Source organism: Peromyscus leucopus, chromosome 9 (assembly GCF_004664715.2).
Source record: "Peromyscus leucopus breed LL Stock chromosome 9, UCI_PerLeu_2.1, whole genome shotgun sequence".
In the NCBI taxonomy this organism is placed as follows: Eukaryota; Metazoa; Chordata; class Mammalia; order Rodentia; family Cricetidae; genus Peromyscus; species Peromyscus leucopus.
The window spans coordinates 57,372,509-57,444,238 of NC_051070.1; the positions used below are offsets into that span (position 1 = coordinate 57,372,509).

The 71,730-nt window shown below is 48.3% G+C and overlaps 1 protein-coding gene across 1 annotated transcript; it reads right to left on the bottom strand.

Moving 5' to 3' along the window:
• Positions 1 to 17,641: 17,641 nt before the first annotated feature.
• Scara5 (scavenger receptor class A member 5) lies at positions 17,642 to 41,897 on the bottom strand. The gene is made up of 5 exons (XM_028890026.2): positions 41,796 to 41,897; positions 39,937 to 40,035; positions 38,066 to 38,113; positions 21,745 to 21,939; positions 17,642 to 19,701 (listed from the first exon to the last, which is right to left on the bottom strand). Exons 2-5 carry the CDS (start codon positions 39,956 to 39,958, stop codon positions 19,565 to 19,567), a joined length of 402 nt encoding a protein of 133 aa, XP_028745859.2. The 5' UTR covers positions 39,959 to 40,035; positions 41,796 to 41,897; the 3' UTR covers positions 17,642 to 19,564.
• Positions 41,898 to 71,730: the final 29,833 nt, after the last annotated feature.

The window sequence follows — 71,730 nt, forward strand, 5'->3', positions numbered from 1 at the left end:
CCAGGCTCAGTTTACACAGTGCTGGAGATGGTACCCAGGGATCTGTGTGCACTGGCCAAGCACTGAGCCACATCCACAGCCCCGTCGATTGTAGGTAATGTCATTTTCAGCTCACCCTACTTATCAACTTATTCGAGTGCTTGCTTATATCGATTTTTCTTCACTTCGGTCGGGGCTCTAGTCCTCTGCACGATACTTCTCTATGCCACCAAACAAAAGGCCGCACTCTTATTGCCTTAAAACAACAACAAACCTACTGAGTGACGGGCGAGGAGAGCCCCAGTCTCCAACCACGAAAACATACTGGTGATGTTCATGAGTCAAACTCAGAACATAGGCTCTGGAAATTATCCCAAGGGCATACAGCAAATCAAGAAGAATTTCTTCCAAAAAGACCAGTAAAACTTGTTTAGAACAGTGGGAGTCTGTGGCATTGAACCCTGATTCCCACCCACCCCACCCCCAACACTCCCAGTTCACTGTGTCAGAGACTCCACCCTCAACAGTGATGGACAATCTCCATCCCACCTTCTCAGCTACGTGGTCACGTTCAGGTGGGTCCAGCAAAAAGGCCAAATGCTCTCGCCTCTACCCGGCATCCACCTAAAGGGTTAAGATTCTGTACTAGGAAACTCACACTGAAGACAAAGGCTCCAATCATCTGTGCCCCAACCCTGTTTGTAGGGCGGTCTCTGGATGGGAGGCAAGCCAAGGAGGCCAGAGGCTAACACTTCTGTCCTGTCATTTGCTTAAAGCGGGTGCTACTCGAAAGAAAAGCAGGCCACTTCAACATCTGCAGCACCAGGCTTGTGGCTTAGAGATTTCATTAAGGGGAGAGACAAAGCGCCTAGCTTTCCCTCAGAGGACCCAACTTAATTCAAAACAGACTGCGAGGAGGTTAAGGTCCCAGCAGCAACTGGAGGTCTGGGTTGTAAGCAATGAACGTGAGTGTGCTAGCTTCATCATTCTACCAGAGAGAATCAGGGAAAGGGCTAAGAAGAGCATTCTCCTTGTCAGGATAAACCACGGCATCAACAGTTACCCTTGGTAACTTACCCTTACCCTTGGGGTAGAAGATCAGACCGTGACGAGGTTTCTAACCCAGAGCATTTTTAGAGAACCGTAGAGTGATACACAGAATTGTGCGATATTTTGATCACATTCTGACAATTAAGTTTGCTTTGAGTCAGAGGGCAGAACTAGTCACTAGCTGGCCCAAAATAACCATAGAGGTTTTGGAGGACTGAGGACAGATAGGAGACAGGAAGTAGTAAAATGAGGCTGAGAGAGGATCTCAGCCCTTCTGGATGGAGGAATGGGAGAAATAAGAGGTCACAGATCATTCAGGCCCAAGGCCGTATGCCTGAGGAAAAACCAGAAGCTTCATATCTCAAGGAGACAGGGGCCCCTCAAAATCCTGGCATGGATGGGGGAGGGGCTCGTGAAGCAGAGGAGCCCCTGGCGTTGCTGGTGCTGTGGGAGGAAGAATCAGTGTTCTGAGTGTGTGGCTTCTGGTAAGTTGTCCCTGCTCCATACATGGCCCACACTCACACATATACTGGAGCTTGAAGCTGGGAGACAGCTGTGTCCTTCCAAACTCACAGGGAAACTTCTCTAATCAAGTATTAAGAGGCATGGGCTCCACCTTCACAAGGGGGCCGTTTCTTCATAAATAAGCATGAAGCCAAGGTTCGGGCTCCCACCTGCCATCTCAGTGCCTGAGAGGCTGAGGCAGCAGATGACCATGAGTTCTAGGCCAGTCTGGACTGTGAAGAGATGGAGACTTGCCTCAAAATTAAAAAGAAAAAAGAAAAAGATAACTGCATTAAGCAACAGTAGCAGCAGCGGCGGCAGCAGCCCAGAACAGAAGGCTTAAGAAGTCGAGCTTGGGCTGGAGATTTAGCTCAGTGGTAGAGCGCTTGCCTAGCAAGCACAAGGCCCTGGGTTCGGCCCTCAGTTCTGAAAAAAAAAAAAAAAATTGAGCTTAGCCTTTCTCTCCTACTGAGGGAGAATACAGTGTGCATCACTATGACCTTCCCAGGTCTCATCCCACGTGAGGATGCAGTATCATCCCCTCCCAAGGGCACAAGCTCCCTGAGAAGCTGGCTCTGGACGTAGGGTTGCCCCTGCCACATCTCAAGTGTCCTTCAAGAACCCTTGTCTGGAGAAGGGCTGGTGCCCTTAACTCTGAGACAGGGAGGGAAGAGAAGATTAAAAAAAAAAAAATCCCAAGAGTAAAAGCATTGCATTCTTAGAAAGAGCGAGAGGGTGAACCACAGATTACAATTGTTTATACCACAATGTGAAAGTGCCTAAGTGAGAGACAGAAGCGGCATTTCAGCCATGATGGGAGCTCCAGCAGACGATCTCAACTTCCGGGGCGGGGGGGGCGCTGCAGGATGCTATGAGCACTTGGTCTGATGATGATGGTCTCACTGATGCTGTTTCTTCTTTTACTTGGAAGCCTCATCCAAGGAGAAACTCTGCCTGGGACGTCCTTTATCAGGAACTCCAGCTGGCTGCCTGAACAGGACGTCCTTGGTTGATTTCTGATGGATGTTTTGAGTATTGGATTTGGTGATCTCTCTCTCTCTCTCTCTCTCTCTCTCTCTCTCTCTCTCTCTCTCTCTCTCCACTACTTTATTTTAGCTTGCAGTCCACTTAATAAACTCACTCACTCAAAATGTAAACTATGGCTGTTGTTCGTTCTCCGACCATACAGAACAAGTGTTCATGCAGCTGGACTTTACGGGGTTTCAGAAGCTCATGGTAGGGAGTGGGGGCTGTAACAGATGCTGGGGATTAGCCGCTGTGAGGGTTGGAAGGAAAACAGATACGAACGAAGACCCCAGGAGCATGCCACACACAGGGGAAGAGGTGGACAACAGAGGTAAGTGGTGGCTGTGTCACCAGTGATCTGGCCAGGGCCCCTTTGTCCTGCTTGGATAGCTATCTCTATAAGCAATGAGAAGCTGTTGCGGCACTGGGCCCTTGAGTGTCAGAGGCTTGTGAATGGAACTGGGAGACGTAGGTGCTCATAGCCTTGAGAACCAGAGACTCATGTCTAGGTAATCCTATCAGAGGCTTATCGGTCTGGCCTTTGGTTGCCAACGGGTGCCTGGCACTGGGCCATGTCAGCAGCAGTCAACAGCAGTTAGGACCACCCGTCACAGCTCCTGACCTCAGGTGTCAGGGCCCCTGGCCTCCAAGGCATGGCAGCTCCCTGGTATTCTTCCAGAATCCAGGGCTTGTGGTCTGTTTTGACTCTGGATCTTCACAGTCTGCTGCCTTCTGCAGTCTGGGGCCACCTTCCTCATTCCATGCCCCCCCCCCAGCCTTTGCTATCTCCACCACCTACACACTTGGCCTTCTCTGCTCCTCACCACATCCACCCCAGCCACTTTCCTGTGTCTCTTGGCAACTGTTACAGTAAAGAATAGACTCTACCTCTGGGTGGAGCCATGCCCTTGTCTCCTCCAAGTTCAGTCGGTCAGTCACCTGGCCAAGGGACCACCCCTCTGGAGGATGGATCTACCTTAAACCATACTGAAGAGAAAAGATGAATAATTATCCCTTTAATGAGATAATGTGTGCTCCCCTCCCCATCCCCTCGCTCCTCCCCACCCCCAAACCTCCCACCTCCAATACCCCCAGTCTCCCACTCCCCTACCCCATCCCCACCCCAGAATTCCTGCCCTCTGTTCAGTCATTCCAGGGCTGCCATGCGGTTCTGTTGAGCCTGCCTCAGAAGCTAACTTTTCCTTTTTCTGTCTTCTCGTCTACATTTTTCTTTTGGATGTTCGCCAGAGCTCTTAAGAAGCTTTCCCTAACGCTCCAGGCTTCGATCTTCCCCCAGTGTCCCCTCCTCCAAGCAGCTGCGGAGATAGACAGCGTGTCAGCCCTGGCGTTTTTCTTTTAAACTCTGATTAAATTACTCTCGAGCATTCTTCTGGATCTCTTTATTTATTTGTTGTTTTTCAAGACAGGGTTTCTCTGTGTAACAGCCCTGGCTGTCCTGGAACTCACTCTATAGACCAGGCTGGCCTCGAACTGACAGAGATCTATCTGCCTGTCTCTACCTCCCGAGTGCTGGGATTAAAGGTGTGCACCACCATTGCTAGGCTTCAATTCCTTTATTAGCATCATTAAGAATCTCTGGGCAGTGGGGGAAAAAAGAATCTCATAAAGGGACACTGATTTCTATGGTAGCACGTGACAACTCCACCAGCTCTCAGTAAAGCTGCCACGGAGGCAGGGCCTGCCGTCACTTCAGCCTGTCCTAATTATGACAAAATCACAAGTGGGCAAAGAAATAACCCCAGTACTGTTGGCACACCACGGGGCAGCCCAGAGGACTGATCTAGACTGACTCATAAAATGACCTAAGTGAGCCAGCTACACGTACAGGAGCATGGTATGGAGTCAGTGTGGCGTCCAAATGTGCTGACAGGAACACGGACCTGTCACGGCTTCCAAGCTCTCCCACCTGTCAGTCACCATGAAGAGAATGGTCTTCCTCCTCTCGTCCCTCCCTGCAAGGTCCAGAGTAGCCACTGGTAGACGCATGCAAACTTGCTCCATGCTTGTCTTGCTCGGGCTAAAGGTTCCTGTCATTAGTGCAGGCTGTGACTAGTACAAGGCCTTCTGAAGAGGAAGTCACTTTCAACAGCCCTGGTAACAGTGTCCCTTGAAGCTGGAGGCCAATACTCTCTAAACAGTTCCCTGCTCAAGGCTTTCAGGCATGGACGGCAGGCCTGCTTTTAACAGCTTCAAAGAAAAACATCAAAGATGCTTCTAGAAAAATGCCTTAATACCATAAGCAGCATTTAATTCTGCTTGATGAAGCTTAATCCCAGGCCCCGTCCCTAAGGAGAGCTGTCTGGTTTGCCAACACAGTAGTCTCTGGTGAGCTTTGGTGTATCTCAGTGGCCCTGAACGAGAAGATGGATTGGAATCTGCTGGTCAGGGAATGGAAACAGGAAAGGGACTGGGCAGATCATTTCATGTGGGGTTTGCTTTGAAGAGGAAACAGGACCGTGGCTGGAAGTGCAGTCAAGGAAACCATGTTCTTAAGCCATGGCCAACAAGTGAGGGTTTCATTCACCCCTTCCCTTCATCACTTACAGGCTCTTGACATGTGCCAAAGCCTGTGCTGTTTGCTGAGGAGACAAAGCTGAGTGGGACTGAGGGCCCCGGTGACAGGCAGCTAGCTGGATACACAGTTCTCTCAGAAACACTGGATGGGACAAATGGCCTGAAGTGTGGCATGCAGGACAAAAGAGGTCGTGCTTGTAGTAGCAGATTTTTCTACTGTACTGGTTTTGGCAGAGTGGGGTGTTTGGGTTTTGCTATTGCTGGGTTTTTGTTTTTTGTTTTGTTTTGTTGTTGCTCATGTTTGTGGTGTGTGTGTGTGTGTGTGTGTGTGTGTGTGTGTGTGTGTGTGCCACAGAGTACATGTATTGCTCAGAGGACCACTTGTGTGAGTCAATTCTTTCTGTCCACCATGTGGGGTGTGGGGATTAAATGCAGGTCACCGGGCTTGTGTGGCAAGCGCTTTCAGCTGCCGAGACGTCTTGCCAGCAGGTGAAGAGGTTTTGAGCTAATAAAATACTGGATTCAGAAGAGAACAGAGATACCATCTAATTCCAGTTCTTCGTCTTATAAACACAGAAATGTGAGTCCCTCGGAGGCTAAGAAGCTTGCCCAAGGACACATCCGGCCAGTGGCCAACTCCGGGAGAAAGCTCTTATCTTCTGCTTCCCCACTGCAGAGAATTTTCCACTGCTCTGTGCCAGATTACACACACACACACACACACACACACACACACACACACACACACCACTTCTACACTCTAACTCCTATACCTTACTACTTTAAATGGCAATGTTAGTGAATTCCACGAGTCAGTGTTTATTTTCCACATTCTGCCAATTAATTGTGGTTTGGGGATAATCCATTCCAAGTCCCTTGGTTATAAAGTATGGCATCGGCTAATCTTTTTTCAAGGTAATTCATTCCAAACCTTGGCTCAATTACACCTATTATAGCCAAGGGTTAGCTCAGTCTTCAATTACACCTATTATAGCTGAGGGTTAGCTCAGTCTTCAATTACACCTATTATAGCCGAGGGTTAGCTCAGTCTTCGAGTTAAAAATCAATAGTGCTATTTATTTCCTTCACATCATGATTACTGGAAGGAACAGTTGGTTTCCTGTTTGAAGACAGGATCTTACTCTATAGCCCTGGCTGGTCTGGAGCTGGTCTTGAACTCACAGCAACCCGCCTGCCTCTGTCTCCTAAATGCTGGAATTAAAGGCCTGCACCACCGCACCTGGCTCTGGGAATAACTGTACTGGGAATGGGAGACGCAGGCTCTCCACAGGACACGGTGCCATAGATATCCTGGGAAGTGAAGAGGGTCAGGTTTGCAGGAAGCCTGTCATCATTTGGTGTGTGACAGGCAGGAGCAGTCTGGGGGCTGCTTTCCTCTGTTTCCAGAGGCCATGGGAAGAAGGACCCACTCTTATTTGGAGACCCCGAGCCTTCCCCCTCTTCCCAGCAGTCTACACTGGGCCACCATCATCTGGAAAGTATGAAGTTTATTTGGAAGCCAGAAGCACCTTCCACTGCCTCTAAAGCGGGTCACTTCCGGAGTAACAGTACATCCAAAATTTAAAAAAAAAAATGGCCATTGTATAAATAGGCATTTTCATAGCCAAGGCTCCTGGCTATCAAATTAATCTCTGGTGGCCTCTGCCTCACAAACTGCTCTCTCAAAGGGTGTACACTGAAGGGACGAGGAGGCCATATGGGCCAGGATGTGTTTAGAAAACGTGGCACTGATACAGCTTTCTGGTGTGGGTCAAGGTGGCCAACGTTGGACATGGGAATGGGGGCGGCAAAACAATTGCTGGCTCTGGATGTCTGAGGGTCCCCAACGTGAGCAGTGACGCGATCTTTTATACACCTGTTGGTGGCAGAACCGCTCTTTTGTGTGAGTCTCTATAAATCTAGCCTTGATGTTCGAAAAGAGTGCCTTCACCTTCTGTGTTTGCCAGCCAGTCTGTTTAGGTGTGTGTGCTTGCCGTGTGGCCTGTGTGCCTGTCTACGTGTGTGCCTGTGTGTGTACCCAGGTGACTGCCTGCCCAGTGGCTTCTGTGCCAGTAAATACAGTTTTTCTTATCTGCCAATGACTCCCTGAATTCTCTTTAATCTCTAGCTATCCATAACCCTCTTCTGTTCCTGGAGTTATATAGACAACCTCACAGGCACACTCTGAAAGGACCAAGTTCTCAGCACAAGGAGATTTATTTGCCACAGAGGGACAGAGGACTGGGGATAAATGGCAAAGACAGAGACAGAGAATGAGGAAGAAGGGGAAGGAACAGGGAGACAGGGAAGGGACGTTTGTCCCAGAGGGACTAAAGACTGCCTCTGGGTAGAGAAGAGACAGACATGACACATAGGCAAGTGGCAGTTTATAAAGGTAACAGGGGTGCAGGGGGATGGGGTCGGGGTAGAGTGGGGCTGGAGAGATGGCTCAGTGGTTAAGATCACTGGCTGCTCTTGCAGAGGACCCAGATTCAATTCCCAGCACCCACAGGGGAGCTCACAACTGTTGGTAACTCCAGTGCTAGGAGACCCAACATCTATGATGAAACACCAATGCACGTATTTTTATGCTCTTTACTTTTGTAAAGAGAGAAAAAAAAAAAGAAAAGGAAAAAGAAAAATTAAAAAGATACAAGGGGAAACCCTGTGTTAAGATGAGTTGGTTAATTTTAATTGGACATGTTAATTAGGCCAGCCAAAAGGGAGCTTTTGATTGCTGGACTTCAATACTTTGATAGCTGGACCTTGGTGGTCAGCCTCAAGAGGAGGAAGTGGCCAAATAAGGAAATGGACCTTAGTGGCTAGCCTTAGGAATGTAGTCTAACGGTTTAGCAAGGCAGAGGGAATGGGGGAGAAGGGCAAGGCCTGCCAGAGCCATGTTTGCCAGGCTCGGGCTGGCTACTGTCCCTTTACACTCTTGCAGATCGGGCCAACCATGAACATATGGACTAGGAAGTACAGGGGAGGAGAAAAAACACCACTTTCCTTCTATCCCTCTGTCCTGTTGTCTAGGTCTCCTGTAACAAAAGTCAGATCTCCCAGAGGAAGACAAACAAGTATAGTAACATGTATGTCTCATACAGTGTGAGACGAAATCCAGAGGTAAATGGACTCTCAAAGACATAGCTTAGAACTCCGGCCTAACGGGGTCCTCAACAGACAGCAGCGTGCTTCCGGGGGCAGCGACAGGTGGAAATACAAACATGTGGGGAACTAATTGCCATGTGGTGTCCAGGCTGCTAGGGGCTTTAAGTCATCTTGGGTGATCAATTCAGAAGGAAGGAGGGGGCGGCTTTTTCAAAGTTCTACCTCACTCGAGGGGAAAGGAAAAAAAGGATTTCACGTGTGTGTTTCTCCTTAATTGCTTTCTGCTCAAAACAGTCCTTATGTCAAAGTGGCATATTTGGGGGGGGGTGTGTATTCTGCTGTTCTTCGAAAGCCTTTCAGGGCACTCATGGTTCTAGACGACAGAAGGGTTGGGACGTAATGCCTGGGACACGGAACCCTGAATGTGCCTGTTGGCTCTCCGCTTCCTCTCTGGGTTTGCAGCTTTCTCCCCTATAAAACAAGAGAGCCGGTTAAGATGAGCTCTGACAGCCTTTCCACCTCTGACAGCTCACTCTCTGACAGCTTTGATGAGCCTTGCTGCTCCTCAAATGGCTGTGGGCAAGCGGCTGCAGCAACTTCTAGAGCTTCGCTGTTCAGAGATGCAGAACGTGAGCCCTGTCCCAGCTCTGCTGAGTAAGGCGATCACTTGTACTTCGGACCTGGCTTTAAAATTGCGACTGGTCCGACACTCTTTGTAGATGCTTCTCTGACGGTTCCGGTCTGTTTCTCTCCTTAGCCGGTAGATGTCACCAGAGAGCTGACAGCAGACTTGTGGAAGCGGAGGTAAACTTGAAGTTTGATTTGCTCCCTGCCTTTTCCTGAATTCTCTTTCACTCTCTGACCCAATGCCCTGTGAAAATAGAGGATTGAGCCCCGATATGGATTTTGAAACTACCCACACTGCAGACACTTAAGTGCCTGTCAATTTAGGAAAGACTTGAACCCAAGGGTCTCCGAGCAGACAACACACACGGAATGATTTTAAAAAACAAAAATGCTGGTGTGAGACCAACCTTGAACATCTGATCCTCCTGATTCCTCTTCCCAGGGGCTGGTATTGCAGGTGTGTGCACCATCCTCACCTGCTTCCATGCAGAGCTGTGCTTGCTGGCAAGCACTCTAGCTACTAAACTACATCTCCAGCCCATCCATCCATCCATCCATTCATCCATCCATCCATCCATCCATCTTATTTATTTGAAGTTTAGATAAAATTATGTTGGATGTTTCTAATACTGTCATCTAATGAACTACAACCCATTCTGGTCCTAGAATATTCAAGAAGGTATCTATGTCATATTTCAGTTTTTATTTTTTTTAAATAAGATTTATTTGTTTTATTTGATGTGCATGGATGTTTGGACTGTGTTTATGTGCAGTGTGTGTGTGTGTGTGTGTGTGTGTGTGTGTGTGTGTGCCTAGTAGTTAAGACCAGAAGAGGGCACCGGATTCCCTGCACCCGGAGTTACAGATGGCTGTGAGTTACCGAGGGTACAGGGATCTGAACCTGGGTCCTCTGCAAGAGCAGCCAGTGTTCTCAACTGCCGAGCCATCCCTCCAGCCTCCATGTTATACTTTATTGCACACCGATCCCCCGCAGCTTTAAATGATAATGGCCACCTCTCCAATAAGCCAGAATCTTCCCTGTTAGTCAAATTGTGTTGTTTATATAATGGTTCAGAGTTTGCACTTTCAAATGAACTTTTTTTAAAAAAATCCTCATAACTAAAGGTGAATAGGATACATCCATTTATAAGGATGGCCCTGAAGCCATTGTTCATTCACGAATTTGTGGAAACAAGATGAGCATCTAGGTCCTTCAATCCCATATTCCTGTCAAATAAAATTTTATAGGCAACATTGATTTGGCCTACGCCCAACAGCCAAACCAATATGGAATTTAATCACAGTAGCTGGCCTTTATTTAGTTCATTGCAGGAGGCTCTGTAACCAGTTATCTAATTAAGCTGTAACCAATTAAATTGTCTCTTACAGTTCTATTTTCTATAAATGTCAGATTACGTTGTTGGTTGGAGTTCTCAGAATCTGCTCCGGTTTGGGAAGCAGCCTGATCCTTCAACCATTTTTGGCTTTTGTTTTTTCTTTTGCTTACTTTTGCTTGGTTTTCCTTGCTCAAACTAATTTTGCTAAATGTAATTGGTCACAGGAATTTTCCTTCCAACATTCCATAATCTTTCTATTGAACCAACAACCACCACTAATTATAGTACAATTTCTGCTCTATAATTATGCCAAGGTGTAGTCAACCACCATTGAGAAGTTTCATGTGGGGACTTAACATCTTTATTTTTGTCTTAAAATCACTTTATCATTATTATTATTATTATTATTATTATTATTCGTGTGTGTGTGTGTGTGTGTGTGTGTGTGTGTGTGTGTGTGTAGACATGTGCATACCACAGTGTGCATTTGGAAGTCAGAGGACAACTTGAGAGAGTTGGTTTTCTCCTTCCACCATGAGATCTGTCTGGTTGAACTCAAGTCAAGTTTGGGAGGCAAGCACTTTTCCTGACTGATCTATGTTGCCAGCCCTCCATCTCTATGTGCTAATATTTTCTTCATCAGTGATGTTCTTCAGCAGTAACAAAAAAGGTAGGTACTATCGTTCCCAAAGGTGATCCCATTGTGTCTGCAATTGGGAAGTTGCTTCCAGGTTTTGAAGGTGGTATTCCAACAAAAAATGGTGGCTTTGGCCTGGAAAGCAAACCACATCCCTAATTCCCACAGACCACCAGAATCTCTTCTTTCCAAGGCAATGGGGACCCTCTTTGTCCCTCTCCATCTCCCTTCTTTTCTCAGATATGAAATCTGAGTCTCGGACAATGTGGGCTGCTCTAACAAACTGCCACACACGAGTAGCTTATGAAGAATGGGATTTCTCTCCCACAGTTCTGGAGGCAGCACAACCCCCAGGTGTGGTCAGATTTGATGTTTGGTAAAGTCCCGCTTCCGGCTCAGAGAGAGCCATTTTCTTACCACAGATGTGACAAAAGAGCAGGCCTCTTAAAGGGAGCCATGAAAGGGAGCACCCACCCCTAACCTAGCCACTGCCTGAGGGCTCCGATTTCTGCCATCACCTTGGGCGTTAATGTATGAGTTTTAATGTTTGAATCCAGAGGGCTCGTAGACATTGAGACGATTGCTCTAGCGTTTCTCAGGCCTCATATCCAGAACTGATGATGCATACAGTGGGTGACTACTGCCCTGTTCCTGACCTCATGGCGTTGACTGTCTGTTGCAGTTGGACGCTGGGCAAACAGGAGTGGTAATGTGGAGGGACAGGATGCGGTCACATGACAGCTAAAGGAAGGGGAGCCCGGCCTGGGAACCAGACAAGTGCCTGGTCCCTGAGCTTCAGAGGGGTGAAATGGGTGTCTCATTGACTGCTGAGTCCTCAACAACTGCTTCTTTCTTTTTCTAAACATGCAGTTAAGAGTCAGTCTGAAATGAGGAGACTTTGAGGTTTGACGTTTACATCTTAGTTGCGCTCACGTGCAATGAAGGTGGCTTCATTCTAGAGATTTCCCATTGATTGTTCTGTTTTGTAAATCAATCTTTGTGTGTGTGGGGGGGGGCAGTTGGGTGTTCTGCATGCTCACGCAGAGGGCAGCTTCAGGGCAGAGGGAGATCTCCATCACTGCCTTTTCCCTCTGAGACAGGTTCTGGCGCTCGGCTGGCAGCCAGTATATCCTAGCAATCCCCCTGTCTCTTCCCCCTACAGTGCTAGGGTTACAAGCACATAAGGCCACACCCAGACGTTGACATGGGTGCTGTACTTGAACTCAGGTCTTCGTGCTTTTGCCTACTGAACCGTCTGCTGAGCTCTTATTCGGGAGTATGCGGCCCCCTCCCCTACAAATGCTTAAGTCTGTGTCCTTTCAGGTCCCGGTAGCTTTCCTCTCCTTGCCGGGCAGGCCGGGGGCTCCAGACACGGTGGGAAAACAGCAAAGACAGCCGGCTGCTTCTCCGTGTTTGTTGCCACGTTCACACTTGAAAGGTTTATGTTCACATCTGTTTATTCCATGTTGTTGACAGAGCTCTTAATGGGCAGCCCCCACCTCTCCTTCGCCCATTGAAAGTTTGGATGGTACATAAATATTAGCTTTCTGCGCTTACTCAGATGACTGCATACTTTTCTGCTCGAGTTTGTTAACGTGAAGAACGGCAATTATGGATTTTTATTTTGTCAAAACCAAGTTTGCATTTCTAGGAAAACTCCACCTCAGCCTGACGTATAAGTCCTGATGCTTGGTGGGTTCTGTCTGCTAAAATGTTGTTTGTGGCTTTTGTATTTGTGTTGGTGGGTGAGACTGGCCTGGAATCTCCCTGCTTTCCCATGCTTTTGTCTCGTTTCCTTGTGAAAGTGATTCAAGTTTCACACAATGACCCGGGTGGGTGTTTTCCCCATTGTGGTGCTCCGTGAAGCTGCCTGGACACACTGTGTTCTGAGAGTGCTAGAGTTCACCCTGTAAGTCATTGAGGGCTGCTTCCTTTGTGGGAAGGCCTTCAACAACAGGTTCCAGTCTCTTGGACTTACCGCACTATCCAGGTCTTTCTCTTGATTTTATTTCCACATATGTCTTAAACTGTAGTCTCAGCTAAATTCCCTAAATTGCATTGGGCATAAACTTGCTCATAATAGTCTTTTGTCATGTTCTCCTATGTGGCTACATCTCTTCTTTGCCCTCATTCACATTCAAATACTTTTATTTACTTTAAAAATATTCCTTTGCATTAGTCATTATTATTGTTAGTTTGTGGTACTAAGGGCTGGACTCAGGTCTCACATGTGCTACATAAGCACTCTGTCACTGAGCTGCATCCTGGGCCTTTGAGATGTTTATTTTGAAAAGGCCTTGCTAACTTACTCAGGTTAACCTCAAACTTACTTTGTAACCCAGGCAGGCCTTGAACTTCTGCTCCTTAGCCTCCTGACTAGCTGAGATGACAGATGTGTGTCACCGTACCTAACCTTATTTGTCATTTTAAAGCTCCATGACCAAAAGCAAGTTAGGAAGGAAAGGGTTTATTTGGCTTACATCACAGTCCATTATTGAAGGAGTCGAGGTAGGAACCTGGAGGTGGGCCCTGAACCAGAAGCCATGTAGGAACACTTTTAATTGTGCACTTACACAATGAGTTGTGTTTTGCAAACAAGCACCTTCACACCACTGTGTATTTCCTGCCAATGGATAGTATATCATCCTGGGTGGTCAGGGCTGTACTGAAAGGTAGTGACAAGAACAGTTTCTGACATCACAGGGACCAAATTTGTACACATGTGTACTTTTCTCCCTTGTACTTTATGCAAAGAGTGACAGGCAGGTCCTGTTAACACCTGTTAGTGTGGTAAACGGGCCTCACATGTGATAGATACCCAATCAGCACATGATAAGTGAAAACATAAACAAAGGGTGTAAGAAAGAACTGTGCCCATGCCACCTCCCTATGAGTTTCTGCAAGGAGAGCATGCTGATTCACAGTGAGTCTGCCTTTGTCCACTGCAGAAGTAGGAGGTCTGTCCTCAGGACCACAATCATGTCTCCAGGAATGGAGCCCGGGGGGATGAGCAGGGAACAGGCACTGCCTCTGTTCACAGAGAACACAGCTTGGGGAATAAGAAATTGTCCCTGGTGAGAACTATACAGGGCCTGAGAGGCAAGCGAGCTGGGCAAGGGGCCACAGAACTGTTACCAGCTCTTTGGGGCTACAGCCTGAGCAGCTGTTGTACAGCCTACTTGGACACCTATCTGGTTTAAACCTGTTTGCATTTGTACTGAGATTATCCTTGTTGCTCACCCATGGCTTAGTTCTTCAATTCCCAAAGGAGAACTCATGGAGAGCCTTGGGCCTGACCTTGGAAGGGAGTCTAGAGGAGATGCCGTGGGAGAATGCTACAGGAAGCTTTTGCTTCTTCAGCCACCTCTTCCTTACAGATCTTTCCAGAGCTCATCTTTGCCAAACGGTGCTGTGTTTGAACAAAGATGTTCCCTTATGATTCTCCTGGACCAGTATATAGCCACAGGGAAGACTTCTGCTCCTGGCCTTGGGAATACTTACTAGAATTACCCACCTTCTGACACAACTGGAAAATTGCAAATTGCTCAGCTTTCTTGAAACCTATCATTTAAGACATTGAACAATATGTAACTCGAAGACAGTGATCCCCCGAGCGGAGCAAGTGGGCAGCTCGACCTTGGCCTAGATTCTTTTCCTGTAGCATCAGGACCAAGCTGAGTGTAACCGCTGTGCGGAGGTGAGGAATGATGGGCTGGAGCTCAGAGGCCGAGGCTTGCAGAATTTCTCAGTACGTGAGAGGAGAGAATGACACAGAGAATGTTCCAGAAAGGTGCATGGGCATTCCTGTGAAGCCTTGGCGGCTCAGCATATGACCAGCACATATGTGAAGCTCACGTGGCTGAGAGACTTCTGAAGAAAGACCTCTGATGAGAGCCCATGCTACCGGCTCCTCTTGAACTTGCTCAAGGTCTCCCCCAGGAGATTAAATGCTCTTCTAGAAAGTTCCTTTACCTATTCTACTTGGTGGAGAGGGGTGAGTAACAAGGCAGAACCCATTTGGCTGCACAAAGCCATAGGTGGAGGGGTGAGAGGAAGGTCAAGCTTCAGTGAGGCAGGTTCTACAGACGTTTTCAGCTGGGAAGCTAGTTCACAAACAGAACCAAACTCATTCACACTCCGGACCTGTTATGGAATGTTAGCATGACTTTCATTATTTTGTCATCAGAGGTACTGAAGAAACTTGGGGTAGGGGCTCCCAAAACTTGTCCAGAAATATGGGCACGTTTGTCTACTGGAAGTGGCCATGTTTGACTTCTGGACAGTGGAGAGGACAACAAAAGGTGGTGGCCATCCTCCAGGCCCTGCTCGCACAGCCAGAATTGCTGTGACACGTGTGGGAAGCAGGTTGTCACCCAGACCTTTGGAAAGAGGAGCAGAAGATACTTCCTTGATGGATTTCCAGGGACATCTGTTGTGTTTTAACACACTACAGTGGCCCACGGCAAACTTAGGGTGTGAGGACTTCCTTGAGCCACTAACCCGAACATCTGGGCAGGATTGTGTTGTGGACTATTACTTCAACTAGGCAAAGATGTGTTACATTTGTTTATGCTGTGGACTATTACTTTAACTGTGCAAAGGTGTGTTACATTTGTTCATGCTGCATTTGTTGAATGATGTAAAGATGTGTTGCTGTTTGAGCTTGCCTGCCTAAGGCACCTGATTGGTCTAATAAAAAGCTGAATGGCCAATATCTAGGCAGGAGAGGGATAGGCAGGGCTGGCAGGCAGAGAGAATAAGTAGGAGGAGAGATCTAGGCTTGAGAGAAGAAAGAAGAAGCGAGGAGAGAACAAGGAAAAAAGAGAGGGAACTACCTGGGGCCAGCAAGGGAGACACCAGCCAGCAGACACAGAGTAGTATGTATAGAAAGAAAAGTAAAAAAGCTCGGAGGCAAAATGAAGATGAAGAGAAACAGGTTAATTTAAGTTAAAGAAAAAAAAGCTAGCCAGAAATGAGCATGATAAGGCCGAGCATTCATAACTAGTAATAAGTCTCTGTATCACGATTTGGGAGCTGGCTGTTGGCCCACAAGAAAGCCTGCTACAGGACTGTGATGCTCAGACCTTCCCTCACAGGCTGCCGTGGTTCTGTGCCCGGAACACTCCTCCCTATTTTTAGATGATAGAGCCCAGGAACTGCACACTCAGTGCCTAACTGGACCACCTTAGCATCCATGGGATCCCAAGGGAAGCGTGTCCCCAGGTGAAATTCTAGAGGTGGGACAGAGAACACAGGTGTCCTTTTGTGGTGGTTTGCATGACAATGGTCCCCATAGGCTCATAGGGAGTGGCACTATTTGAAAAGATTAGGATATGTGGCCTTGTTGGAGGAAGTGTGTCACTGGGGGTGGGCTTTGAGATTTCAGAAGCCCAAGCCAGACCCAGTGTCTCCTCTTCCTGCTGCCTGCCAATCCAGATGTAGAACTTCCAATTGCTGCTTCAGCACCGTGTCTGCCTGCATGCCGCCATGCTTCCCACCGTGAGCTAATGGACTAAAACCTCTGAATTGTAATTCAGCTCCATTTAAATGTTTCCCTTTATAAGAGTTGCTGTGTTCATGGCACCTCTTCACAGCAATAAAACCCTAACTAAGACACCGTTCCTTTGTCGGGTACAAACATGAACACTTCATTTTGACTGAGATCAAGCCAAGTTCAAAACTGTTCTGTCATGGATGGGCCCTGAGGGTTGTTCTGCTGCTTAGAGCCTGTTTCTTTTGGTGACCACCAAATGGGGCTTAAACACCATGGTCCTGCCGCGATTAGAGTGTCCGTCCATCCCCACCCACACACACGCATGTGTCGGGACCTTGATTTCTCAATGTGGCAGTTTGGGGAGGTGTCTGGGTACCAGGGGTGGAGTCCTCATGGATGGGTGAGTGCCTTTCTCTCCAGAAGTCCCCTTCTCACAGGGCTGGTTTAGCAATGGTGGTTCTAGTTTCTTCTAAAGCAAGCCTGTCCCCATGCTTGGTCTCTGTGGCACAGACTCAGGTGTCCCCTTCCTTCTGTGGTGAGTTGAAGCAGCATGAATCCCTTGCCAGATGTGTCTGCCCAGTTAGTTTTGGACTTTCAGTACATAGGTAAACCTCTTTTCTTTATTAATCTACCTTATCTCAGATATTCTGTTAGAGCAACAGAAAACAGACAAGGTGTTCTATCAGTTCAGACGTGTGTAGAATGTCTTCTGGAAGCATTGAGGGGTCTTTTAAGGTACAGCACATGCTAACAAACCTCTCTGGGAAATAATCAGATTGCCTTACCATCCTTCTCCACACTCCCTGGGTTTTCATGAAAAAGAATATGATGGGTCACTGTGATGGCTATTCTTGGTTGTCAACTTGACTATATCTGGAATGAACTATAATCCAGAAATGGAGGGCACACTTGTGATCCAGATCTTGAGGCAGGAAGATAACATGCCTTTGATCTGGATCTTGAGGCTGGATGACACATGCCTTTAATCTGGACCACAACTTCTGCTGGAATACTATATAAGGACAGTGGAAGAAGGAACGGTGTTCTTTGCCTGCTTGCCCTCACCTCAGCACATTCATTCCTTCTTTGAGATCTCAGCAGACCAGCTGTGACACCCAGCCTTGTGGGACTGAGCAGCTTCTGGTTCTTAGACTTTCCATTCATAACTAACCATTGTTGGACTGCAGCCTATAAGTCATTCCAATAAATTCATATATGGAGAGAGAGAGAGAGAGAGAGAGAGAGAGAGAGAGAGAGAGAGAGAGAGAGAGAGAGAGAGAAATTCATTCCATAGGTTCTGTGACTCTAGAGAACCTTGAATAATACAACCACTTGTTAGTGACATCTTTTTCAAATGTTTGCTTTATTGAAATTCTTTCTTACAAAAGGTCTGAAGTATTTTAGGCCTGGTTCCCATTGGTCCCTGAAATACAGTCCACGGTCATTTCCATGTCCTCATAAGTAGGTCTGTAAACTAGTCGACTTTTATTTTTATGGTTAAAATATTTTTCAACATTGCTTTCATAGATAGAAAACCAAACTTGTATTTCCCCCGTGTAAAGACCGAGTGAGAAAGTTACCTGAGTCTTCATCATCGGGGTAACCGGGTTCTTTCCCAGAATTATCAAAGTGATGTTTACACACTTTTAAAATATCTTTTTTTTTAAAAAATAACAACCTTTAGTATATCTTTTAAAACATAACTATTGTGATGTGCAGAGCTATGTAATAAGGAGTGCTACGCTTATACAGGTATACGTACATGGGCTCTAGAAGAAGATGCATGAGTACATGCATGTTATGTAAACACAAGAGTTGGTCAGATCATGAGAACAGTAGTGAGTAACGCATATTGTAAGCAAGAATGATCAAGACCACATATAGGCTTAGTGGCCAGCCAGGATCTTTGGGGGAAAACAACACCTGGAGGTACCTAGGTCTTCCTCGCCCCCAGCAAGATATGCTCACCTCACAGGATATGTGACTGTGTCTGTGGCTCTACTATAGCCAGGCAGGTCTGCACTCAATTGCTCCCCCAGTTCTAGAACACATGTGCCATCTAATTCGGCCTCCTCCGGGGCCAACAACAGAACATGTTCACTCTGTAACCAGGAGGGGAGTGCGGCTCACAAGCTGGAAGAGGCCCCGGACAACTCACTTCCCACGGGATGGCTGTAGAGAATTCACACTTCTTTCTGCCCTTGGGGGATTTACCAGGTCTGTTTCCCTCTGATCACAGGATTATATTTAAAGAGGCCTGAAAGGTACAAGGTCACCAACTGCCCCGAGACACAGCTTCAGGTTAATCTGGATAGCTCCCATGTCACCCTCCGGATCAGCCTTCCTGTGTGGACGTTTGACTTAGAAACTCATCCTGTCTGATCTTATATGTGCTTGCTATAAGATTTGGAATATACAGCTTTCTAACAACCAATGTCTACAGCCCAAGCTTGTTGCTCAGGCCCAAGAAGGGGACACAAAGGCTCATGGAGGAACCTGGCCTCAGGTTCTTCTAACCTTGGTCTTCTAACTTGGGAGCCAGATGAATGGGCCAGGTGAGCACTACCTGGAGGCAGGGTCCTGCCCTGACTGACATGCCTTGTATTAGCACAGCAAAGTGGTTAAGTGATTTCAGCACCCGAGATACAATGTAGCACAGAACGGTAGTTATTCCCATCTCTTCCCAGCTCCGGTTGGGGTTCTTTTGGCAACTGGCATTTTCTTATGTCTCCTATAGATGACTTCTCCTCTGCCCCTTCCTCAAACTAACATAGAGTGTGAAGAGGCAGAGGAAAAGAAAGGAAACAGAGTCATTAAAGGTTTCTACTTGCTGGGGAGATGGGCGATGGAACTCTGGAATTTAGGAATTATCTGCAAAATGAACGACTCATAGCACCCCCCCACCTCCATTGCTGCTCTTGCCTATGACATCATATCAGCATCCATCCGTAACCAAGAGACCATCTGTAACATCGATCCCTAGGCCCTGAGCACGCTGGTGGTTCAGTTGACTGGGACCCCCCATGTAGAAACCCCGGTGGGAAGGAAAGACAGAATGCAGGTCCCAGTGAGCACTTTGGAGTCGTCGTCTGCAAAGAAAGTGACGAGGGGTCACCTTGGGTCCAGAGTAGGGCCAATTGGCAGCAGAGTTGGGGGTGGTGTTGGGCTGGGCATGAGCCATGGTTAGGTAGCTCCAAGTAATCCTCCTGCCCCAGAGCTACAGGAACGTGGTCATGTCGGTGGCCCGGCTTTGGGCTGCGCCCACTTTCAGAACGTAGTACAAGTCACCCCAGCGTCCTCAGCATGCCCACAGTTTGTCACGCCCCATTTGGCGAACTGGCAGCGGAAGATGGAGCTCTCTGTTCCCTTGCAGTTCACGTCATCCATCCAGATCTTCCCTGTGCCTGTGAAGAGAGGCACACACAGCTTCTTAGCGGTGATTCGGGAAGCAGAAACGAGGAGAAAAGGGAATATGCCTGTAAACGACATGACCATGGCCTGGCTGGCCCTGCAGGGGGGCTTCTCAAATCTGGTGGAGGCCATCTTCCCTCTGCTCTACCTAGAATGCATTTATGATTTATGGCTTAGCTTCCTATAGGTAGAATAACAGTAAGAGATGATATCGGTGCTTGTATCTTCTATGAATCAGGCCTCTTACAGATATGAGCCTCTGTAGTTCTCACCATTATGCTTTGGGGTAGATAGCAAGAAACACTGGGACTCAGAGAGCAGTTGGTACCAGATTACACAGCTTATTGCTGGCAGCCTCTAATTTCCAGCTCACATCTTGCCACCCACCCCCCTATCCACAGGCTCACACTTAATAACCGACTCACCCTGACACTGAGATACAGTATCTTGAAGCCTTTGTGAATGAACACTTTGGCAAAGGCCTTATCAGAAGGGTAATGTTAGACAGATCCTGGATTAGACAGTGGCCCAGAACTGAGTTTGTTAGTACCATCATTGCTACATGGTCCCATTCTGGGAGCCCAAGATCATAGTTCCAGACAGATAGAAAGTCCCTAAATCTGACATTAGAGTCAGACATCCTCAAACCATTAAGTCATTTGGGTTAGTCCCTCAAATACAGAGTCCCTACAGCTTGCAGCTAGCCTTGTCCAGCCAGCTGTAATGGGTCAGCCTGCCATCTGAAGGTGGCCCACACACAGAGAGCATGATGCTTTAACGGGCTGTCACAGAATAGCATCAGCCCCCCAAATGCTGTGAACTTGGCGCTGATATCTTTCTATGAACATCAGGGGTTAGGGCAGCTGGGATAACCTTCAGAGCAAATAGAGGACTTGCCTGTGGAAGAGAGGAAGCCTGACCTGAGTTGGTGTCATTGGTTACCCCTTACCGTCCCCAGGGAGTTTCGCCATATCCCCCGCCCACCCCCACCCCCACACCCCAGGTTCCCTTGAGTGCTGGTGGGAGCTGGGTTTTCAGTAACTGTCAGAGCTCGGCACGACGCCTCCCGGTGAACAGATGAGAAAACCAAACAACAGGTGTTCTTTTACCATGGGGTGAGATTGAGACTACAGCCTGGGGTTGTCTCGTAAAGCACCAGTGACCATTCGCCCATTAAACAAATGGTCCGAGGGCCTCTTTTCCACTCCGCACTTTCCTGTGTGTTTAGAATACACCAGTGAACAGCAGGGGTGACGGAGACATACAGAGTATGCCACGGGAGCTGAAGTGTGTGTGCATCACGAGCTGAGGTGCCGGAGGGCATGGAAAGCTCCGTGCGGGAGACGAAACCGAGCTGACCTCCAGAGCTGTCAAACGGGCCACGCTTCCTTCCCATCAAATGGAATGGAAAGCTTAAGCCTTGGGTAAGATGGAGGGCCTGCCTGGCACCTTCCAACCCCGAAAGCCCCTACGGTGGGCAACTGCCACTCACAGGTCCCCGGACACACCACACAGCTGAGTGTGATATGGTCAGCTCAAATCCCAGTCCCCTGCACACCGGAATGCAGATAAGATGTTCATGACAGTTGAGTGGCGACATCTTATATCCCAGGGGCCGAGACTGGAAAGCACCCCAGAGTCTGTAAACCCTTTGCCCAGATAAGTACACCAAGGCTCAGAGTAGAGAGAGGCCGGGCCCAAGTGCACACAGCTGAGGAGCAGGGTGCACAGAACTAAATGGGCAAGAGAGCTCCTGATCCATGCTCTGGGAACTATTGTTTTGGGTTCAAGTCCACCCAAGTTTCTCCATGTTCAAGTTCTATAGAAAGAATGTGTTTGTAAGTCTGAGACGTGTACTGAGAACAGGGGTGAGGGTTGGGTGCCCCCAGGGAACAGTTGACTCTATCACATGATGATGATGATGATGATGATGATGATGATGATGATGATGCAGGCTTTGGGGGGGAAAGGCCAGGCCTAGACTCCATGGCTCTCTTCCACAACATCCGATCTGTGCCTTACCTGACCATCCTTACCTTGCCCAAAACGAGCTGTCCGGTAGATCTCCTCAACACCATGGAAGCCCAGCATGCGGCACACGACGCTCCCATCCTTCCTGTCCCAGCCATCATCACACACTGTGCCCCAGCGACGGTCATGGAACACCTCCACTCGGCCCTCGTGTGGCCCAGAGCCATTCACCAGGCGAATCATTGTGAAGTCCACACCATCTGCCGGGAGACTCGCCGTTACTCCCGGTCTCTGGACGCCCCAGGGCCCCACCCAGGCCTTGTCCATGACCCTCCTTCCACGCAGGGAAGAGAGAGCTAGGGCTAAAACCGTGAGGTCACAGTGTGTCATTTCTAACCGTGAGGTCACAGTGTGCCATTTCTAACCGTGAGGTCACAGTGTGTCATTTCTAAACCGTGAGGTCACAGTGTGTCATTTCTAACCGTGAGGTCACAGTGTGTCATTTCTAACCGTGAGGTCACAGTGTGTCATTTCTAACCGTGAGGTCACAGTGTGTCATTTCTAACCGTGAGGTCACAGTGTGTCATTTCTAACCGTGAGGTCACAGTGTGTCATTTCTGCTTTTTTGTTTGTTTGGTTGGTTTGCTTTGCTTTGTTTTGAGACAGGGTCTCATGTCGCCCAGCTGGCCCTCCAAACGCTTGGCTTATGGCTGCATGCCACCATGCCCAGCTTTAGTCTAACTCTCTGTCAGCTTTCTTCTCGCCAACTGATTGCTACAAGAGTTTTAAGTTCATAGCAAAACTGACTAGAAAAACCGCTTCGCAGTATTGAGTGACTTTCATTTCACGGCCCCAGGTAATTTCCATTCATTTTATGGACCGGGCAACTAGCCACCCCTGACAGTTACTGAAAACCCAGCTCCCACCAGCACTCAAGGGAAACTGGGGCTGTGGGGGTGAGGAGTATGGCAAAACTCCCCGGGGTAACCCCGTAAGGGGTAACCAGTGACACCAACACAGGTCAGGCTCCTGCCTGAGGGTTGACTTCAGACTGGCTATAGGTTTCCCCACGCCTGCCTTGCCTCCGCCGACACCAGGTCACGTGACAGTGTGTGTATCATGCTGTGCAGTGAGGCTGAGAACAGAAGCCTGTGTGAGGTCAGAGGAGGCAGGAGGAGGCTGTGGGTGCCAGAGCAAGCCAGGCAGCATTGAGGGCCAGGTCAGAGCAAGAGAAAGGGCTGGAATGTGACAAGGAGGGTGGGGTTGACGTTCAGGGAGTCCCTGACTTAGCCTCTGTGCTTTGCACCGCCTGGCATCGTTCTGTTCCCTTGCTCACGTAGCCAAACGGATGACCAAGCATCTCTTAGAGTACCGTGGACACACCTATGAGCAAAGGATGTACCTTCACGAATCTCACACTGCTGGCCTCTTCCCAGCAGTTTCTGCCCCAGGTAGAGTTTTCCTATTAAACAATCACCCATCATCCAGAAATGCTCCAACCCTATCTTTTTTAATACGTCAGCCTCCAGAGCCGGTGAGAGGCAGCCTCAGCCAGTGTAATGGTTTGAACACGGAATGTTCCTGCAGGCTACTGTGTTTGAAGGTCCTAAGCTGGTGGTCCTCTTGGGGAAGTTTTGAACTCTTAAGGGGGTGGGGCTCCTGGAAGGAGTGGGAAACAAACCTGGCCCAATGTCCTGTTTGCTTTCTGCTTCCTGATGGCAATATTACCAGCTTGCTTCTCTCTCCTGCTACCATGCCTTCCCCACCATGGCTTCCCTGCCATGCCCTTCCTTGGCTGGAAAACCCCAGTTGCTTAAACATGGTGGACAAGGGACGGTTATCCCAACTTGACAGCTTGTCCCCAACCTGCAGCTCACAGCTCGTGGGTGGAGCTTTCCCTCTGTAGCCTCCACCTTCCCAAACTTAGCCGAGACACCAAGATGCCCACAGGGCTGGATCTCAGTTCTTTTCCCTTCTGCTCTGGGGTTGGGGATTGTGGACCCCTCAATGCCGGAGGTATTGAGGTCTTCCCTCTTATACTGCAGTTATCCCAAGGCTTAGCCCAGGAGCATCACCACTTGGAAGAAACTGGTCAAGTAAGCGGGACAGGGGCTTGGCCCCTTGCAGCCAGGTGGCCTCCTTGCTCTTGCAGGTCAACTGGCCCATTGCTTTACCCACAAGCTTCCTGGGGCGTCAGTGGTTCTGATCTCTGCTTATGGCTTTCTACTCTGCTGCCCCAGCTCCTAGAAACTGCCTCCTGTTCCTTGACCTGCTAAATTGCCTTTCCCATTACCTAGGCTGCTCCTGATGCCAACCCTACAGGCCTCACCCATGCTCTGGAAGAAAGCCCCAGGGTTCCTACACCCAGACCTGCCTCCCGAGTAAAAAGGGAAAGGGACGCACTTGAGAAAGAGTGGGTCTGGACTAAGGATTTCTGCATTTCCTGAGGCTGTGGCTGGCAGCATCTTGCTGTAGCTTAGCGGTAGGCTTCAGATGTCCCATCACGTCGTAGCACATGGAGCTATTTTAGTTAATGGTTACACAATCATTGGGCTTTTCCAATCATCACAAATGACAGAAAAGCATGGAGTTTGCCATCTGGCTAAGACTTTGAGATGGCATAAAGCCTTCATGTGACACACGAGGGACCAGAGGCCCAGAGAGGTGATGTGACTTATCCAAGCCATCCTTGTGAGTAGGAGAACTGAGGTCTGCATTGGGTACTTAATCCAGGGCCAGTGCTGTGCTCTTTTCTCTCTCTGAGTCATCTTCTTCCTGAGATCTGAGCAGGTCTACTAATCTGCCTTACAACTAAGATGGAACAGAAACATGGAAAAGTTATTTTAGTCACCCCGGCCGGGGCTACCATGTGTTGGCTAGAAATTCAGAGAACATACCAGCTTCCCCTGAGTGAACAATGATGACCACAACACCCTTGCGGGGCACAGATTTGCTGAGTGATGATGGAAGTGGACGTGTTGCTACGTTAGGCCAGGGAAGGACAAACCAGCCTCAGCATTGGGGGAAAGCCTGATGAGTCGGTCCATCTTCTGCACACTACCTCTTCATTTCTTATAATAGGCCGGTGCATGCACTTCTGTTTCCAATTGCTCATTTAGTTCTCCATCCAGACGCACCTCTGGAACCCCCAAGCACCCTCCTAGGTTAAAATGGATGCCAGAGGACTATGGAAGCAAAAGCATTGTCTTCCACCTTGAGCCACTCACATGAGCCCATGAATAAAAAGGAGAGGACCACAGGGTGCCAGCAATGACCAGGACTAAGGGACTCCCAGGCCACCCCCACACCCATGCAGAGATGAGGAAACAGCTGATATGGAGGACGCAGCTGTTTCTGGGAGGCCAGGCCTCCCTCTTTCCAGAGCACGGCTTTTTCTCGCTCAAAGCACTGGGTCATCCCCCCCCCCCAAGGGAAGCTGCTGACAGCTAACTCTGGAGGCCCAAGGCAGGGGCTGGCACTCCCCAGAGCAGAGGACTCCACTTGAGGTTGCTCTAGGAAGCTCTCGACCTCAGGCTACATGTACCCTATTTCCCTTGCAATGACAGTCCTGGATGCTGAGTGTTGATCCAGGCCAGCTTTAAGTACTAAACGCCAGCTTGATGGCCAGGGCTGCGTGGGTGGATGCGTGTCTTCATGAGTGATTGGGACCAGAAAGCCCCATCTGAGCACCTCAGCACTCCTGTCTCTCCCTCGTACCCATCCTAACTTTCAGGGCCTGGCAAGCTCACGACAGGAACACAGGTGTATGATCTCATCATTTTTGGACACAGTGTTGTGGGGCACACCTGGGCCATGCCCTGCTAAGCAGGACAGTTGTGTGTCTGAGGCAGCAGGCCCGGTAGTGAGGAGAGGAGCATGTCAGGGAAAGGCGCTAGGTGGGCGGGGCCTACCAAGGCATGCAGCTGGTGCTCTTTTGGGCCTGCTATTGGAGACCCTCCACCTCTCTCCTTCACTGCCGCTGTCATTTCCCAGCCCATGCATTACCAGGCCCATATGGGCTGCCCTAGAAGCACCCCACTTCCTTCTTTTTGTAACTTTACTTTCCTGGCCCCTCCAAGCCCTGCAGCTCCTTCCTGGCTCCTCTTCATCCTTTACTCCGTCCCCTCTGTTCAAATCAAGACAGAGTTCACTTCGTGTGGAACTCGTTTCCCGATGGCAATAGTTCCTGATGTTTGGATCTGTTCAGGACCCTGTCACTAGTGCCGATTTGACTTCGCCCAATTCATGTGGTAAGGCTGTGACATTTGATAAATTGATCAAGGAGTGTGCTTTGCCCACAGCCCGTGGCACTTCCTTATATGTGGGAAAGGCCCCAGAAGGACTGTTTTAGCTCAGAACATCTGTCCAAGCCACTGTAATGAAAATTCCAGAATCCCTCAGAATCTCTTAAGGATTTGAGCTGAGGACTGGGGAGAGGGGGATTGGAGGCAGGAGCAAAGAGGCTGAGACTCGGGAATTGGAGTCCCTAGGCCATGTCTGAGATGAGACCCTAGACAAACTGACCCCTTACTTAGGGCAGTGGGCCCAGAGACGCCTTGGGTTCCAATAACCCCTTCTTCATTCCAGGCTGTACAAGGCTTGCCAAGATGATGGGCCTTTTCCCAGGCCCCATTACCGAAAGTCACTCAGATGACTCCCAGAAACAGCTGAAGAGATCAGAACAGGAGCCAATGCCACACCCATCTAGGGCTGACTGCTAACCTGCCTCTGGGGGCCCCCCCTTTGAGTAGAGGTTTGCATAAAGCCTCGCGGACTTCCTCCTGTGGCCCCGATGATCGAGCAGAAGTGGGCCGCCTCTGCCCTCAGTGGCGGAGTTGGAGTGTCGGTGCCACTGGCCAGTGCCATCTCTGGACACAAACAGAACGGTGACCGAGAGCAGCAGTGAGTGTCAAGGATGGATTCCAGCAGACCCATCCAGCAGCACACCGAGTTATCTCTGTGCATCTCCGTGCCCTGCTGGGTAACGGCTGGCAGAGCAGAGGCCCCAGCAGGGATGGCTGGCCGAAAACCTATCTGCCCGCATCAGGGGCTGCTCTCTCCAGCTGGATTGGTCTCCTCCTCATTTCCTCTACTCTCCCCAGTTTCTGGCTCCTTTGTAGGCGATGGGGGAGGGAGTCGGGGTGCAGAGGGCTGGCTCCTGCTGTCAGCAACTCTGCACACTAATGCAAACTGGATGTGACTTGTTAAGCAAGGCAGCTCCGGAATGATCCAGGAATTCGGCACCATGGCCCTTGGCCGTTCTTGGGCACCTAACACTGCCCTTGTGAATCTAACATGTGGGGATTCTTCTCTCAAAGGAAGCATTGCTTTGCTCTCCCTGACTTGTAAACACACACATGTAGCTGAAGCAGGCTCCCGGGGAAAGAGTCTGGATCTGGGTCCTGATTCCCTCAGCGCCAGGTTGGGAAGTGGCTCTGGACTTCCCAGCTCCAGACTCCAATCTCCCATCTTTCCAAGGGCCTGACAGCTGCTCACCCTGCCTCTGGGCATGGGAGAGAAGGCACAGTATCTCTTGGGAATCCACCCTAGGACTTTCAAACCGGCATCTGGTTTCATTTCTAGGGCTCTGGCATCTCTGGCTCTCCCTGGCATGGCTTCATCCACAGGCTCCTTTACCTTGTTAGCACACCCTGTTTGGGGTTTTTGTGGCTTTCACTGGGGGCCAAACTGTGAAATATCTTTCTCCTCTCAGGACAACTGAGCAAGTTGCTTCATCCCTCCTCCCCTGGGAAGATCTGGGAGGGTCACATAAGTGGCCTGTAGCTGCCTCTCTCAGAGCTGGTTTCCAGGCTGAAGTAACCTTGGAACTCCCAGCATGCCTTGGTCAGGAATGGCTCAGAGCTGTCTCCACACCCAACCACATCAAAGACCTGTCCTGGGCATATCACGGGGAGGGGGCGGGGCCGGGGACGGAGGCGGGCCGAGGCGGGGGGGGGGGGGGTTCGAGTGGAGCAGGAACGGTTCCGGGAATGGAAGTCTGCCCACTGGCTGCCCTGAGTGCCAGGTGCTGTGCACAGCGCTTCATACATGTAGCCTGCTGTCATCCACAACAGCTCCGTGAGTTAGCTGTCCTAGCTTCTCTCATTCAACAGGAGAAATGGGCCCAGCAGTGTCAGGTGATTTGCCTGGGATTGCGCAGCTGAACGCTGGTGGCTGCCTTCCAACAGCAGCTCTCTCCAAGTCTAAGGTGCTTTTCTCTCTACCTAGGAGCCCCACGGGGTCTTCGGTGCTCACTGTCCTGAGCTCCAGGGTCTGCGTCTCCAACGTAAAGCCATGTCTGACTGCATACCAGCTGGGGAGACTAGAAAGCCTCCAATGCAAGGACAGTTTTGAACAGTCTGGGGTATTTTGAATACTTTGACAGTGTCTTCATGCAAAGCCACAGCAAGACTAGAGCAAGCCAGATGTAGCATCAGCTGAGCTACATGCTCGCTGCCTGTCCAGCCTTGTAACACACACGGAGGTCACCTCTGGGAAGGCTCCTCTGATGGGTGCTCCCTGTCTTTGGGAATTATTACACTGCAGTTTCCTCTCCTGGATCCCTGTGCATCCCACCCCTCCACTATGTTATGAGAGGATGACAGTCTTTCAACATCCAGTTGTGTCTCCATTACACACAGAGACCCTGGTGCGGCAGGAAAGTAGGTATGGAGAAAGTCATCGAGATGAACATATGGGGTTAGAGAGACGGTTCAATGCCCAAGAGCACTGGCTTCTGCTGCTCCTTCAGAGGACCAAGCTTGGTTTCCAACACTTACGTTGGACTGTGCACAACTGGCTGTAACTCCAGCTCCAGGGGCTCTGACACCTTTTTCCTGGCCTCTGTGGGCACTGCACACACACACACACACACACACACACACACACACACACACACACAAATAATAAATCTCTAGAAAAAATATTAATATAAGCAAAAAAACAGTTGGACTGGAAAACAAAACAGAAAGCCCAGGAAAAGTCCCATCTGAGAAGCCAGTGCCGTGTAAATGACTATAAAGGGTCATAAATGGGGGTGAGAGGCTTGAGGCTTTTAAGTCTGGGACCTGTCCCAGCTCTCTAGCTACTTCCGCTCTCAGGAGTGCCTCTTTCTCCCTATATAAGTATTCTATCCCTATTCATGGTCCATATCTTTGTTCTGGTATTCCAGAATTTAGAAATCTTAGCAGGTACCCTCTGGACTCAACCCCAAGCTTTAACAATGGCACAGCGGAAGTATTCCACACATCACACTCAATGGGAGAATACACGAGTGAACGGGTGAATGGGACTCAGGGCCACTTTTTAAGGGCTCTAAGAACAGGGTGGAGAACTAAGTAACTCAGAACCTTCTGTGGCTATGCCTCCGAGGGTCCCAGAGCCCGGGGAATTCTGCTTCTACAGCAAGGGAGCGAGCCCAAGCTATGGTCAGAATAGTCCAGTTCCTTGCTGTTTGTTTTTCCTGCCTTGCAGTCCCCGCTGCCAAAACCAAACAAGAAGGAAGAAAGGAGGTTGTGGAGAATAGAAATAAACACACAGGGCTGGGAAAATGGGCTCTGCCGTTTCTGCAGCTGCGGAGCGGGGTGGAGGTGGGGGGCCCAGGGATAATTTGGACCATCTGCCCATTAAAGAAAGCTGAACTTTCATTCTCTTATAAAGGAAGAGCGCCTCATGCCCTGAGCTGGCCTGGAGAGTCCCTACCCCCTAGGCTGGGGTGACACTTCTCAACAGGAAATGTGATCCATATGGGAGCATGGGAGCCATCCCTGAAGCGAAGGAAGGTTTTTCTGGGGAGGCTCTCCTGGAGGGCATTGCCCATGGGTGTGGCTATAGAAAACACCATTTACTGGGGGGAGGGTCTGCTCTGACCCTCATGGGGGTGGGGGGGGGGGGGGGACTTGGTGCCCCTTCAGGGTATGTTATTAGGTGTTCTCAATGGACAATTGCCACCACCCTCCTCCAAGGAGAGTGAAGACGGGCTCTAGGTCACCTGAAGAAGTGACCGCTCCTGGGTCTTTCCTGTGTTGTCTCCCTTATGCTGGGTCTCTGGATGAAAAGTTACACCCAGACACTAAGAGCTTTACTAGGTAAAAGATGCAGCAGATATATCCCCTGAGGGGCCCTGATTGCATTGTTATCTGTCTATCTATCTATCTATCTATCTATCTATCTATCTATCTATCTATCTATCCATCCATCCATCCATCCATCCATCCATCCATCCATCCACCCACCCATCCCTCCGTCCGTCCGTCCGTCTGTCTGTCTGTCTATTAGTGAGTGCTCTTGTCTTCCTCTATTTTTCTCCATCTTACTTCTTTGAGTCAGGGTCTCTCCCTGAGACTGGACTTCACCATTCAACGGGACTGGCTGACTAGGGATCCTCTTGTTACTTGCCCAGCACTAGGATTACACATGTGAGTCACCATACCGGGGCTTTTTATGTGGGTTCTGAACTCGGGGTCCTCTTGCTCATGTGGCAAACACTCTACCAACAGAGCCATCTCCCCACTCCCCAGTACTGGCCCTTTAAACTGCTGACTCGTGCCTTTCTCTCCCCAGCTTGGTCACATTGTCATGGAAACAAAGTACAGGGCTCTCTGATGCTGCTGTTCCTGGCTGCCCGGTTCCTGGTACTTGCCAATCAAGATGTGTCTAGGGGCTAGTGACATGGCCCCATATTTGAAGGTGCTGCCAAGCCTAGCATCCTGAGTTTGATCCCTGGGGCCGACATGGTAGAAGGAGAGATCAGACACCTGACCTCCACCTATACACACAATAAATAAATCCATCTTATTTTTAAGAGATGTGTCTTGGGGCTGGAGAGATGGCTCAGGGGCTAGGGGGGCATTCTGCTCTTACAGAGGACATGAGTTTGGCTCCCAGCACCCACACGAGGTGGCTCTCACACCATCTATAATTCCAGCTCCAGTAACTCTGATGCCTCCAACTATGGCAGTGGAGAAGGTCGAAGCCCGAAGCTTCTCACAACATCTGTAGGCATCCACCAGGCAGCTGTGTGGCTCGCCGAGGCTCTTCTCTCTCCTTTTGTTTTCTGGCCTTTCGGATGGCACCAAGACAAGCGAGCCGATAAACCTCTTTTTTATTTTTTGGGCTAGAAAGGAAGTCAGGGGAGCCAGGAGACAGTCAAGAGTGCTGATTGCTCACATCAGCACGCCTTGAGCCTTCCTTACTCAAGTCCTCCCGGGAGAGATGCTGACATTTGAAAGACCTCTCTAGCAAAGGCTTTATGGATCTATCGCTTAACCAGCGCCCCACCCCCCCATCCCCTCAGGCCCAGTGGCCACTCCTGGGGATGTTTTTTTCTCTTTCCACACACTAGTTCCAATGTTAGTTTGGGTCCTTCCAAGTCCAGGGCTAAGTACCCACAAGTCCATCCCGTAAATCCTCACCTGGAGACCCAGCTTATCCCTAATGCTGCCGCCCTGGGTGAGGACCCGCTCCCTCGGTAGCGTCTGCCTCTGTTCGAGGGATGACACACTGAGAACTCAGCGATGAGGGTGGTCCGTCTTGTGTTGTGAAACTCAGCCTGAGCCAGAATGAAGATCATAGTGGGGACCGTGGTGTGGTGAATGGTGGCAAGGGACCCTCCCAGGCTGAGTCAGCAAGGAAGCCAGGGTGCAGCCCTGCCACCATGGCACCCACAAGACCTCCTGGGAGGCCTTCTCCCATTCCCTTCATTTTTCATCTAAGCATCACTGACATCTCCTTGAAGAAAAGAAGCTGGTTACCACCCCTGTGGGAGGCGAGGCCATCTGAAAGTGACCCTAAGTACCCTCCATGGTGTCGTCCACATCCAAGGATGGGGAGAGTCAGAGGTAGGACGTCAATCAGTGGCAGCCCTCAATCTTTTCAGCTCCATCAGCAGGGTTCTCATCTGACTCTACCATCCAATTTCACAAGGAACGAGAGCTCAGGGTCCCGGGGACTGGGGATCACTCTTGAGTTTGTTTGAAATGCTTTCTAAACAAACAGTCCAGCCACGCCTAGTTTTCATGTATATCTCAACTTTGCTTCAACTTAAACTTTATTTGTACAAAACCCACATCAATGGCCCAAACTTCAGTTCTTTGGTGGTTTCAAGGCCTTTAAAAAAAAATTAGGTTTTTTTTTAATGTGTATGACGTGTGTGTGTGTGTGTGTACACCAGAAGAGAGTGTTGGATCTGCTGGAGCTGGAGTTACAGGCATTGTGAGCCACCCCATGTGGGTGCTGGGAGTCAAACCCGGGTCCTCTGGAAGAGCGGCACATTTGCTTAACCACTGACCCCTTTTTCCTGCACCATCAAGGCATTGTTTGCTCACCTTCTGCCTGAGATTTGGATTGCTAAGAGTTGTCCCAGAGAGTGGACATCTGAGCCCTAGGAGAACTGCCTCCAGGTCCTGGGCAGAAAGATTGATGGGCACAGAGCCATGGGGATGAGCTAGCAACATACTGGACCCAGAACAGTAAACTGGTTGGCTTCACTAGCAGGCATGAATACCTCCACAAGAAAAGCTGTTCAAAGCTTTAGCCAGTTCTCCCAGATCCTGACTATTCCTCTGGCTGCTAACTCTTGCTCAGTGCAAATGCCAAACGCTCTTTTGTTTATTGTTTCCTAACTAGCTGCCCCTCTCAGGCACTGGCCCTTGACTCCTGTATTCACTTCGATGTGTTTAGAATACAGCTATTAGCAGTCTGTTAACGACCTCGGCACTGCTGGGTTCCCAAGGGGACTTCACTTCTTTTAGCATGGGCATCAGCGTTTGCTCCTTGCTCAGGCACAGGACCCCATTCCTGCCTCTCTTCAGCCGACCAGGCATGGCGAGAATATCCTTTATAAGGGAGGAAACAGGAGGAGGTGCCGGCTCTGGGAGACATTTTAGCAAATGACTGAACTCAAGGAGGTCGTGGGAAGCACCAGTTTCAGCAACCGGCTCTAAAGTGAGGACCCTGTGAGACTGAGCACCCAACCTATGGAGTCCATACTAACTCCAGGCAGATAAAGTAGGACACCTGGCTGGTGCCAGGAAACTTGTGGTACAGGGAAAGCCCCCTTGAGTCATAGCATGGGAAGGAGCTCAGAAGAAACAAGGGTTTCTGAGCTGCCCCACGGTTCATACTGTTTGCTTAGAGTTTCATGGAGTTTGGGTCTTGTCTTCGTTTGGGTCGATGTTTCTGAAAAAGACCTTGTTAAAGATGGAGCACCTCAGACCCAAGCAGAAGCTGGAGCAGAGGAGGAACCTGTACTTACAGAGGGGACTGTTCCCAGGGAGGAAGGGCCCACCCGGCATGCCTCAGGTGCTGGGAAGGAGGAGGGCCATCAGGGATGACAGAGCCTCTGGCTGGCTCTTGCCCCAGTCCCCTCCCAGTGCTCTACTTACACCCTGCTGGCGGCTTCCCAAAGTCAGAGAGAAGGTCAAGGCTAACCTCCTGACCACTGCAGAGTTCTGGGCTGGGGGATTCTCACTTGTCTCCTGCGCTCGGATTCTGTTTCTAATACCGTAGACTCTCGCTCAGCCCAGCTACAGGAGTACAGTTCCCTGTACAGTTCCCTCATCTGGAATGCCATCGTTCTCCACAAGTGCCTGCTGGACCTCAACTTCCCCCTTCGCTTTTGGGTCAGAACTCTTTGACCTTGTCCCCACTTCTGCCAATGCTCTCCCGAAGGTCACCTGTAACTGTTAACAAGTCCCGCTCCCCCTGCTAGATGGAAGTTCCTGGTGTGAACACTCAATAGACGTTTGCCAAAGGAGTGGGCATCTCTTCACTCACATGTATTCTCCTCACCCATGCTTTCCTTCCATCCACATACCTACCTTCTCATTCTGACAGAGCTAAGGGAGGCCGGTTCCCACTCCCTGAGAACCCCCTCTTTTTCCAAGTCAGTTCTGTCCTGGAGCCTGTGTCCCGATCCCTGCTCTGCTCTATTCCATCTCGATCTCCACAGGCCTCCTTCACCACTTCCTTGTTATTTCTCTCTGGCATCTTGCATTTTGCTTCAAGCCAATTTTCCTGAGGGAGATGCTGTATCCCTATACATTTTCAGTTGCTAGATGTGAGCTTTGGTGTGTGTGTGTGTGTGTGTGTGTGTGTGTGTGTGTGTGTGTGTGTGTTCGTGTTCCTTTTCTGTTTCCACATTGCTTTTGTCAAGCTGTTACGGGACACCAGAAGAACAAGGAGAATGAATGAATTGGCGAATAACTACCTGGCATGAATGAGTAAGTAAACACCAGAGATAAATGCAGATGCCTCTGCATCCAGGGTATCAGTCAACCTCCATCATCAGAAAGCATGTCACAGGCATGAGGCAGAGGGCTTGACTGGCAGACCCAGAGCCTGTCCTGCACAAGTCTGAACCCTGCTCAGAGCCACAGAGACAGGTAAGGACAGTCTTAGCCTGGCAACGTGCGGACCAAACAACATATTCCTTAAAAGTAACTGAGAAATGCCGAGGAAGGAATTAGCACCTTCCACCCGAACTACTCAGGATGGACATCACGGCCCAGGAAGACCTGAGCTGAGTCAACGATGGTAGGAGAAGGAGTGGCATGTGGACTCAAGACCAGACAGGCCTTCCTCATGTCCTGGACTTCTCTTACGAAGAATGCCAGTGACCACTGGGTAGGTTCCTCTCAACTTCCAGTCCCTCATCTCCCTACCATGGGTATAACTGTGACTCTTGTAGATCACTGTGAAAACTAAGAAATCGATGCTTCCAGAATCTCTCTCCTGCCTACCAGGAAGAGCAGATATTAGCAGTGTTATGCCCATTTTTTTGAGAACCACGGTTTCCCCTTAAATCACCTTGTTGCTGAAACATTCAAGTTACACAAGGATTTTAGGTTATATGCATAGTTAACAAAGCACTATTCTTTGCTCACTGTGGAAGCAACAGCCTCATCTCTTCAGGCTTGAGCTAAGGATAGCTTTTGGTGTGACATTATTCTAACCAAATTCACCAAGGCCCAGGTATGGGAGGACAGCAATCTACACACTTTAAGGAGTCCCTTCCCCTTTCTTATTTTAAATAGAGGTAGCAACATCTCAGCAGCCATTGGAAAACTATCTGGAATCTCCCTCCTTTGGTCCCTCATCTGTTCTGTGTGTGTGGGGGGTATGTATGTGTGTGCATACCCACACATGCATAGAGGATCCTCCTGTCTCCACCCCCATAGCATTGGGGTTACAGATGAACACAGCCACACTCAGCCTCTTAGTCACTGAGCCATCCCCTAGCCCTTGTCCATTTATTTTGAGCTCAACATTGCTGTTGAATGTGTGTGTGTGTGTGTGTGTGTGTGTGTGTGTGTGTATGTATGTATGTGTGTGTGTGTCTCGGAGGAGGGTCCCCTAGGACCCAGAACCCCCTTACTAAAACAACAAAACACACACAAAATTTAAGCATTTTTCCCAGTTTTCTGAACTTCCAATGATAACTATGGACTAATATCACCTCGGAATTCACTCCACATTCAGCTACACATTTTCCCCCCATGTGAAATCAAACTAAAAAAAAAAAAACATTTTTAAGCAATCTGAGCTTATATACTGCTCAAAACTCATGCCCCAGGATTTAAACAAAACTTCACCTATACACATATACATTTATCTTGCAAACAGATCATATACCAAAGTAAAACAAATGTCTGTCTTCCTTGGAATGTGCGTATGGATCCTGTTTTTTTCCCCCCGGCCAAATCTCCAAAAGCCAAATATTTAATGGGATGATTGATGTCTAAGGCTTGAAGAGAAAAATAAAATTCTTTACTTCTCATCAAGAAAAATACCCAGCGATCTGGATTCTAGACCCAACGCAGCCATCATCTATGTGGGTAACCTTGGAGTTCCTCCACTTCTCTGTTCTTGGTCTCTGTTCAATGACCTGCAGGGGCGGAGCTGGGAATGGGACAGGAAGAGATCTGAAATCTATCCAAACCCTCAAATCCCACGAGTCCAGCCTCAACACGGGTAAACACTGGCAAGATTTTTGTTCTGAAAAGCATCCTAACACTGCCTGCAAACATGGTCCCCAGGGGTTTTCTCTAATACCACACACTATCCACTAGCCAGTGAGAGGTGTCCATCTTGATGTTGTCATGAACCCTGTTACTATAGTAACGCCCCCTGTAGCAACCTTGGGCATTTGCAATGCAGGTGAACATGAGGTATTTGGTAAAGGTTTCAAGCCTCTGGCACTAGTTGCCAGAACTCAGTCTGATGAGCTGGCCCTGCACCACCAGCTCAGGGCTTTGAGACTCTCTGGTATTGGGAACTCACACTTCGGATCCCATAGATCCCACAGTGGGTCTGCCCACGGCCAAGGGCATGACTAAGAAGGCCCCAGTAGTAGGCACTGTGTCTGTCACAATTTCCACACTTTTCTGAAAGATGAGCTGTGGGCCACTCCTCAGAGCTTGGGTCTCAGGGATATAACTAATACCTCGGGGACAGGAGGGCTGAGGAAAGACAGCAGGCGTCTGCATATGACTTGGCTGGGCCTAAAGCAACCCAGGAAACTGAACCCTGCTGCATGGCAGACTCAGACCTCAGCTCGGAACCGAGGCAAAGGTCCCATCAGCCTGGGCCTTCTATCGGCATCTAGAGCTACGAGGGAGGAGGAACTCACTGGGAGCTTTGAAGAACCCAGCCCTATCATCCACGACTCCGCTGGCCCAAGACTGTGGCCTGACTTTTCATTCCAGATTCAGGGAGCCAGGGCCCCAGTGTTCAGTTCTGGGCCTCTGACAGTGGGGAAGGAAAATGATAGCTTTCTGATCCATGGTTCTACAAGTCCTGCTTGTGCCCTTCCTCACGCTGTGAATAGCTTCCAGTCTTCCAAGACCCCTCACCTTCTAGCAAAAGGAGACCGTTTCTGGGGTCCCTGAGGAGAAGCTAAGAGTTTTGTACAAGCTGTGTCTGCTTTCTGTGTGAGCCCTGGGCTCCGGTCTGGGTGTATTCTTCTCAAGACAGGAAAGAAACGTCCCCTCCCCTGGGAAACACATCCAGAGCTGATGTCAGTCCCTGGCTGGGCAGTCCATAGACTATAAGGTCAAGTGGATGGGCGCTCTTCCCCAGCCTCTAGCTGGGGAGCCTCACACCATTCAGCTTTATCTTTCACCACCTCAGCCTCAGAGCCCAACCAGCTCTGTCCAGGAAGAGTGACCATGCTCACTCTACTGGCTGTGATCTCCTGTTTGGGTTCTCAAGTCAGCCAAGAGTTGGCAGACAGTTCCTGGTGAGACCCCTCTGGTATGCGGGCAGCCTTTCTGATCTCACTCTCAAAGGTCATCTTTCCACACAGTTCCTCCCTTCCTGCCCAACCCCACACAAGCTGTTTATTTCTCAGAACTAAATGCCACACTCCAGTCCTTCTCAGCCACCTCGGCAGCATTCTGCCACCAAGGCTTGATACTATGCGCAGGGGTAGGCCGTACCCCAAAGACCACATTTTCCACCCTGTCCTTTGGAAGAAGTCCTCAGTAATGCACCAGATTGTACTTCCCCAGCACCTGTACCCAGGCCACATTCCCGAGAGCAACACCCAGAACACAGGTGCCCACAGACCTGCTAATTCACCCATGCCCTCCTGAATATAGACTCAGAGCCAACGACGCCATGTGCTGGATGTTCTGTTCTTGTTTGGAACTTGGCTGGAAGGGTCTATGCGTTCTTCCTCGACAATCTCCCTGGAGTCTACATGTAGCACACGGGGGTGGGGGGGTAGGGGGTGGGGGGGAATACATCTCATAGAAATGTGGTCCAGTTAGAGCAGCCAGCTTGCAACTCTGACAGGAAGGGTTTCATCACAGATGCCCATTCCCACATAAAACGACATGGTGCGCCAGGGAATGTCTCTAGCCTCATGGCCCCAGAGGTAGCAAAGAAGAAAACATGAGGTGTTCCATTTAGCCTCTGCACCCTTCCCTGAGCATCACATGAGCTGCTTCTGCAAAGTCTGAAGCTGAGTTTTGTCAACTCTCTCCAGTGATTTTAGGAAGTATGTCTGGTGGGTGTACGACATGGAATGTTAATGGCTACTACTTCATGAGCCCTGAATTCTGCATTCAGACTCTGTCATAGCACTAAGAGGTCAGGACTCTTATTCTCTCCACTTTATAGATGACTAAATGGAAGCCCAAAGATTGTATGCAGGCAGCTAGTGAGGCTGCTGGGAGGAAACCTCAAGATCCATCCAACAACCCCAGGCCAACCCCCTTAGGGTTTGTGGATCCCTATTGCTGGGCCAGTGGGGTTAAAAGAAAAAGGAAACAGGGAGGTTCTTTGATGTTCAAGGCCCACCGCATGGCTCCAGCGCTGACCCCTGACCTTCCAGGGCTCCACTATATCCCCACAGCACTCAGTAACCCAGCAGAACTTCCTTACCGTGTATCTCTCCTCTCTCTCCTTTCTCTCCTTTCGGGCCTCGCTCCCCTGCAACAGAAGAAAAACAGGCATTAGGAGTGGAGACAAACCCGATTTGTTAATAAGAGGTTATCTTTGGATTTGCTGATCCAGGGCCAGGGAAACCCTCAGGCAGCATCCAGCAGCCACCAGAGGGCACTGTGGGGAAGATAATTATGACGTGGGCTCTGGTCAGGCTGCGAAGCAGTGAGAAAGTCTACTTAGTGAAGTACAAGAGAGCCCCCCCATCTACCACACAGCATCAAGGGATGCCTGGAACGGGGCAGGCGGGCCATGAAGCAAAGTCAGTCAAAGGTGGAGAAATTCACACCCAAGTTCGTTCGCACAGCCACAGTGAGGAAGGGGACTGAGCTCCAGCTGTCTCTGGAGACAGGTTATACGTCAGGCTGGGTTTTCTGGTAGGGGAGACTGTAACACACGAGGCAGAGTTTCCAAGGACTTGTAGAAGTTCCTTTCCAGGGTTGCATTAAAAGATCAGAGCCTTTCCCCAGCTTCCTCCTCACTCTCTAAAGAAAGAGAACATCCTGGCACTGTTCAGTGGGCAATACAAAGGCAAGGGGTGTGTGTGTCTATTTTAAGGCTTTCCAGACATACATCTACAAGTCAAAAGCCCACTACATACCATGGGTGAAGAAAGCCAGTCAGAAAACGCCAGGAGAGAGTATTTACTGTGATCCGAGGTTTGAAACAGAATAAAACAAAACAAAACCAACCACATACATAGTTGAACACATTTAGGGAAACATCCAGCAGCGTGTGCTCCAAAGAACTCACAGTGGTTATTCTGAAGAGTAAGAGTCAAAGGAGCCAAGGAAGAAAGGACTTCCTATTTACTGGACCCGTCCTACGTGTCTGTACTACCTAGTTGTCTTTCAACAAGCATGGACTATCTTTATACCACCTTTAAAAGTCACATGTTTTCAAATTAGGATCACAAAAGAAAAACCTCAGGCCTTTTTATCACCAGAGAGTAGAATGTGCTTTTCTAATGATCAAGAGAGGAGGCCTCCCAGATGCAGGGTGGGGATGATGAATAGTCCTTTTTCTAGGTTATCCTGATAGTGAGTGAAATGTGGGCAGCCTGTGCAAGAAACATCAGGTATCCTTGTCTTCTGCAGTGATGAGGGGAGGTATGCTGAGATGTATATGTACACACACACACACACACACACACACACACACACACACACACACACGCATGTTCTCTCTATGTAGTTCTGGCTGTCCTGGTGGAGCTCACTATGTAGATCAGGGTGGGTTTGGAATCACAGAGATCCACCGGCCTCTACTTGCCAAGTTCCGGGATTTAAGGTGTGCATTGACACACCTGGCCAATCTGGCAATCTTGAATGAAAAAGGAGCCATAGGAGACTGACTCTGAAGTAGGTTCCCCTAAAAATGAGCAAGGGGACTAGCCACAGAAAGAAGAAAACAAAAATATCAGAAGAAACAGTGTTGGCAAAGTAGACCTGAGAAATGAAGTAAAGTTGTAAGCACTGGGAGAAACATGAAGAGTCTTGCAGAAGGAGAGTCAGGTATGACTAGTGAGGAGGAGTGATATGGACTTGCTGCCTAGTTTTGTTCTAAGAGACCGCTCACTAGCCTCCCTTGCTTCTATCTCTGGGCTGAAACCTGTGTGCACACTCACACATGCACACACACACACACACACACACACACACACACACACACACACACACAGAGAGGGGGGGAGTGCTCTGTTAGATGGCAGAGGCTGAGTGTGACTCCTGGTCCACCCACTCCAGCGCTCCCAGGCTGCTCAAGGACTGGAGGTATGTGAGGTTCCAGGGTGAGGCAAACTTCAGTATTACCTTTGAATCCACGCATGCCCATGGGGCCTGTGGCCCCTAGTTTCCCATCGTCACCCTTAGGACCAGGCAGTCCTGGGGTACCTCTCTCTCCGGGCAGACCTGGGGCGAGAAGAGACAAGGGTGGAGCGCTAGACTCAGAACTGAAAGGTCCCTTAGGTGCCACTGTCTGGTTTAATGATGAATGTGAACTTGGTCTTCAATAGCCTTTGCTTCCTCTCGCTTGGCATCCTGCAGGTCAGCTCAGAGCATCCCCATGTGCACCTTTATCACCCTTCCCTGGCCCTTCATCCTTGAAAGGCCTAGTAGTGCTGTGAGCAGACGGTACTGAGTGGGTAGCCAGTCCCATTCAGATACTCATAAGCATGCTGGACTTCTAAATTCCCAAAAACATCGTTTGGATTATTTTCTGTGACATGCATGAAGGTATTATTTCATCCATACTACAGATAAGGAAACTGAGGCTCACAGATGGTAAGCCACTTGGGCACACACACAGCAAAGGGCTTTGGAGTCAGGATCGGAGTCTTGTTCTTTCTTACAGGAAGTTCATGATTGGTCAACATCTCGTCATACTTTAGGCTAAGAGGCTCATTGGTCCATAGGGAGGGGATGCTATGGGGACAGCATTAATGGGTGAGAGGAGGGTGAGGTAATGCCTCAACCTATTCAAAGAAAAACAAAACACCCCCTTTCTTTTCACAAACAAAGAGCCAAAACTATAAGGATGTCCCCAACACCAGTCAATGGGCACATAGCCTGCCACCCTGTTAGGCCTTGTGTTCCAGGTTCTTGGTCATCAGACCCCGTGGCCGCAGCCTGCACTGAATGCACCATGGTGAGCCAGAATCAACAAACAATTTTATGGGGCAAGAGCCCAAGGCCCCCAAGAGTCCTGACCCAAGTCTAGTCATCGCTGAAGAACACAGCTCTCTTAATCAACTGCCTAATTGTTCTTTCCTGCTTGGAGAACAAGCTGGTTTTCATTGAGCTTTTTTTTCCACAGCGCCAGAAACCTATCTCCCAGTTACTACCCCAGGGCTAATATCAAATGACTGGGGGAGGACAGTGGCCTCCCAAGGGTGTGAGGACGTCAAAGAAATTGATGGGATGTCTTCATTCCCTTCTTGACATGATGCATCTTTTCCCAGAGTCTAAGAGTCCTGTGGCAACTGATCTCTGAGCCTAATGTGAGATGTGCCCAAAGCTCCCCACCCTATGATTCATGAGGCAGGAAAAGTGACTCCATGGTCCGGAGAGCCTCAGGGCCTCCTCAGCCATGGAGCTGAGGACCGAATGGAGGTCAGGCTGGAGACCTCCCCTGCCCTGCCCTGCCCATCTTCTCTCTATTGTCTGTAATGTACCTAGAGATTGGGCAGGAATAATTCCTGAAAGAAACAACCAGTACCTTCCCCACGAGGCTTCTTCTCCCTGCATCATTCTGAAGCCTCTTTACTCAGTGGAATGTTGCCTATGGACTATGAGCCTAAGAAGAATATAATCTTTCTAGAAGGTCCTAAATCCCACCCCCTACCAGCCACGGGGAATCGGATATCAGGAAGTGAGATGGGGCAGGGGGGTGTCGGGCCCCTAGCATCATAGAACACCTTCACTCGAAGGTCCTGGCCATGTGAACCCTGATTCCTATGCGGGCAGTGCCTTGGGGACCTGGGGACCCTTGTACGTTCTTCCCTTAAGATCCTGGTACTTCTTAGGGAAAAGCATGTGGCCTGTTCTATGGTTAGATTGACAACCTCTTAGTTATCCAGTGGAAGAACAATGGAAGTCTCTTATCCCGAGAAAGAGAGGGTCAGGGATGGACTTGAAACACTCCCCCAGTCCCTTGCAGGGTACCCCATTACCTCGAATTCCAGGGAATCCAGGGATACCTGGCTTTCCCTCCTTCCCTTCATTGCCCTGGTCACCTTTGGGTCCTGGTGGCCCTGAAAAATGACAACAAGAAGGTTAGGAGGTTAGAGAGCCTGTGATGAGAGGAAGAGCCAGAATTCTTCATTGGAAGCACATAGATGCCAGCTACTCAGTTTTGGGGGGGCACCAGGGGAGGTTCCTTGAAATCTCAAGAAGACATAGGTGCTAAGAAGGATGAAGGGTATTCGGGGCTATTACTGCCTCTCTCAAATCCATATGTTGAAATTCTTACCCCCAAGGTTATGGCTTGGAAAGGTGAAGCTGTAGGAGGGGGCTGGGTTTATATGAGGTCATGAGGATGGGGCCCTCCTCGATGGGATTAGTGGCTTTATAAAGTGAGGAAGGTCAGTTCTGGTAGTGCACACCTGTAGCCCTAGTACTTCCTCAAGAGGCAGAGGTAGAAGGACGGTGAGCTCAGGGCCAGCCTGGGCTACATCACAAGCTCCCATCTCCTGTCTGGCGGAATACAATAAACAAGTAGTCATCTATACACCAGGAAAGGAAGCCCTCCACTGAACCCAACTACGCGAGTACCCCAAACTCAGTCTTCTAGCTTTCAGAACTGAAAAGAAAGAAATGCCCGTGGTCTAAGTCCCCCAGCCTCCATTTCAGTGGTCAGGGCTGAGCAAGACAGAGTGGAGAGTTCTGTGCAGAGGGAACAGTCCCCACAGGAGCTTAAGGCATGGATGCAGCTGTGTAAGCCCCGGTGAACCGAGCAGGAGGGGCTCAGTGGGCTGGGAAAGTGGGGGTATTGGGAGCCCAGGTGCTGGACTTGACCCTGACAGGGGAGAACTAGAAGCCTTGGAAGGGGTCTGGTAGGAGAGCCCCATCAGGTCTGCACATGAGGAAGATGGGTGGGCTGTGTGTGAGAGAGGGAAGGACAGGAGGAAGGTGAGAGACAGGGAGGCAGAGGCTGTGGTCCACTCAGGTGGAAGAGCCCTGGGTTAGGAAAGTGGCCGTCAGAGACATGCGGGAATGGCCAGGCTGTTTAGAAAGTAGGACAGCTTTTGGCTCTCCCTGGGGAAGCGGTGGAGAAGGCCAAGCTAAGCTCGGGTTTCCAGCTGGGCACCTGGGTGGAGGATACGTCTCGTCTCTAATTGCTTGTGAGTGGGGCTTCCTTCCAGGAGAGGCTGCAGTGTGGCCGAGATTCAAGCATACGTGACTGAATTCAGTCTCCATCCCTCTGCCATGTGTTGAAGTTACTTGTCTGAGGCCACACAGGCAGCCAGCTGGTGAAGGAGCCATGCTTTCAGTCCGGGTCTGTCGGGCACTTAGCCTTTCTGCCACACCCATGAGGCCAGACATCCTACCCTTCCCACCTTCCTGCCATTCATTCTGGCACCTGCCGTTCCCAGGCTGGTGAGCCTGTCATTTTCATATGTCTACAAGCTGGGGATGCTTCTTGTCACTTGGTTGGTGACCTTTCTCGGTCCCATGGTTCTTGCTGGTACAGGCATAAGCTGGAGAAGCAGACCTGGGGTATTTTGATGTAGCCCTCACACAGCCTTGCCCTGCTTGCCCTGTGTTCTTTTTTTCTTTTTCTTTTCTACTTCTCAGGGTCCTGTATACCTGGCCCTGCTGTGGGAACCCAGGCTGCAAGCACTCACCCCTTGCTCTACTGGCTGAGTAGTGCTCCCAACTCATCCATCCCCAGAACCTCCTCACCTTTCTTGGGACATTGGGTTTCTACAGATGTGATTAGTTAAGGTCATACTGGAGTGGGTTGGACCCTAATCTTGTGACCAGAGTCCTGTAAATAGACAGAGACACAGGACAAGGGAAGCAGAGATGGGAATGAGGCATCTGAAGACCCAGACTGCCCTGGCCACCAGAAGTTCAGAAGACACAGGAAGGACCCTCCCTCTGAGTTTCAGAGTGATGAGACCCTATGGATGCCTCTAGACAATAAACTGCTATTTTTAGCCCCAGTCTGTGATGTTCTCCCAGGAAACCAAAACATGTAGGCTCACAGCAGACCAGTGTCTTGCACAATCAATATTTGCACAAATAAATGAGTATCTGAGGTCACAGGGTGTTAATACATACAAAACAACCTGGCTGCCAAGATCGAGATGTACTGATACATTCCGAAAGTTGGCACTGTCCTCAGACCTTAACCAAAGCTGACAGCTATTAACAACACAATGGCACAAGAGCAAGGAAAAAGTGGTCAACATCTTTTAAATTCACGGGTTACATAAAGCATTTAAGGAAAGCTGGAGTTGTTAGGCATCATCTTATTTTTGACTCCAATTTTCAGATAACAGGATCAAGATGTGAAACCTGTTTTTATCAAGAATTACACCGTCCATGAAAGGCAGGGATAAGATTCAAATGAGTTCCATCACTCCCACCCTGTACCCCATCCCCATCCTGAATCCAGAAGTCTCCCCTCCAGGTCAAACTCTGCAGCAAAGGAAACCCAACACAAATCTCTGTTGCTAGATTCCACCCACCCCATACACTTCACCCCATGACACTCTTCATCTCTCCCTGCCAGGGACCCTGGGCTCCAAGAACTGAGCCTTCTACAACTGTGCCAACCCACAGCTGGCATTCTGAGGTGACTTCTGGGCAGTATATGTAGTTTCAGCCTTAGTTATGGCCAGCCTTGCTCACGTTAGCCTTTTTACTTCTCAGATTTTTACAGTCTGTGTCTTTTCATTTTCTGAGGTAGAGCACAGTGTGGAGGGGTTGGGACAAGGTCTGTCTACTTCCTGAGCCCACATGGACCCGGCCACTGACTGCTCTGCTTCCGTTTCCAAAACTACAGGGCCCTGGGCATCTACTCTTTCTACAACATAAGAGCAGGGTGTCTCCTTCCTCATCCAAAACATCCTGAACTAATACAAGGACAGGGCAGAGACTGCCAGATCCATTCCACAGCCAGGAGAACAGCATGTCCACGAGGTCCAGGGGCATCCCTGCTGGAGAGACCCTCGAGGGCAAAGGAATGGGGACAGGATGCATCCATCTATCTACTCACTTTCTCAGAGGATCCTGCATTCATTTTGAAGAGGGTGGGAGGACAGAGGGTCATATAACCCACCCAGGACCTTTACACCTACCCCAATCCTCCTACGTCAGATCCACTTGTTTCACAAGTGGATCCATTTACAGTAATGGTCCACTTCTATTAACTGGAAGCCAGAGTCCCCTCGGCGGACCTGGAGTCCAGCTCCCACTCCTTAGCGCCACTCTCTGAGAAGGACTCCCTCCTCCATCCACTAGATGGCGTTTTCTGTCGAAAATAAAGCAGCTGCCAGATGAAGCTGCTTTGAAAACTTGTTCTCATTAATCAAGAGGTGTGCTTTCTATGTCTGGCTTGACATTTGACTTGGCTAAGTCACTTCCCCTCTCGGGACCCTGTGGCTCTCCACTATGATAGAGAAGGATTAGACCAGATGATTTTAGAGGCCTAGTCCCATCCCAAAGAATTTTCGAAGGCTTGCATTTCAGCCATCTGCGTACAGCTGGGTGGCCTGCCTCAAGGCTTGCTATCCCAGTGACTTCTGGCATGTCTCCCCTCTCTGATTTTCCTTCCTCCTCCAGGGATACCTCCCTCTCTGATAACCTCTGTTCTCTGTGCCTATACATCCCACAGACAGGTTTTGACAGACCTCATTGATGCTGAAAAATCCAAAGCAGAAAAACAAAACAGTGCTCTGCTGAATGTCCCCGAAAGGTGAACTGGAGTCCAAATCCACAGAAAACCGCACAGCAAAGTGAGAGAATGAAAACCATTTGGGGCAAGCCCGAGGACAATGTAAATGCTCTCATCTTTGAAAAAGACTTGCACTTGAGTATTTGCGAATTCTGAGCCAGAAGAGAGCAAAGGGGAGGGTGTTGTATAGGTGTCTGTCTGCATGTGTGCATACATGTGGGTTATGCATGTAAGTGTCTGTGTATATGTGCATATGTGTATACCTATGAATTATTCATTCATATGTGTGTGTGTTCATGTGTGAACATATCCATGTGAATTGTATGCAGGTGTTTGTGCATATGAATGTGTGTATGCTCCTGAATTATGCATGGAGGTGTCTGTATGTGTGCTTGTGCATGTATATACCTATGCATGTAGTACATGTGAGTTACGTATGTAGTTGTCTGTGTACATATGTATAAACACATGTGAGTTATGAATGCAGGTATCTGTGTTTGTGAATGTGTCTGTGCATGTGAACTATACATTCAGGTGTATTTTTGTGTTTATAAATGTCTGTATAGGCATGCATGCGCATGTGTGTGCATGAATGTGTACATGTGTGTTTAGAGAGGAATGAATTAGAGAGGAATTAGATAGAACTATGGGGCTGGAGAGATGGCTCAGCGGTTAAGAGCACTGGCTGCTCTTCCAGAGGTCCTGAGTTCAATTCCCAGTAACCACATGGTGGCTCACAACCATCTGTAATGAGATCTGGTGCTCTCTTCTGGCCTGCAGGTGTACATGCAGGCAGAACACTGTATACATAATAAATAAATCTTTAAAAAAAAAAAAAAAAGATAGAACTATGATAGGAAGGCCACTCCAACAGTAGTATAGAAAAGCATGAACACATACAAGCGCGCTCTGGCTATGCACTGCTGAAGGCCCCTAGGGTGATTATAGCCTCCTCTGGTCACTGTGGCAGCTCAGAGGAGGGACTATAGCATGATAAAGAGAGGACACGGGGCTGAAAGTGAACTGGAGAGATGCAGGTGGTTCTATCAACTCTGTGTGTAAGTGGACGGCAGACAGGACAGAAGGGGACACTCTAGAGCACACATCAGGACTCACAGAAGCATGGGCTCCCAAACTCGGCTCTACTCCCGCCTCACCCTGTAACCTGGGCAGGCTACTTAGGCTTCCTGGGTCTCGGTGCGCACGCCAGCACACAAGGGGACAGTGACACATCCCCAGGGAGGTGCTGCTCTTGAGAGATGCTGTGTGGCATGCCCTTGGTGCACCAACATGCAGCACACATGCCAAAGAGGACAGTTTCAACAGTGCCGACTGCCAGACCAACCAGGATTTTACGAATTGCACAGCCCCGACAGGGGAGAGGCTGGGTCATCAGAAGGGAGTGGAGCTGGGTCTCTGGGCTAACAGTTGTTGGGTGGGCTGGCTAGTTTTGTCAGTTCGACATAGAATCATAGGAGAGAAGGGAGTCCCCATTGAGAAAAATGCCTCCATAAGATGAGGCAAGCCTGTAGGGCTTGTGGATGGTGCAACCCCAGTGCTGGTGGTTTGGGTTCTATAAGAAAGCAGGCTAAGCAAGCCACAGAGAGCAAGCTAATAAACAGCACTCTTCCATGGTCTCTGCATGAGCTCCTGCCTCCAGGTTCCTGCTCTGTTTAAGTTCCTCCTCCCCAACTTCCTTCAATAATGGACTATGATGAGGATGTGTAAGCCAAATAAACTCCTTCTCCCATCTGCTTTTGGTCATGGTGTTTCATCAGAGCAATAGTAACCCATTCATTAATAATTTCATTCATTCATGCACAGGTTCTTCTTGTATAGACCAGCCTGGCCTCCATCTGTTGATCTTCCCACCTCCCTCTCCTGAGTGCTGGCTTACAGGCATGTGCCAGTACATGCAAGTTGTATTCAGGAAATGAATCAAATGTTCTCTACCTGGACAAACATATTTTTCTAACGGCCTAGTTGGCCAGGTTCAAGTTTGGAATTCTCCAGTCCTTGGAGCTCCACTCATTTGGGCAGAACATTCCAGGGCCATACAGTGTAAGACTTAAAGGTGAAGATGTGAGCTTAAACTATCTATCACTCTGGGATTGGTTCTCCTATGAGCGCCTCACGCTATAAAAAATGTAGAGGCAGGCCCCTGAAAGACAAAGGAAATTTAAATGTGTTGCATGGCATAGTGCTATGTGTGTATCGTAATGGAATCTGTGTAATTTTGTTGTGTTCTTTTTGGTTCCCATACTCTTCATCCAAGTACACTACTTAGACTTTGGCTAAAAGTGTGTTGAAATGTATACATTAAGCTTACCAGGACCATATACTCCTATGTGTGCTCTCCCGAGTTCGGGTTTGCTAGATCTCTCAGTTCTTCTGGGCGTCAGCACAATAGAATTTATGCTTTAAAAACTTGGAACAGAGCATACACATGACTAGTTAATAACTGCATTATTCCCATGTCCATGATGCACTATTAGTTTTCCTTCTCAAAAAATCTTGCTTGCAAACTTTCGCGCCCTGCAGAAAGTTGTACCACGGGGGACAGACGGTAAGGACAATTTTGTCCACTCTGACACATTTGTGTCAAAGTGCTGCAGAGTAAAGGCAGGGAACCTTGTGTAGTGGTGGTGCTAGCAGAGAGACAAAAACTCACCCATAGGACGGCTAGTGGGTTGAGGCACGACAGTGCGGGAACTGACCACCATCTAGTCTCAGTGCTTCCTACAATTAATGTGTGTTATCTGCCACCAGCCGGAAATGGACAAAAGGGAAAATAAAGGGTCTGCTTTTTTTGGCCTGGGGAAACAGGGGTGGTCGCCCCACAGGGCCATTATTTTCCTCTTGTTCGGTTGCCCCTTAATGCTCTCTGCTCTCTGGGAGGCAGGGGAGGCTGGCACTGTTGTTACCTCTCTCCCTCACTACTCATCCTTTGGTCTCTTAAGGGCCTTCTGGTAGAGTTACCAGGTGCTACGGACCGATACTCCTTGCGTGGTGGACTGATACCCAAACCGTATGTCTGTTGAAAAGGGCCAGGTGATTTTTCTTGTAAGAAAGGACTCTTCATCGCTCCTATACGCCAGTTTGTGCTTATCTCGTGCTTTTTTTTGCTTTTCTCTCGGTCTCTCCCTAAAAAAGGTTCAATAAATGCGTGAGGTTCCTTTCTTTCTCGGCGTGTTTTCCCTGCGCGTGCTAGCCCCACAGTGTCGTTTTACTCTCTCTCTCTCTGTTTCACTTTTGGGGGGGTGCGCGGAGCCGCTCTAAGCACCAAGAGAGGTGCGGTTCCTAGGGCTCAGCAGCTGTAGTCTGTCTGTAACTTTTCTTGCATGCTCGTTAAGAGTCGGGGCTGAGGAGGCTATGGTTGACCAAGCGTTGCTGCAGGTCTGCGCCCTCCAGTAGGGGAGGGCGTGCTTTGCTTTTAGCCTGTCTCGGGTCGTGCCACTTCCCGAGCTCTCCATAATCAGTGGTGGGGTATAACTCTCACGAACGTCTTATGTCTTTTCTGAAGCTCCACCAAAAAAAGTCATAGAAGGGTGTGTGTAGTACTATCGAAGGCTTTCCCCGACCTCATCTTTTTATTGGAAGTGATAGTGTAGTTGTATAAGTAAGACGAGGTGTGTTCGCCGCAGTTGGTATCAGGTCTCCATGACTTAGTATTGAGAGGCAAACCAACATAGGATTATAGCGAGTATAAAAGTGACTTCAGTAAGAGATGTTGGTTGATTGCGAAGAGAGGAGGCAAGGGAGTGGTCTGGACGGAACTCGGATTGGCGCTCCTCATGTCGACTATTCGTCTTGTTGAGCGATCTATAAACAAAAGAAATGGTCCACATAAAGACCTATTGCGTTCTTCAGGTCTTAATTAATATAAACAAACTAGAATAACTATCTATTAAATGCGATTGCTTAACTTTGTGTTCTACCGTGGGCTATGGTGATAACTGTTTCTCTGGTGTCTTTCAAAAGAATAACTGCTCTCTATGCTCAAGACTCTAAGTTTGTTGGAGGGACCTGCTCTCTCTTAGTTTCTTATTCTCTTGTGCATGCAACAAAATTATTAATTACTTATCCATTCTTTCTGTTGTTAGGTTGATCGGAACTACGTGATTATTATATTGGAGCTTGGGTGATTATCATTCACCAATTCTCCATTTAGAAATAGATTTGTTGCGATAATGTAGAATATAGAAAAAGAGCTTTGTGTAATATATTTTCATACCAACTTAATTGGTAGATATATGGATATGTTCGCTCACATTGGCTCACTTAAAAAATAGGTTAACATACATGTTAGGGAGGCGCAGTGTGTCGTCGTGTTGGTTTCTTGGATTATTATGAGTGTGTTAATGTTGCGTTGGATTGTTGAGGAAGAAGTTATGTGATAGTAATATGTCACTGATACTTTCAACAAAAGATAAGTATGGTGAAGTTGGCCTTTGATACTTCCTTTCTTAATCCCTTAGGATATCCCATCATCTAGAACTGTGTAACTTTCTGTTTCCAAAGAAATATAACTCCCTTTTCAATGTCCAGAAGTCGAGTTGTCGACCGTGGTTAACTCCTGTAAGGCGCTCGGTACCTGCACTTGAAGAAGTTGTGCTTTGTATTGTGCAAGTATGTGATATTGCGCATTTTTGGGGTGTCTGGGGAGAGATAGAAGATGGTTGTATTCTCTCTTAAGAAAGACGTGTATTGTGGCGTGTTTCTGTTGTAGTGAGATCTCTATTCTTCATGGTCGCTGTTGTAATATATCTGATAAGCCAACTGTTTTACTCGAAACAAAAAAGGTTCCTGTATATACCATGTAACTCTAAATTATAAGCTAGTGGTGTGGCGTGGTGCACGCAAAAAAAAGGGGGGACTGTTTACTTTATCTTTAAGCAGGTGGCGGCCTATATAAAGGACCACCCCCAGACAGATGGGGCTTTTGCTCTAAAAAGGGGGCGGGACTTTTTTTTTTTGTTTTAAGGGGATCTATTTTTTCCGCTGAATTTATTTTAAATTTGCTAGGTCGATCATTCAGGCACACAGACTGAGTATGAATAAGTCTGTATTGTGAATATAGTATTTTTATGATCCCCTGGTCGATCCTTCTTTGGTAAGACACTAAACAGGTACCTCCGCGAGAAAATAAGATTTCTTTCCTCAGCATGTTATCTACGCTCTCTATCCTGCCACCTCAGGGAACTCTTAATAACCTAATTGCCAGTGAAGTAACACTCTCAGAGGAAAATGTGATGGTTGCGTTATATGGAACCCGATAGTGAATCTGTATTTTGAGCTCATGTAGAAGCAAGAAAATTCACAACAACAACAAATATACCGTACCTCTAATAGACTTGATAGACAAAGCCTTGATATAAATTCTTTCCTAAAGAGAACACATTTTTTCCTAGGCCCTGATGCTCTATCTTCATACAAATAGCAAAAGAGAACATATATCAAAAATAATTAATTTTGTGGTTTGCCAGGTTCGGTTAAGGTGTTCTCTTAGTTGTATCTATTCTTTGGAAAGGACACTTTTAGTTTCACTATTACTTTCTCTCTCTATGGCTCACTAATGTTGAACCAATTGGTGTTAATAAAAAATTTAATTTTTTAAGATATGTTTGCGATTAAATTTAATTCCGCGTGTGTTATATGCTCGATATGTACGTCTATATTTTAATTGGACGCGCGAAAGCAGGGCCTATGTTCAAGCAAAATCCAATTGAACACGCTCTCTTTTTATAGCGGCTAGACCTGTGTGATATGAGCCCAAGGTAGCACAGCAAAATCCTACCCCGTGAGCTATTCCCAGGAACTGGGCTTTCCTCGTGTGCGCTTGCTCTGTGGAAGCTACCTAAGATCCACTCCCTAATCACCCTGTGCTAATTCATCAGAAAAGTCCTTTGTCGCCACTAGTCACGGACATAACAGTGTTCTGGTGTCGTGTCGTGTTCTCTTCTCCTCTGTCTCTACGGAAGTTAGCATCTCCTTCTGCGGGTTTGCAAAGCAACAAGAACTAGTGGAATGGGAAGTCTCAGAATTCTTGTTGGCGGTCTGTCCCTGCACTCATAGACCCCTGGTGCACGACCCTACAGTTTCTCTCTTGTTGACATTGCGTCCCAGCAAAAACGAGCGCTACCCTGCCACTTCCCAACATTTTCCCTGTGGGATAGAGCTTTTCCCTGGTTATGAAATATCCGAGAGAAATCTTCATCACTGGATTCTAGCATCGTGGTGTCTCTGGGTGCATGGGGTATCTAGGCGACCCCTGCCTCTGCTTGGTGAGTCTGAAAAGGAAAACATTGTGCTTATTGGTGACTAGGGCAGGAAGTGGATGAGATCATTTCTGCCTCTGGAAATCTCGAAAAGCCAGGGGTCGCGGGTGAATCGTAATGGGGGTGTCAATATTAGTTCTTTGGCCTCAATCTTTAAAAGAAAAACATCCGCCACTCGACAACTATATTTCTAGTGGAGGGACTTCCCTCTTCCTTGGCCGGGAAGTTAGGAGACAGGAGGATGTTGTTGCTAGGCATGCTTTATCTTCGATATTATTAGATGGACACGCTTGCACTTCCATGTGTAAAAAGGGAAGCAGCACCGCACACAGATGGCTAGCTCAGCATCGATTACTGCTTGGGGAGTTTGTTGTTCTGTATACCTCCCCACCTGCTGATCCCAGGTACTTCTCTTTGGTTGTTAATACCAAGGTGTGAAATCCTATGCAGAAACATAAATAATAAAGCAGTCTGGGCTTGGGAGCGGAGTGGTGATATAGGCTAGGAAAGTTCTTGAATCATCTCGCACCCACTTAGAACAGGCTCAACGCACATCGTATAGGAGGGGAGATGGACACTTGGAGTATGCAAACATTTTTCACGGAGGAGGACACGAAACTGGCCCAGGGATGTCTCAGAGAACTGGCTGACAGGGGGCCAGGTTCATGCCGAGCAGAGCGGTCTCTCTTTATTGGGCTCAGATTTGGTGTGGATATAGAACCGCCCTGAGTCCATGACAAGAGAGGACTGGGACTGGACTGACATAGTTCTGTGTACACAAATAGTGAGAGATCGACTGGCTGTAAATCTCACTAATTATAAGACATTAACAGAATTAGAACCAGCACTGTGAACTTAAACCAGAGAAGCAGAGGTAGGGAAGTATCTGATTATACGGATCTTTCTGTTCGTGTTTACCGTCACGAGCCGAAGTACCAATGAGAAGAAAATTGGCTGGGCTCTTTGGAGGAGAAAGGGAAGGTGGAGCGTGAAACTAGCACGAGGTTCGGTGGGGCGACAAGGCAGGGAGTGGACAACAGTGGTGGCAGGAATCTTTAAATGGGCCCTTTGTAGCTAAGCCTGCTTCTCTCGGTGGGGTTCGCATTGTCTCTGGTGGTCATTATTATCTATTTATGTGTTTTACTTTGTTTTTAGGTTATGTTTTTTTTGCTTTTGAAAATTAAAGGGAGCGGACCGTGATGTGTGATTATATCTGATATATAGCTGCATCAATCCAAAAATTTTATTATCTCGGCTAGCAGGGACCCTTTTCGGCGAAAAAACGCAAAAAGTAACGCCTGTTTAGGAGACCACGGTATACTGAAGGGATCGGATTTAGATGAGAAGAATGGAATTGAAGTGAAGCACATATGGAGGGCAAATATTCTTGTGCGACGCTCTTTCCCCCAATGCTCTGACAAAGAAAAGCAGTCACTCTTGAGCGCAGAGGGTGTGCTTTCTGTCGCGTCTCTGGCAGGCTTTCCCCCGCCCTTATCTTATAGTCTCGCCGCAAAGGAGGGTTGTGCCGGGCTGGAGCTGAATAAATTTGGCATTTTATCCGCATTGGGGGATCTTCTCCGCTTGGCGTTTTATTGTACTTTAACACCATTTTTACATTTCCGAAATAGTGGCCCTTTCAGAAAAATGTCTCACGAAAAGAAGAGAGACCTGGTGCCTTTTACTATATTGTAAGGTCCGCAGGCTGTTTCTTTTTAGGGTTATTAATCCACTTTCTCTCCTGCTTGTGCAAATATCTCTACTTACACAGAGAGCATATACTGGCTTAGCTCCAGGACATACACTGGTGGCTTGGCACGAGCTTTTTCTGGCGTGCCTTGCTTCTGGCTGTTTTTCGTTCTCTAATCACTAGCCTTTGTAAATGTGTGAATGACCACACACCAGATGGTGACTAGACAGATGGAACCTGGCAGAAGTTCCTTTATCTTGGTCCTGAGACTTCTGGTGAGATGGCCCAAGCCAGGCATGGTCAGCCCCTTCTGGATTCTGCAGAGCCCAGCCACTGAATCGATCCCCACAGCCTCTGGTGAACTGGACATGTCCCTGCTCTACTGATGAAGAGAGTGAGGCCAGGAGGTGGAATGACCATTAATGACATGCCTCCTGACTCTTGTTCCCATGGCGCACACCACTGCCACCCTCCGGAAGGTGAACTAAAGAGCTGTCGATATAAAAGCAGCTTGCAGGGGGATGAACCCATGAACAGCCACAGCCAGGAGTCCACAGACTGTGAGCTGAAGAGATCGCAGCAGGACACTGTGTCTGCCATGTCCCACTTACATGCGGTGAGAAACTGAGGCAGAGCAGGTGGAGAACAGAGATCCCAACACTTCCCCCTAAGTCTCTGCTCAGGACACCCCAGAGCTTGGGCAAAGCTCAGTTCATCAGAGGTGGGAAGGATTCTGCTTCTGAGATTGTAATTGGGAGTGACTGGGAGAAAGTGACAGCCCCTCAGTTGAAGCCACAGGTGGTTTAGGCCACATTTTCCCACAGACCAGGTGGCGGGATAAGCAACTCCTTCTCCTTCATCCACAGCCCTGAAGGCCCCAGGCCCTGCCCATCTGGCCCTTCTTTGGTACCTAGAGGCTCTAGGTCTTTCTCTTTATCCAGGGAATGGAGCTAAGCCTGTGTCCACATAGGGACAGCTGACAATTACCTTTCCCCCTCCTAGGGAGTCCCTGGGAATCCTTGATCATTGCACAACCAATCTGAATACAAATCCAAATTAGAAAGAAGCTCCTCCCCAAGCCCATGCCCTCCTTCAAAGCACTGTTTGCTCAGTGCTTAGCTTTCCCAGCTCCATCATTTGCATACCCAGGCCTTACAATGCCATTCCTACAGAGTTTTTCATTTAATGCTATAATTATAATTATTTCACAAGAATTTTTATCATCTTTCTCTTAGTCTCTTACAATTTTGTTGGCTGCAAAGAGTTTCTGGGGACACACTATTATCTCAGCAAATAATTGCAGACTTTTTTTCCCCCCTTTCTCTCTCCCTTTCTTTCTCACTTAAGATTTTTATAACAACAAAGTCTCAGAAGTTGGCTTAGTAGGCAAAAGATATGTAGACATTTTTGTGACTTAAAAAAAAAAATCCTGGAGAGACACTGCAGCCGCCGCCATGACCAGCAGCATGTGAGGATGCCGGTAAGCCACCAGCCACGTGGCAAGGTATAGATTTATGGAAATGGATTAATTTAAGCTATAAGAACAGTTAGCAAGAAGCCTGCCACGGCCATACAGTTTGTATGCAATATAAGTCTCTGTGTTTACTTGGTTGGGTCTGAGCGGCTGTGGGACTGGCGGGTGACAAAGATTTGTCCTGACTGTGGGCAAGGCAGGAAAACTCTAGCTACAAATGGCGCCCAACGAGAGGGCAAGAGTTTCCACCTAAAACCTGAGAAAAGATTCTAAAATGGAGCTAAAAACAGCTTCCTAATTGTCTCTCTCAAATGAGCAGCAGCTGCCAGTTTGAGCTACTGGCGGGTTCCTAGCGTGTGAGCTCGGTCTGCAGTATGGCGGGAATGAGGCCTCTGCAAGTAGCACATTAAGCTGCATGGTGGATTTAGCCTTTGCTAGTAGAAAACAAAAAGAGGTTTCTGGGCTACACGCTGCTTTGATAAGAAGCATAGACCCACTATTTCTGAGAGTTGATGGCTCCCAGAGCTGGCGGAAAACGTACCACCGCCATGTTGGGAAGCTGAAGTGGGCGGAGCCAGCAGCCACAGTGCTAAGAAGGCTGCAGTTTAAAGCAATAGGCTCAAGGTAATATAAAACATAAGCCACATAAAGATGGCTACCACACAGAGAATCTGGATTATGTTCTCTTTGATATTTGTAACTGAAGAAAAACATTTGATTACAAAAGCTGTTGAGTTATGCCAAAATGTATATTTTAAAGGTACCTTGACTTCAAAATGTGGATGTAAGGATATGTTGCTTTGGAAAGGAGGCTCTGCTTTTGTTTCTACAGAAAGCCAGAGGCTATGGATTTGTTCCAGATTAAGATACATCAGGTTTGACCAGCCAAGACCACCTGAAAGGTCTCCGATGACACCATGGCCCAGATGATCCAACATCCAGAATCGTTTCAAGTCACGGACTACTCCATGATCCTAAAATTTTCTTTGTGTCCCCATAAGATACAGCGCCCCCCTCCAGCAGGAAGTAGTAAGAGAAGCTACGCCCAAATTCCCAAATATACCAAGCTGACTTTGGAGATGTGTAAAAGTTAAAACCTTCCTTTTAAAAAAAAAAAGAAAGGGGAAGTGCTGTGGGACGGTCTATATGTCAAATTGCTCTGATTGGTCAATAAATAAAACACTGGTTGGCCAGTGGCCAGGCAGGAAGTAGGTGGGACAAGGAGAGAGGAGAATTCTGGGAAGCAGAAGGCTGAGGCGGAGAGACACTGCAGCCGCCGCCATGACCAGCAGCATGTGAGGATGCCGGTAAGCCACCAGCCACGTGGCAAGGTATAGATTTATGGAAATGGATTAATTTAAGCTATAAGAACAGTTAGCAAGAAGCCTGCCACGGCCATACAGTTTGTATGCAAAAAAAAAAAAAAATCCCATAACCAGATGTGGTGGCTCGCAACAAATACAAAGGTGGCTGAGGCAGGAGGGTTGCCATGAGCTTGAAGCCAGTCTAGGCTATATAGTAAATTATAGGCCAGCCTGGGCTACAGAGTGAGACCAACCTCCCCTCTGTCTCAAAAGCCAAAACCAACCAAACAATAAAATCATAGTCAATGACTCTCCCCAAATTATGCTAATTCATACTTACAGCATAGATGTTTAAGAGAGTCAGTTTCAATACACCCCTACTTCACTACACCTCACGGTTTTCCTATTGCTCATTCCACAGACAGAACGTGGCACCATGTTATTCAGATAATTCTGTTACAGAAGCAGCCTTTTCAAGGTGATGTGCTTGTTCATTGGAATGGCCTAGATAGTTTAGGTACGTAGACCAATCAGATCACTGTTTGTGAGGTCAAATATTTTCGGGGCCCCATCTCACGCAGGCCACGCCTAGAGCAATGTCCTTCCTTTGGGACCATTTACGCACAGCAGAGTGAATTATCTCCTTCCAACAGTCACCGAGTGTTCTCTGCTCATGACCCGCCCCTCCCCCTCTAATTCCTTCCAGATGGTTGCTGTCCTCAACAGGGAACAATTCTTGCTTGAGTGTGACTCTCTTAATACGTGTTTATGCAAACAGCTCATTTATCTCCCTCCCTGGCATATCTACTTTTAATGTGCTTTAATGATTCTTCAACTTTTATACTTTCACAAGTGGAAAAGTAAACCATAGACTAACAATAACAATCGGCATCTCCCCGAGTCTTCGCCGTGTGCCAAACATTCTTCTGCGTGCCTTCCATGCTAAGACGAAGAATCCCAAAGACCCTGCCACATAAGCCTCAAATATCATTAGCATCCGCATGCTTGCTCCAAATGGGGAAACTGAGGCAAGCAGAGGGTAAGTCACACACAAGATCGCAGGGCCAGGAGATAGGGGAGACTGACTTTGGACTCTGGAAGTGTGGATCCAGGGTCCCCAGTATGAACACCTCTCTAATGGGGGATTGAATGTGGAGAGGGAACTTTGTAACAGACACACTCAGATGCAGAGTAAGTTCGGAAGATAGTGAGCTCCCTAACATAAACCCCGGCTGGAGCTGGGGTACTCGGTAGAAATCACACAGCTATTTAATTTCAGAACCTGACTTGGTATTGATGGCTGGGTCCTACTTGATGAATTAGTGGCTATTTTGTGACAATGTATAATCAGTGTGTGAACAAGCGCCCACCTCAGGCTGCAGTAGGGTCAGGCTCCCGAATAAGCCCGTTTCTTATAACTTGTTTTGCTCCACCTGGCCCTCCATCCACACTCAGTTCTGAGTCAGCTCCCTGGCCACAGTCAGCTGTCCTGTTCATGAATAAACCATCATCTTCAGGCTCAGTCAGGGTGTTCCAGATGTGGCCTGACCAGATAGCTATTCCCCAGTATAGCAAGAGTGCCCTAACAACAGTGAAGGCCTTGAGTGTGACAGGCAGGACGTTTAGTGACATGAACAAGGGGCATTGGTGTGGGGGGGGGGAGCACATGTGTTCATCAGATGTGTGTGTGTATTTATGTGTGTGTATGTGTGTGTGCATGTGAGTGTATATGTGTGTATATGTGTGTATGCGTGAGTGTATATGTGTGTGTATGCATGTATGTGTGTGTTTGTGTGTGTGTGTGTATGTGTTTGTGTATGTGTGTGTGTGTAGGTCAGTTTCAGGTGTCATTCCTCAAGCACCGTCTGACTTGTGTTTTGAGACAGGGTCTCTCACTGAAACCTAGATCTTGCTAATGTGGTTATGCTGGCTGACCGGTGAGCCCCAGGAATCCTCCTGTCCCCACTTTCCCAGTACCCGGATTACAAACAGATTACAGATGGGATTACATGGCAACAGGCCCTAATTTTCATGTGGTTACCGGGGATTGAACTCAGGTCCTCGGTGCTTGTAAGTCAAGAACTTCACCAATAGAGCCAACCCTTCAGCCCTGAATCCTGTATTTTTGTACAGGACCACACAGCTATCATGCCACTTCCTTTTCAACCATCCTTTCCCTGGGAGGTGCAGAGGACAAAATTCATCCTCCTAATTATCCTAGACGGAATGCCAAGAGATTGTCTGGAGCATAAAGCAAGGGGGGACTTGGGCCGTCTGCCCCTTGCTGGTTCTCTCCTCTGAATCTGCTGCCAGGGTAGTCAGTCCAGGCAGGAAAGAAGACGGCAGTTATCACCATCTGCTGTCTGTCAAACAGTCCTGGATTTTAGAAGTTGCTCTTTTGCCCTTCTCCGTAAGCTTGGGGAGTAGGAACGGCGACACCCATTTTCAGGTGAAGCAGATCCTGGAGGTGGCGAGGTGTGTGGACAGGGTTGACTGCCGGGCAGGGAAGGCCCCAGAGCCACAGCTGTCCTCCACCTCACAAAGTTGCATGGGGCATCTGCCTTTTTTTTTTTTTTAATCTAGAAAAGTCCTGAAGGGAGGCACTTGCCAAGTGTCCTTCAATGTCCCTGTGGTCCTTCCACTCCTGAGGGCTGACAGCGTCATTTTTTCACAGCTGGGAAAATCACCAGCTCAAGGCCACCCTGCTAGTAGGAGTCAGGGGTAAGCCTACACTCCTTCTAAAGTCCCAGCACAGACCCTGCCTTATCATCAGGCCAGGGACACAGAAGACAGGCAGGCAGGCAGGTATCAGAAATCACAGAACATTATATTCGAGGCAGAGTGTGTGGGGGGAGGCAGGAAGGTAACAACCATGCCAGCAGGTTCAAAGAGGCATCAGGAATAAGTGGCTTTTCAGGTAAGCCGTGGCACTGGACTATGCTCACTGAGGTCATGGTGAGCAATTTAAATGCAAACAAACAAACAAACAAACAAAAACATTTATAAGCAGAGTTCAGGGCCCGGGAGGCAGCTCCCTGGGTCAGGTACTTGCTGTGCAAGCATGTGGACCTGAGTTCCAGGCCTATGGAAAAAATCTGAGCATGGTGGCCTGAATCTGCAGACTCGGCACTGGTGACAAATGGACACTGGGCCTCACTGACAGTTCATTTCCTGTCAATTTCAGTCAATTCGAGGCCAGTGAGAGACCTTGCCTCCAAAAAATAAGGTGGCGAGCACCCAAGGGGCGCCACCTCCTGGTTGATACTTGGTCTCCCTGTGCATTCCTGCACATGCGCACAAAAGCAGAACCCAATATTCTTTCAGCCCTGTTAATGAGGAGTCTATCACAGCGCTGTGACACGGACTGGTTTTTCCAACTTCATTAGTGTCTCCTGACCCCAAGGTACAGGACAGAAGCAGGACCAACCTCCCTTTGTGTGTGACCAGTGCAAACACATAGGGCCCGAGTTTTGTGTTTAGTCCTGCCCAGACTTGTCCTGCAACTGGACATCAATTTATCATTTAACTTGTGTTTTCCCAGTAAAATACCTTGGGACAAAAGATGCGGCTGGGCCTTATGCACCGCCACTGTGTCACATTATCCCCTCAACACCAGGATGCAGTTGGGTCCTCTCACCCTCTTTGTCCATGGTGGGAATGGTCAGGGTGACTCCAGCACTTGCTACGGGTTCTGCAAGGAGCCCAGGCAATAATGCAATTATGAAGCCTCGCATGGCCCAGTGTGGCCCTATGTCCAAGGAAACACAGCAACGAACCAAAGAAGAATTCCTGGCAGCTTTTCCCCATTTGGGGGACAAAATGCCTGCATTTTTGCTGGGTGTTTGGCCTTCCAATGATGCAGGAGGGCCTGACCCAAACTTACCACTGTCACTCTGAATTTCAGAGAGCAAGACTCACTAAGCTAGTCCTAGGGGTAGGGGGCAGTGGTGGAAGTCAGCTCCACTGCCATATGGAAGACCACAGAAGGGAGGCTCACACTGGAGGTTGGAAGTCTGAGTTCAAGGTGCCGCCAATGGCGGGTTTCTCCTCAGGCCTCCTACTGGGTGTTCAGGACACTCACATACCTGCTTCTCCTGCTGTGTCCTTACCAGACAGGGGAGCATGACCCACCCTTATGACGTCACTCCTCCTCAAGTCCCTCCTTTAAATCTCATCTCCAATTTAATCCTCCCGGGCATGGAGTACAAAAGTTCAGTCCATAACAGAGTCCTAGACTATCCACAGGGAGCTGGAGACACACAGACATGGAGCATGGATTTCTGCTGCCCTCCCTGTGGGTAGAGAATGCTCTTTCCTACCAGCAGATGGAACCCACACTCACAAGCAAGTACCTGACCCAGTGATCTGCCACCCGGGCCCTGAACTCTACTTATAAACGATTTTTAATTTTTTCACTTAAATTGCTCACCATGACCTCGGGCAGCATAGTCCAGTGCCACAGCTTACCTGAAAAGCCACTTATTCCTGACGCCTCTTTGAACCTGCTGGCATAGTCCTTACCTTTCAGCCTCCCCCTCCCCGACACTCTGCCTTGCATATAATGTTCTGTGATTTCTGATACCTGCCTGCCTGCCTGTCTTCTGTGTCCCTGGCCTGATGATAAGGCAGGGTCTGTGCTGGGACCTTGGAAGGAGTGTACGTTTACCCCTGACTCCTACTAGCAGGGTGGCCTTGAGCTGGTGATTTTCCCAGCTGTGAAAAAATGACACTGTCAGCTCTCAGGAGTGGAAGGACCACAGGGACATTGAAGGACCCTTGGCAAGTGCCTCCCTCCAGAAGTGGTGAGATCAGGACAGATTCCTAACAAGAGTGTGGAAACTTGCTCAAAGTCTATAATGTAGTATATATTAGTATAATGCATGGGAAGTAATTTAGCTGTTTTTTTTTTAAATTATGGGTATGCATGTGTGTCTGTGTGGGGTATGAACAAGAAAATGCAGGTACCTATGGAGACCAGAAGAAAATGCTGGATCCCTTAGAACTGGAGTTAGGGTAGCGATGGAGATGAGGACAGCGAGGATGCTAGCATGAACTCTGATGTGTGTAGCAGGTACTTATGGTATGGAGGGAGCCTGGAGGCCAGCATGAGCTTTGACATGCCAATAGCACCACAGATAGCTATTTGCTCCTTCTGCTGAGGATAACGGAAACGGCTCCTTTTGATGGAGAGAAACTGACTTCACAAGTTCCCGAGGAACTCTGGATTTTGTCTAACCACTAGAATTTAGGGAAATGGAGTTCCCTTGAGACCTGATAGTTGTGAACTGCCTAACGTGGGTGCTAGGAAACAAACCAGGGTCCTCGAAGAGCAGGATGTGCTCTTAACTGCTGAGCCATCTCTTCAACCTCTTGGCTGGGATTTTTTTTAAGAGCTAAAAAAAAAATGTCTACAACCATTTGACCTACTAATCCAACTTCTGGGAACTTACTGTTAGGAAAACTTTTCAAAAGATGGGAAGAGGTTTCTGTTTATTTACCAAGCTTGCACAGGAGAATCATGGGGAAGAGACTAGGTCAGTTACAATGTGTCCTTGTGCTATTGCAAAATATGTCTTTGTTCTTCACCCTTTTCCTGGCACAGGACTGATAACCACTTCAGAAGCTGCACAATAGTATCAAAAGTGTCTCCTGGTATGCTAATGAAGTGAATGATGGTTGGCCTCCAGGTGTCTCGTCACTAGAAAAAGCAAGAGACAATTTGGGAGAGTTGGGATTTTTTTCAACGCGCGCGCACACACACACACACACACACACACACACACCTTTAGGAAGGGAGGAGGTGCTGAAGGTTGAGAGGCTACCAATGGCCAATGATGTAATCAATCATATCTACATAAGGAATCTTCCAAACCCCAAGTGACCGAGTTTATAGTGCTTCCAAATAGCTAGAGGATGACATGCCAAAAAACTTGGGTGCTCCTGGCACCCACACTGGGCAGCTCACAACTGTCAGGTCCACAGGAAACTGCCTGCTGTGCCCCAAGCCCATCTTGGAGTCCATCTTTGGTAATATCCTTTATGATAAGTCATTAAGCAGCATTGCTTCCCTGGATTTTCTAGCAAATGAACTAATCCCAAAGACAGGTTTCTGGAAAGCCTGATCTGTAGCTCACCAATCAGAAGCACAGGCAAAACAGACCTGGGCCCGAGGCTGGTAGTGGGGGTGGCACATCTTGGAGACTGAGCCCTCAGCCTGCGGGGACTGATGCTGCCTTTGGATAGACAGTCAGAAGTGAATTAGAAGACATCCAACTAGCGTCTTGTCAGAACCTGCTGCTTGTCTGGCTGGTGTGGGGAGGAAGGCTCCCTGACATCGTGTGCCATTTTTTGCTCTGACTGTCGACTGAGAACCAGAGCAGAAAGTCGGCTTTTTTTTTCCCCCCTTAGGGGTCCCCTTGTGGGAGTCTTTTTCAGTCATTAAAATTATAAGAGACCAGGACAAGGATGGCAAAATTCTCATGAGATCATTATATTAATAATATTAGGTGGAACAGTGCCCCAGAAATGACACTGTAAAATCTCGATATGCAAATGGGTGGATCTGAAGAAGAGACATAACAGTGACTTGATGGAGGGTGTGGGCTTAGGGAGGAAGTTCCTTTCTTAATTTGGATTTATGGTCAGATTAGTTGTGCAATGATCAAGGACCCACACAGCCCCTCAGGGAAGCGGATTGTCAATTAACTGTTCCTGCGTCAACAGTCTCAGCACCATTTCCTGTTTAGAGAGAGCGACTTGGAGCTGGACAGTTCTGAGGAGGGACGGACAGGCAGGACCCGAGGCTTCCGGGGACCTGGGGCCTTCAGGGCTGTGGATGAAGGAAAAGAAGGAATTGCTTATCCCACCACCTGGTCTGTAGGGAAATGTGGCCTTAAACCACCCGTGGCTTCAACCGAGGGGCTGGCACTTTCTCCCAGTCACTCCCAGTCACAACGTCAGAAGCAGAATCCTCACACCTCAGGGTGGCCTTCCCACCTCTGATGAACTGAGCTTTGCCCAAGCTCTGGGGTGTCCTGAGCAGAGACTTAGGGGGAAGTGTTGGGATCTCTGTTCTCCACCTGCCCCCCTGCCTCAGTTTCTCACTCCATGTGGGTGGGACATGGCAGACACAGTGTCCTGCTGCGATCTCTTCAGCTCACAGTCTGTGGACTTCTGGCTGTGGCTGTTCATGGGTTCATCCCCCTGCAAGCTGCTCTTATATCGACGGCTCTTTAGTTCAGCTTCCGGAGGGTGGCAGTGGTGTGCACCATGGGAACAAGAGTCAGGAGGCATGTCATTAATGGTCATTCCACCTCCTGGCCTCACTCTCTTCGTCAGTAGAGCAGGGACATGTCCAGTTCACCAGAGGCTGTGGGGATCCATTCAGTGGCTGGGCTCTGCAGAATCCAGAAGGGACTGACCATGCCTGGCTTGGGCCACCTCACCAGAAGTCTCAGGACTGGAGTGAGGGGGTAAATCCTTCCGCCACACTCTGCCCGACTTGTCTTCATCTTGAAAAGTCACCTTTGATCTGCCCATCATCTTCAAATAGGTCCTGTCCCTGGCACATTGCTGGTACACAGGCTGGATAGGGGCCACCAGCCAGTCACAGCCACCCATGGTAGGATGCCCTGTCAGAACTTCAAAGGACGCTAGTCCCACCAATGTGTTTGTTATTATCCCCGGAGGCCAGGCTGGATACATTGTGTATACTGTGTCCTGGAAGGATCCTGATCCAAGCACACACTGTCTCTCATCGTTTCTGCTGATTACTGTGAAAACGAGGTCCAAGATGAATTATAAACCAAAAGCCTCCTAACAAGGAGATTAGCCCTGGCTTCCCGTTTTGGAGGCTCAAGTGTCTGAAATCATGGCCAGCCATTCAGAAAGAGAGACAGAGACACACAGAGAGAGAAGGGGAGAGAGAGGGAAGGAGGGAGGGAGGGAGAAAGGGGGGAGAGAGGGAGGGAGGGAGGAGGAAGGGAGGGAGGGAGGGAGGGAGGGAGGGAGGGAGGGAGGGAGGGAGGGAGGGAGGGAAATTTCACTAGGAGCATGTACCTTATAGGAAAGCGATTGATTCTTTTTGAGTGCAAGTCAAGATTGCTTAGACCAGCACAGTGCTTGACACAGAGCCTTGAACTTCATAGGCAATGTGTAAACAGTTGTCAGAAGTGTTAGTGAATGATTGAAAATGGAGAGTGTCATGAAACACAAGTGTCCTCAGCTCTTCCTGGAAAAAGATGGGCTTGGACTGGCTGTTTTGGCAGGTCGTGGGCTGCACCTCCCGTCCTCAGCCAGCCTTTTCCTCCAACTGTGTCTGTAGCGCCCAAGTCCTCCAGCTGTACCACCTGTTGTACCGCAACCCAGCTCGCCTCCCCCCCCCCCCCATCTCTAGCTTTTGGCATCCAGTGCATCGGGCATCTCAGAAACACAGGGAATGATTTGAGAATTATACTTTCACACCCTCGTCCCCTGGGAGATCCTGGTGGATGGAGGCAGGAGCCAGATGATAATGCTTCCTTGGAACAGACAGCCTGAGGCTCTTGTGACCAGCTCCTTAGACATCAGAAAGGGGTGGAGTCCCAACGGAGACCAACACAGAGCCATGTGCCTCCCTTGGCTTCCTCTATTTTCTGGCTTTATTCTCTCCATCTCCCGCCATTGCTTCTGAGGAACACATCTCACAAACAGCTACGAGGCCTCCGCCTTGTACACTCGTTCCACAGAAATCCCAGGCCAAAACAAGAAGTGTGCCTTCCTCCATCATACCAAAAGTTCATCTCAAATCCTGTCTTCTTTGATGCTCTTAGTTTCTTCACTTCCTGACTTCCTACTGTCTGGGGAAACCATATACAAGTTCGGATTAAGGCTGTAAGCTTACACACGTTTTAAGTCATCTGATCCATGAATGAGAGGTGCCTGCTCACTGTATGGGCCTGGCTGCTGGTGAATCGATAAGCTTGAAATATGAGCCCTCCTACTAGCGTGGTTTGGGGAGAGAAAACTACAAACAAAGAGAGAGCCTCCTGGGGCTGGAGAGATTGGTCAGTGGTTAACAGCACTGGCTGCTCTTGTAGAAGACCTGGATTTGAGTCCCAGCACTTACGTGGCTGCTCATAACTGTCAGCAATTCCAGTTCCAGGGCACCTAAGACCATCTTCTGGCCTCAGGACACTGTACACATATGGTACACACAAGTAGAACACCCATGCACATAAAATTAAATTAAAATTCAAAAACAATTTAAAAAGAAAGAAGGGAGCCGGGGGTGGTGGCACACGCCTTTAATCCCAGCAATCGGGAGGCAGAGCCAGGCGGATCTCTGTAAGTTCGAGGCCAGCCTGGGCTACCAAGTGAGCTCCAGGATAGGCGCAAAGCTACACAGAGAAACCCTGTCTCGAAAAAAACCAAAAAAAAAAAAAGAAAGAAAGAAAGAAGGAATCCATAACTCCCTTTTGGAAAGGCAAAACCCAACATGAAGATGAAGAAAGGGTGAACACTGTATGGACATTCTTCATATATGTGGAGGCAGGGGGGGTGCTTCTAAGATGTTTCTATCAGCATTGAGGAGACTGTACTGAAGGGGACTTAGGAACCTGAGGGGGCTCGGTAGGCTGTGGTCCTGATGAGAGAGAAGTACCTGGACCATAGTGCTGTGGTTTTGAAGCGTTTCCCCAGAACTCCCATGTTAAAGACTTGGTCCCTAGCCTATGGTGCTAACTGGGAGGTAGTAGAGCTGTCATGAAGCAGGATCTAGTGGGAGGAAGTCAGGTCACTGAGGATGCACCCTTGAGGACAGTACTGGGACCCTGGACCCTTCCTTTCTCTCCTTGCTTGCTGGATACTAATGAAGTCAGCAAATTGGTCCCTGCCTTGACTTCCCCACAATGATGGACGGTAACCTGGGATTGTAAGCTGAAAAGACCCTTCCTGCTCTCAGTTGCTTTGTTGGGAATTTTATCACAGCAACAGACACGAAGCTAGAGTATACCCCAGCAGCCCCATTTAAGCCTGCTCACCTCTCTAAAGACCCCGTCTCAGTGAGTATCATATCCTCAAGTAACCGGAAGTTAGGATTACACCACCTGACTTTCAGAGAACCAAGTTCAACCTCCAAAAGGTAGCTAATGAGGTTACTTACTAACCTTAACTAGGAAAATCTGGGGAACATATGCGAGACAGATGTTAATTTTGTTCATATTCATGACACCAAGCAGATCGACCCAGGATACTCAGAAGGCTCTACAGCAATGGTTCTCAACCTGTGGGTCATAACCCCTGGGATCAAACAGCCCTTTCACAGGGGTTTCCAAGACCATTGGAAAGCACAGCTATTTACATTACAATTCATAACAGTAGGAAAGCTACAATTATGAAATAGCAGTGAAAATAATTTTATGGTTGGGGGTCACCACAGCACAAAGAACTGTATTAAAGGGTCACAGCATTAGGAAGGTTGAGAACTACTGTTCTACAGGATAGCCATTCTGAGTCTTTTGGAGCCTAGTGGCCTGTCTTCAAATACATACAGAACGCAGGGTCCCATGTAGAGAAAAGTGACATGCTCATTGCCTTTCCCAGGTATCTCAGCATTTCATTTAAGCAAAAATTCCCAGTTGGCTTGTGAGAAAATAAAGGTTCCACCTGCAGTGATGTAACATACACAGAGGCAGGAATGTGGATTGCTTTTGTAGAGCCCAGCACTGAGTTTCTCTCCAGAGGGTGCATTCCTATTTGAGAAGTTCAGGGTGGAAATAAAGCCTGACAAGCTGGAGTTCATGTACTGCTCAGCCCCTTTCCATAAATGTAGCACCCACCCATCATAAAACAGTTACTCCCTTCTGGAATTTTATTTCATCACTGAATTAGCAAAGTGATCATCTACACATTTTAAAAACAAATCCATGGCTTAAACTGTATTAAGAAATTGTGACATCATTTTATTGATTTATTTTATGTTATACTCATTTCCCCTCCTTTAAATTTACTCTTTGAGAATTTCAGACAGTATTTTTACTATATTCTTTCCCATTCCCCCACTCTTTCCAGATCCCTCCCCTATCATCCCTCCAACTTTATGTCTTTCTCTCTCCCAAAAAAGAAAAAAAGAAAAGAATCCACTAGGAATTGTGGAGTCCAATTTGTGCTGGCCATATTCCTGACCATAGGGTCTGCCCTGGAGTGTGGTCGATCCACCCAGTATCACTTCGCTGAAGAACACTGATCTTCCCTTTTGAAGCAGCTGTCTGTCATTCGTGAAGTTCCTCAGCTAGGGGCGGGACTTTATGCCCACTTCTCCTTCCAGCTGGCATTTTTGTCTGCTTTGATGCTGTGCAGGGTTTGTGCATGCTGTCACAGTCTCTTATATGTGCACCTGGAAAACTGGAAAAATCAACCTCAAAATTAACCACCACCTCTGGCTCTTACAGTATTTCCCCCTCCTCTTCTGTATAGATCCCGGAGCCTTGAGGGAGCCTTCAGGCCTGAGCACCCCAAAGTCTCTCGCTTTCTGCACATTTGTGGGTCTCTGCATTAATCACCACCTACTGCAAGAAGCAGCTTTTCTGATAAGGGTTAAATGATGCGCTGCTCTGCCAATTTCATTTTGCTTAACAGCTGAATAGTACTCTGTTGTGTAAAGGTACCATATTTTCATTATCCATTTCAGTTGATGGACATCTAGGCTATTTCCAATCTCTGGCTGTTATGAAGAACATGGACGAGCAAGTGTCTCGGTAGCGGGATGCAGAGTCCTTGGGGTATATGCGGAAGAGTGGGGCAGCTGGATCTTGTAGCAGATTATTTCTAGCTTCCCAAGGGGCCACCATACTGATTTTCCTGGTGGTTACACCAGTTTGCACTTCCACCAGCAGTGACTACGTGTTCTCTGTTCCCCGTGTCTTCGCCCACCCGCATTTGCTGTCCTTTGTTTTATTGATCTTGGCTATTTTGACTGATGTGAGATGAAATTTCTAATTAGTTTTGATTCACGTTTACTTGATGGCTAAGGATGTTGGACATTATTTAAGTGTTTCTCAGACATTTGCACTGTGTCTTTTGAGCACTCTCTTTAGTTCTATACTCCATTTTAAAATTAGGTTACTTGTAGCCAGGAGGTGGTGGCACACACCTTTAATCCCAGCACTCCGGAGGCAGAGTCAGGCAGATCTCTGTGAGTTCAGGGCCAGCCTGGTCTCCAGAGTGAGATCCAGGACAGGCTCCAAAGCTACACAGAGAAACCCTGTCTCAAAAAACCAAAAAAAAAATAATAATAATATTTTCTTGATGTTCAGTTCGTTTGCATTCTTTGTATATCTAGATATGAACCCTTTATCAGATGCACAATTGGTAAAGTTTTTCTCCCATTCTGGAGGTTGCATATTTGCTCAAACGCTGGTGTCCTTTACTGTACAGAAGATTTTAGTTTCCTGAGGTACCATTTATTAATTGTTGATTGTAATGCCTGTGTTTTGGGGGTCCTGTGCCAGTGAGTTCAACCATATTCCCCATTTTCTCTCCGGTCAGATTCAGGGTGTCTTACATTGAGGTCCTTGATCCATCTGGAGTTGAGTTTTGTGCAGGCGATGGAAATGGATCTATTTGGATTCTTCTACATGCAGCCATCCAGTGTGACCTTACTATCACTTGCTGAAGGTGCTGCCCTTCTCCAGTGTGCACCTTTGGCTTGGCATCGTTTTAAAACTCACTGTAGAGATACAACAACTGGGCTCTGGTCACCAGAAGGGAAACTCTCATTTATTCCTAATTTAAACTGAGAGCCAGGCACTGTGCTAGACAGTTTCACACATATGGAATCTCTGATATATGACCAGATCTTTCCTTTTTTTTTTGCAAAGATCTATTTGTAAATTACGTCTACATATGTGTGTTTGTGTGTGGGTGTGTGCCCATGACTGCAGATGATGTAGAGGCCATCAGGGTATCAGGTCTCCTTGTGTGGGGTTACAGTTATGTGTGTTATGGGTGTTGGGAACCAACCCAGGGTCCTCCTCAAAAGCAGTGCACACCCTTTGCTTCTGAGCCATCTCTCCTGCCTGATTTTTTTTATAGCACTCCTCAGAGACAGGTGATGTGTGAAAGCTAGGGTCTGGCAAGATATTCCAATCACTGGGAAAATGAAATTAAATGTGGGAGAACTGAGACTTCTTGCCCTCCATTGTCTCAATGCGGTACTCTTTCAGCTTGCCCCATGAAAAGCTGGATCTACAGCCAGATGCTGGGGAGATCTGGGCTTTAAGGAGGGCTTCAGTACAGGTGGCTGTGGCAGAGGTGAGGTCTAGGCTCACACAGCAGGGACAGTTTGTCTCTTGATCCAGAATCATGCTCCCGAACCTCAAGCCAGTGGGTACGCTCTGCTTTTTCATTTCTCCGAGTAGAGCCTCCCGTCTCTGCCTTTTTATTATTATCTGCATGTCTATGTATGAGTACACGTGTGTGTGTGTGTGTGTGTGTGTGTGTGTGTGTGTGTGTGTGTGTGTGTGTGTGTAAGTTTAGGGGACAGAGGTAATGTCGAGTGTCTTCCACTTTATGTTCTAAGATAGTCATCCACTGAACTGAAGCTTAGTGATTTCACTTGATTGACTGACCAGTGTGTCACAGAAAAAAAATCCTGTCTCCGCCTCCCCAGTGCGTGGATTACAGGCCCATGCTGCCATGATAGATAGAAAGATGGGCCGAGGAACCTAGAGGTCTGTCTACTTGACTGGAGTGGACAAGAAAGGAAGCTAACACTAATGTGTGTCTGCTCACAGCCAGACAGAGAGTCCCTGAGGTCATTGTTGCCTTGTCTAAATTTACACACCAGGCTTAGGAAGACGGAGTGGCTTGTTCAGAATGATTACACTCAAGAACAGCAAATGCAGGGCTTCAACTAGCCTGTGTGCCTCACTCTGGTTCACGACCCTGCATGATCCATCCCGCTCACTCCAGCAGGAACCCACTGAGGCTAGGGAGTCTCCCCCTGTTTCTCTGGGCTGCTTCCTAGCCTCAGTTCCACAAGGCTGGGATCTGAAATCACCAAGGGCAGCCAGCACGCTTCCTTACTCTATCTTTCTGGACAATTTGTTCCATAAGCGCTTGTTTTCAAACCTCTCCACATGGCTCCCCAGGGGGTCCAGACAGCTTTTGGTTGGAGAAATGCTGGCCAGTTTTCTCAGATCCATGTTTCTTCACTTGTTGAGCCTGTCATAAAGTGTTTTAAGGGGGCTAAAAATTATCCTCACTAATAAGCATGTAAGGAATCTGGGCCAGACTTGCCAGGACTGTAGACATTTATTGGGATTTCTCTCTCAGAGCTCGAGGTTTGAAGCCTTTGAATTTCTCACATCACTGTTTTCCAAAATGTGGACTGAGAAGACGGGAAAATGGTGAATGCTCTGAGCTGAGAGTGACCTTAGTTTACTTCTCACTTTTGGATGAAGAAATCAAGACTGGAAAAGGAGGTGGGACATGTTTTGGGTCACCTACATCACTGGTGACACAATCCAAGCTCATGCACATACTACTGCTGACATAGTTTCTGTCTCCTGAACCACACGCTGTCCAGGAAACCAGAATTGGGTGTCAATCCATGCATCATCTACCTTCCCATTTATTCATCCACCCACCCACCCATCTGCTATCTATCACCCACCTACCCATTCATCTACCCACAATCTATCCATCTACCCATTCATCTATCTATTCACTCATTTGTCCACCTCCTATCCATCCATTCATACATGTGTGCACTCATTCATGAATGCATCCATCCACCCATCTACTACTGACCCACCTACCCATCCATTCATTATCTATCCATCTATCTGCACATCCATTCATCCACCACTTATCGACCTACCCCTTAACTCATATATGTGTACACCTACCCACACTCACCCACTCATCTGAATCTCTACTGACAGTAACACAAAGGACATTTCTACCTAAACAGTCAGAATCATTCCAATTAAAACCATTAACACAAATAATGATCTGAGAGCATGGATTGGCCCCCAGAGTATTTGACATTATAAAATTGGTGAGATATCTCCAGTATTGCAAATATATTTCATGTTGCAAAAGGCTTGTATGAAATTGTGCCAGCAACAGTCATCACTCACAGCATGGCGTTAGATGGATTCAGAGCCTTTTGAACCAAAGAGAACAATTTTGATGACAACATTTAACATGTTGTAATTTTTTTTAAAAAAAAACCCTACTATATGCACGTCATGTTTACAGTTTTTCAAAGTCTGGCAGCTTTGTGTGCAGTGCAGAAGGTTACACAGAGGAAGTGGGCCGAGAATTTTAGAGTTGGATGGGCCATTAGACACAGCTAAGTTAGAAAGGGAGGGATCACTAACTTGTAATCTGAGTAACTGGGTTCAAATCCTATTTGCCATTACCGTGCTAGACACTCCTCGGCAAAGGAGTTTGTCTTTCTGGGTATCCCATTTTTC

Coding starts and splice junctions, on each gene's coding strand:
- Scara5 (XM_028890026.2), bottom strand. CDS start 39,958: ATGGGCATGCGTGGATTCAAAG. Junction 21,940..38,065: donor AGAGAGAGGAGAGATACACG/GTAAGGAAGTTC, acceptor GTCTCCCGGCAG/ATGGTGTGGACTTCACAATG. Junction 19,702..21,744: donor GACAGCTCGTTTTGGGCAAG/GTAAGGATGGTC, acceptor CTCTCTTCACAG/GCACAGGGAAGATCTGGATG.